Below are 69,899 nucleotides of genomic sequence, written 5' to 3'. Positions count from 1 at the left end.
ATTTGAGCTATAGGGAGAGGCTGAACAGGCTGGGGCTGTTTTCCCTGGAGCGTCGGAAGCTGAGGGGTGACCTTATAGAGGTTTACAAAATTATGAGGGGCATGGATAGGGTAAATAGACAAAGTCTTTTCCCTGGGATCGGGGAGTCCAAAACTAGAGGGCATAGGGTTAGGGTGAGAGGGGAAAGATATAAAAGAGACCTAAGGGGCAACTTTTTCACGCAGAGGGTGGTACGTGTATGGAATGAGCTGCCAGAGGAAGTGGTGGAGGTTGGTACAATTGCAACATTTAAGAGGCATTTGGATGGGTATATGAATCGGAAGGGTTTGGAGGTATATGAGCAGGGTGCTGGCAAGTGGGACTAGATTGGGTTGGGATATCTGATCGGCATGGACAGGTTGGACTGAAGGATCTGTTTCCATGCTGTACGTTTCTATGACTCTATGACTCTATGTACTGGTAAATGTAATTAGATGTACACATGTCTAATAGTTATAATGGGAAACCATTGTTGGGGTAGATATTGAAATGGGTCTGAAAGGGTTAAGATTGAGAAGGGCAACATGGTGGCTCAGTGGATAGCACTGCTGCCTCACAGCAGCAGGGACCTGGGTTCAATTCTACCTTCAGGTGACAGTCTGTGTGGAGTTTGCACATTCTCCCCGTGTCTGTGAGAGTTTCCTCCGGGTGCTCCAGTTTCTTCTCGCAGTCCAAAGATATGCAGATTAGGTGGGTTGGCCATGCTAAATTGCTCATAGTGTGCAGACCAGATAGATTAGCCACGGGTAATGCAAGATTATAGCGGAGGGTCAGTGTGGACTCGATGGGCCGAATAACCTGCTTCCACACCTGTAGGCATTCTACGATTCTATGCTGTAAGCACTAGGATGATGTCATTTCAACTCATGGACAGAACAGCTTCAGGTCGCATCATGTGAGACCTAACATTCCAGGCCTTCTCCTCCTGTAACAATGCCCATCATATAAATATAATCTGCAGCTAGTCACTAAGATGCAATAAATTATTTCTTGTTCAGTACCAGAACCTCTTCCAGATAGACTAGAAAGTGGTTTCCCTGTCACAAAATAAACAAAGCACGTTCTTAGATCCCCACATAGAGGATGGAGGCAGCACATGTACCATCTGGTGAGGTGCAATCTCAGTTTAGTTGCACATACAACACTTCCCCGTCAAGCTGCACCTCCAATGGGGACAGTAATCAGGATATTGCATCAGCATTTGTTATGAAGATAGGTCATTTTTAATATTGTTCTCATACACATTTTGAAGGAATGATGAATTTATTTCAAGTTTTGTGAAAATATCTGGAGTGGTTTTCCAAAAGAGATTCTCGAAAGAAAGTGGACAGTGGGGAAAATCAGAGCACCAGGCTCTGGAGTATTCTACACTTTATCCTTTTGTCTTCAAGAGGATTTGCTAAGTTTTCCAGAAAATCAATCTCTGCAGAGAAAATTTTTTTTGAGTGTGTGTGCCTGGGGTTATTTTAGATGAGCATTGAGATTTCTATATTACTGACTGTATGTTAACTACTTATTGCAATTTAATTGAATAAGGCTTGTTTTGATAATAAACCCATAATTGTGTTTATTAACAAACCAAGTTAATAGCTTTTGTTTAAACCTGACACAGATATGGTATCTAATTGGTCAACTTGGTAACTGGAAAAAGTATTTTTATTTTATGTTGTAAACTGTGGAATAGTGGGAATAGAGTGACATAGTGAAACATGACAATGAATTTCCAAACATTTGTACTTAATGTCATACTAATAAGTGGACAAGATCTAAGGCCATCTCGCTATTCAGGCTACAGCTAAAGTGCTGCTGAGGACTTTAATTTCAAATTAGCTATCAGTGGCCTATGATTCATTTCACAACAATGTTTATAGAATCATCTAACTCTAAAACTTAAGAACAATGTTTCACTCTATATCCAAGTGTAACTTCACTCACTGGTACCGAGAGTTCCCCCACCATTATCTAACATGAGAGTTCACAGCACCAACGATGTATGGAGAGGGATCACATGCCAGCTCAATCTTTTCACACACTTTATAATGCAAAAGCCTTGTTCTATTCACCAATTTACTTTGACACAACTTGAATGTTTTGTCACTCTCCTTTGCCCAATTCTATATAACACCATTCCCAAAGAGTTTATTCAATGAATGGTATGAATTTACCACAATTATTCACTAAGCCCAAAACCGTTCTGAGCTCAGAGATATTCTGATGATGTGACCTATTTTTTATTGCTTGAAACTTACTGCATAGGATGTAACTCGTATTTGTATACTATGATCAAGATACACTACAGAGTTATCAACCATTTCATAATTTGACTGCCTCCACCTAAAATCCATTCTTTCCCAAACATAAGAGGACTTTATTTAACATGTCATCTGCTTTGTAATAAATATCATCCAAGCAACACAGCACTCCCTGAATTCCTTGCAAAATTTAGTTTGTTATGCATTGTAAAATTCTGAGGCTGAAGAAACATCAAATTACAGCCTAACAAACTAAATTAGACTCATGTGGATATTAGTAGTTAAATACAACTTAGAATCATCATCTAAATCCAGTTGCATGTCGGCATTTATCAGATCTAACTTGGAAAGAAATCTGGCTTCGTGACAACATTGTGACAGATCCTCTGCACTTGGTAAGTTGTCAGGTGGATTACATTTTAGGATCTGATTTTCATTTACCTTACAATTCCCAAACAATTGTACACCAACATCTGACTTTGGTATCATCAATATGGGAGTAGCCCAATATTTTTACTTTAGAGATATTATTGTCAGTTTCAAATCTATTCAGCTCTCACTACATTTTCTTTTTTAGAGGACAGGGTCCTGGACAATGCCTGCAATAAACTGGTCTTGTATTCCTCAGATCTCATACATTTGCCTTAAATTCTTGCAATTTTTGAGATTTGTAGCTCAGGTTGAGGTTCAGGTTGTAAATTTGCTCACTGAGCTGGCAGGTTTGTTCTCATATGTTTTATTACCATGCTAGGTAACATCATCAGTGAGCCTCTGGTGAAGCGCTGCTGACCTGTTTTCTATTTGTGTGCCATGGTCTGTTCAGGTGGGTGATGTCATTTTAAGTCCTTTTGCTAAAAGGTTGCTAAATGGGGTCCAAATCGATGTGTTTATCGATGAAGTTCCGGTTTGAATGTCAGATGTATAGGAATTCCCATGCATGTCTCTGTTTAGTCTGTCCTGGGATGGATGTGTTGACCCAGTCATCCAGGTGTCCTTCTTCATCTGTGTGTAACGAATGATGACATTCATTTTGCTAGTTCTTGGTATAGGGTCCTTTAGGTTCATCAGTAAGTGTGTTGGTAGGTTTGTGGGCTACCATGATGCCAAGAGGTCGGAGTAGTCTGGTAGTCATCTCCGAGATGTCTTTGATGTATGGTAGTGTGGCTAGAGTTTCTGGGTGTGTTGTGTCTTCTTGTTTGTGATTGTTGTTCAAGAATCGGTGGACTGTGTTCTTCTTGATGATTTTTTTTCTGTTGCTCATAGTTCCTGGGTGCTGCAGTGTGTTATGGCCCATTTAAATGCTGTCCTGATGCAGCTCTGTGGGTGTTGGGATGATTGCCTTTGTAAGTGAGTATCTGGTCTGTGTGTGTTGCTTTCCTGTAGACACTGGTCTGCACTTCTCCATTAACAGTTCGTCCCACTGTGACATCTAGGAAGGGAAATCTGTGATTGTTCTCTTCCTCATTGGTGAAATTTATGCCAGTAAGGATGTTGTTGATGATATTGTAGGTTTCCTCTAACTTGTTCTGCTTTGTGATTACAAAGGTGTCATCCACGTAGCGGACTCAAAGTTTGGGTTGGATCGTGGGGAGGGCTGTTTGTTTGAGATGGTAGAATTTTCAGAGATGACTACCAGACTACTCCGACCTCTCGGCATCATGGTAGCCCACCAACCTACTAACACACTGAAACAGCTCCTGATGAACCTAAAGGACCCTATACCAACAACCAGCAAAACGAATGTCATTTATAAAATACCCTGCAAGGACTGGAACAAACACTACATCGGACAGACAGTCAGAAAACAAGCCACCAGGATATACAAACACCAACTAGCCACCAAAAGACATGACCACTAGTTTCCTTACACACAGATGAAGAAGGACATCTGGACGACTGGGTAAACACATCCATCCCAGGACAGACTAAACAGAGACATGCATGGGAATTCCTACACGCCTGACATTCAATCCGGAACTCCATCAATAAACACATCAATTTGGACCCCCATTTACCAACCTCTGAGAAAAAGAACCAGAAATGATATCACCCACCATAACAGACCCAGGCACATAAATAGAAAGTGCTTCTTCGGAGGCTTCTTCGGAGGCTCACTGAAGATGTTACCTAGCATGGTGATGAAATGTCTGAAAACAAATCTGCCAGCTCAGTGAGCAAACTTACAACTTGAACACCTGAAGCAGTTTGCTAGTGGGACAGCATAGTGGCTCAGTGGTTAGCACTGCTGTCTCACAGCACCAGGGACCTGGGTTTGATTCCAGCCTCTAGTGAGTGTCTGTGTGGAGTTCACACATTCTGTGTGGGTTTCCTCCCACAATACAAACATGTGCAGATTAGATTGAATTGGCCATGCTAAATTGCCCATAGAATTCAGGGATGTGCTAGTTAGGGGTAAATGTAGAGTAATTGTGTAGGGGAATGGATTTGGTTAGGATACTCTTCAGAGAGTCGATTTTGGGTGAAAGGGCCTGTTCACACAGTGTAGGGATTCTGTGATTCTAGTCTCATGAAGCACTTGAGGTTCAATTGCAATAATGCCTTCCATTGTAAATGCTGGTTCAATGGGAAAAGCATGATCTTCCAAGGGAAAGGTCTCAATTGGCCTCTCATTGACAAGATTAGAGTGGTGCTGGAAAAGCACAGCAGGTCAGGCAGCATGTGAGAAGCAGAAAAATCGACATTTCCGGCAAAAGCCCTTCATCAGGCTTCACATATTAACATCTAGATTGGAAGGAAAAGACCATATGACCATACAAAATGGGAACAGGAGTTCAGCCCCTCAAGCCTGATCCACCATTCAATAGGGTCACGACTGATTCAACATTTCTCATTTCCTGCCTTTCCCACATGACCCTCGATTCCCCGACTAATCAACAATACATCTCTGCCTTGAATATAACAAGGATTCTACTCCCACAGGTCTCTTTGGCAAGGACTCCATTTATGGTGGCTCAGTGGTTAGTACTGCTGCCTCACAGTGCTCGGGACCCGGGTTTGATTCCACCCTCAGACGTCTGTGTGGAGTTTGCACATTCTCCCAGTGTCTGCGTGGCTTTCCTCGAGGTGTTCTGGTTTTCTCCCACAATCCAAAGCTGTGGAGGTTAGGTGAATTGCCATGCTAAATTACCCATAGTGTTCAGGGATGAGTAGGTTGGCTGTATTAGTCAGGGGTAAATATAGGGTAGAGGAATGGGTCTGGGTGGGTTACTCTGTGGAGGGTCAGTGTGGACTTGTTGGGCTAAAAGGCCTGTTCCACAGTGTAGGGATTCTAATTCTTACTCACAACCCTCTGAGATAAGAACTTCCTCTTCAACTCAGTCTTAAATTGGCATCCCTTTATTCTGAGACTATACCTCTGCTCCTAGACTCTCCCATGAGAACCATTGTCTCAGCATTTACCCTGTCAAGCCCCTTAAGAATCCTATAATCTTTAAATGAGATCACCTCTCATTCTTCTAAACTCCACTAAGTACAGTCCCAGCCTGTTCAGCCTTTGCTCATAAATGAATCACTTCACATCAGGGATCATACTGGTGAACCTTCTCTGAAATGCCTCCAATGAGTTGATGTTTTTCCCATAAATGAAGGGACCAATATGGTGGGCAGTACAATGGCTCAGTGATTAGCACTGCTGCCTCACAGCACCAGGGACCTGGGTTCAATTCCCACCTTGGGCGACTGTCTGTGTGGAGTTCCCACATTCTCCCAGTGTCTGCGTGGATTTCCTCTGGGTGTTCTGGTTTCCTCCCACAACCCAAGCTGTGCGGGTCAGGTGAATTGGCCGTGCTTAAATTACCTGTAGCATTAGGTACATTAGTCAGGGGAAAATGTAGGGGAATGTGTCTGGGTGGGTTACTCTCAGAGGGTCGGTGTGGACTTGTTGGGTCGTAGGGCCTGTTTCCATACGTAGGGAATCTAATCTAACCTAATAAGAAATAAATAAGGATACCACAGTATCCATGCTAATATATTCTCTCCAACACCATGGGCTCTTATCTCAGGACTTAACATCTTGTGAATGCCTTCTGGAAGTCCAAATATAAACACATCTACTGGTTCCCCTCTATTTGCTCTGGTTAAGACTTCCTCAAAAAACTAATCATCAGACACAATTGTCCTTTCATGAAAGCATGCTGACTCTGCTTGAATAGATGACGATTTTCCAAATGCTGTAATATTACTTCCTTAATAACAGAAATAATAATAGATGATGCTAGACGAATTGGCCTATAGTTATTCAATTTTGGCCTTCCTTTCTTTTTGAACAGGGGTGTCACATTAGCAGTTTTCCGATTCTCTTGTACTTCACCATTTTCCAAAGACTTCTAGAAAATTACAACCATTGCATCCATGATCTCTGCAACTATCTCTTATGATCCTAGGATGCAAGTCACTGGGGGCCAGTGAACTTATTTGCTTTTAGCCCCATTAGTTCATCTAATACAATTTCTCTCGTAATGGCGATGGTGCTTAATTCTTCCCTTGTATTCTTTAGTATTAATAGGATGTTTGAGGTATCTTTCACCATAAAGACTGATGCAAAACATCTGTTTAACTCCTCTGCCATTTCCTTGTTCCCATAACTGTCTCCCCAGATTCATTTTCTAAGGAGCTGAAGTTCACGCTGACCTCTTTCTTCCTTTTTATATATTTGAAGAATCTCTTATTATCAGTTTTTATATTCCTTGATAAAATGCAGGGGTAAACTACTTTCTCCATTATCTTTTTATTCCTTCTTTCCCAGATTCTGAATTTATCCCAGTCTTCAGGGCTACCACTGGCCTTTACCTCTTTAAATACTTTCTCTTCCAACTGAATATTCTCCTTCATTTCCATGGTTGGTTTAGCCCTGCCTTAGACTCTTCCTTCATCACTGGGATCTATTTTTGCTGATCTTCAAGGATCAGAATGTAAAATATCCTTGGCCACTCCACTCATGGAGGGAAAGACTCTTCTATAAAAGGTGTACTCTCCCCAGGTCAGTCATTCAGCAACACTTTCTGATGCAGTCTTCGAAGATCAGTCCAGCCATGTGATTGTGCAGTTGGTGAGGCAACCGTAGCTTTTCCTCATGGTCATACTCTTATACCTTTGTAGGGTAGAAACAATGCTGCTTGTGCATGTAACTCCAATACAAAACTGACACTGTATCTGTATCCTAGCCGCTCCCAGTGTGAATGGCATGAATGGCAGTGTGAATGGACAGGCTCGCTGGAGCACTCAACTCAGGATTAAAATATAGTTGTCAACAGACATTGATTATACACTGGGGGATTAGCACCTTGGCCAAAAAGTGTTTGTAGAACTGATGCTTGGCAGCACGTCATGTAGATCCAGTGAGTGAGATACTGCTTGGATTCTAACTGCGCTTCCAAACCCCCTTGGGATAGGGTTTAAATTTGGGTTTAGTAACTATGCTTCATCACAACATTCTTCAGAAATTCTTTGAGTTCTAATTTCTTCACTCCATATGAAACAAATGTTGATTTTGCTATCAGAAAAATAAGATTTACTACCAAATGATAAACAAAAGTACAAAACAAAGGTGTACATTACTTAAATACCAAAAATTTTTAAACAGCTGCAAGGGTGAAATGGATGCATTTTGAACAATTGATATGCTTTGCTCAAATGCTACCCTGTCTGAAATTGGCAGTGATTTACAGGGGGATTTGAAAGGGATTAAGCTTAGTCCTGTGAAGGGAAATAAAGATCAGGTCAGGATGGAAGTACTTAACAATTTCAGGCCTTTTGCATCTTGAGCTAAGAGCAGTCAGAGTATCTTAAAATCCTGAACTGAACAATATTAATCCAAAAGCGAATTCAATACTGTTGGGAGAATCAGCACAGGTATGTCAAGAGGGTGCACTGCTCAATTATATTAAGTTTAGTTCCTCGATTCATTCAAAGAGGGGAGGGAAATGTTAGAACTAGCTGCATGATTTTAAGAGTTATAGTAGATGAAGCAATTTCCCAAACAGCCCAATATTCAATGATGTATAATGATAGATCTGAGCCTCGACTCACAATCTCCCATGCTGCCGAGTACCCCACCTCAGCTCTGTTACAGTGGCAAAAGGATCAAATAGAAAACAGCGTATTCCACAAGGAAGAACAAATTGCAAGAGAAACACAATATACTTCATGGCTGTGGAAGGGACCTGGGAGTGAATTGGTTGTCACAGTCGGAACATTGACTGCTTGGGAGAGCCTTCATTGTTAAGGTCGATGCATGAAAGATATTCCTGAAGATGTCAGTTAGTCTGGCAAGTGCTGTGTGGAAGGGGTTGCCTTTGGAGTGGTTGTCAACATCTGCCTATTGTGAGAATGCTTAGAGGCTGCAGAGTGGGTTGACAAGAAGCATCCATCACTTCATAGAAGGACACAAGAGATTAACATCTATGCTAGGAAAGACAGTCTTCACTTCCAAACATTTAGCTTGCAATTTCTCTGTGTTCAATTGCTCACCCAGCAACAGTTCATCATCAAAACTGTTGCTTTGACTCTTAATAAAGCTCACTAGATTGGTGGGTGAAAGTAAGGGTGGGTGATTCAGAGTGGACAGGTTTATGTTAGGAGAAGCAACATAAATATAAAGCATTGTACATTTTGGCAAACTAATAAGCACATTCCTAGATACTGAGGGCAGGGAGCTTCTCTCTAAGGGTACCAACAGGAAGTGCTGGCACTTACCTTTGCTGACCTTTCCAGCTCATCAAATTTCTGCCATAATTGTAAGGACTACAAGAGGTGCCACAATTTGCAACTGTCCCTTCCTTCCACACTACTTAGGTTCCTGTTCTGGCAGGGTCAGTCAGCAGAGCCCTCACATTGTATTCTTGAGGCACTTTTTCTTGTTCCATTCTCAGGTGAAATCTCTTCTGATTCCATGGCAATGTCATCATGCTGCAGCCCTTTAAATAGGGCTTTTATTCCAGAAATTCTTCCATCCCTTCCCCACCCTGGCAACTTCTGGGCCTCTTTGGGCATAGTTGCTGATGGCTGTCTCCTCTCTGTTCTGCCCATCAACGCTAGATTTCAACTCATCAAAATCCCCATTATGGAAACCTAGTCACCTAACCACCACTAGAACGTCACTGGTACTAGAGAGGTCCAAACATTTCAGAGCCTTTCACTTTAAGCTTTTCACTGGCATAAATTTCATCCTGATTTCAACCCATTCAAAACCCATCTACTTGTATTAAATTTAAAAATTGGGCCCTTTAAAGTTAGAGATTATCTTCAGTTGTTACAGTCAACTATGTGCAGGACCTCAGAAGGATGACAATAAAGGTTCCTTAAGATCTAATTCCTCCATTTAAACGCACTGCATTAAAACAAAAGCATTGGTAATTTTCAAAGATCTTCCTTGTCACAGACAGCCCAGGCAGCTTTCATCACGGTCACCTTTCAGAAGGCATCGGTTTGTAATGGACTAAAAAAAAGGGTAATTTCACCTGGTTTTGCCTTCCTCTGACTACTTTTAAAACTGGCTGTACAGTTTTCTGTGTGCAACGTGACTGATGAAACGATGATTCATTTCATTGTGATGTGAACAATGTATGGTTAATGTAAACAGTGACATAACTTGCTTGGTAAAATGCAAATACTTTAATTGTTTTGATGGTTTTGCAAATGGAAATGACTGGAGTTGCAAAATGAAGGAAAGGAATTTGTACTGACGATCACTTCATTTGTTGCTGCTTGATAAGTTATTTTTTCCCCCTCACCTAATATTCTCCTCAGACTAAAGGATGGTTCCCCAGGCCCTGGGAATTCCTGGTACCTTGTTTGGTTGACTATTTTTCATGTATGAATCTGGCAGAGAGCAACAGGCTTTTCTAATTTTAATGTCAACATATTTGAACGAAAAAATATCGGGGGGTGGGGTGGTATCCTCCTTAGATGTATGTAGTCACTTTACACATTAAAAGCGTACGGTGATATGTCTTTGATTTTAGTCAATTTAAATATTGATCAAATTAAAACTTTCAGAACCATTACTAGTGCAGGTTATCTTACTCCTTCTTTTCCTCTTTCCATTTTTATTGATCAAACAGCTCTAGGCTGAGAATTCTGCACTGCCTTTCTTTGACAGACAGATGACATTGGAACAATGTCTTTCCCAAAGTAAATCCCATTACTTAAACATGTTCAGAAGAAAATGAGAGCAACAAAGGGATGGAAGGTTTGTCATCACCAACAGGGGCAGACAATGGTCACCTGCAACCAGCTTCCACCCGCACTAACAATCAAAATTCCATCCAATTATCAATGACTGCCTAATACAAGTAGGCGGATAATCAAACAGAGCTGTTTGTACTATTACAATGTCACTGCAGCAACTACTAAATAATTGCCCTCTTCTCCTTTCAAACTCACTACCATCCTGCCCTACAAAGTAAGTTCTTTGATGTGACAAGGAAAACTTCTGTTAGCACTACATTCTGCCTCTTCTGTCCTTCGGTAAAAACAATGACTGCAGATGCTGGAAACCAGATTCTGGATTAGTGGTGCTGGAAGAGCACAGCAGTTCAGGCAGCATCCAAGGAGCTTTGAAATCGACGTTTCAGGCAAAAGCATTCCTGATGAAAGGCTTTTGCCCGAAACGTCGATTTCAAAGCTCCTTGGATGCTGCCTGAACTGCTGTGCTCTTCCAGCACCACTAATCCAGGACCTCTTCTGTTCTTCACCAACCATCAGTTAGGAAATTGCAGTGTGATGCCACTCCATCGCTTGGCTATGCATTGCTCTCTGCCTCCACCATTTATTGCATCTGCTAGGCATTTTTATTAATCCAGAATTGAAAAAGCTGACATTTCTCAACAGCCTTTGTCCTGCTGTTTGCCACACTTTACTGTTTACTGTTACTTTCCTTGAGCTCCCTAATCAAGTGTGAAATGTTTGAGGACCGTCTATGTAAGAAGATTATAAACAAGGTTTAATCTCGATCACACTGAAAGGAATGTTGCCCAGCCCTAACAATTAACCTCAATTATGGTAAATTGTAAACTGAAGAAAAACAGGTCCCAATGTCTCATCATTTCAATACAGAAAACATTCCCATGTTATACCAATTTGTATGGATCAACTGAATGAGGAAGCAAGACATAGTGCAGATGCTGAAAAGAGTAATTTACACCACATACAACTATGATGACAGTTTGAAATACTTCTCTCAAGTGAAGTCTTGGAAAAGAGACAATCTTGTAATGAACATCATGATTTAAGAACATCTCTCCCCTTGAAGTTTAAGCAATTCCTTTGCTGAACCGAGGTCAACAAAATATTAAGATTCTCGGCAGCTAATACAGCAACTGATTAATGGCCTGCAACTGGTTGAATTTCCTTTCATGACAAATATCTTACTTCACATCTGATAATAACTGGAAGCTATACATTCCATTAGTTTGAAATAAAGTTCCATAGTCAGGTGGACTGTCCATCATCTGTCATTTCAGTTTCACTAATGTATTTGAAGTCTGTATTGGAAACTAGATTTCCACCTTTTATAAAAGAAATTCAGGCAAAATATGCAAATATCACAGGATGGAAATTCCCTATCAATGCCACTCTTTCATGGTTACTAAACTAATTATGATTTCCCACAATCTTAACTACGCTTTGTTAGCTTGTGCACCAGCTCCTGTTAACAGCATCACTTACTCTTGCATCTCCTCTTCCGTCTCTAAAGCTTCATCCCTCCCATTGTCTAGGCTCTGTTGACAGGTCCCAATAATCTCTATTCAGTGATCTTACAGAAAACAGCATGTATCCAGACCAATTCCAGACCTGCATTAATGCAACAAGCTCCACTGTACCATATAATAGACCAGGAAGGGAATATGGCAAAAGCAGAATGTTTTTAATCTGCCCTGCTCCACAGATGTGTCTATATTTAATAAGGTCAGATTTTCATCCATTCATAATGATTAGGTAGAAGATCGAGATCAAGATTCTCATTTCGGCAATACTTGATGGACAGACTGTCCTTATCCCTATGACACCCCAAAACATGTCAGAGCGAATGGATTACTTTTGAACCCTATTGCAAAGTAGGAAACTTGGAGTATAGTACACACCCACAAGTAAAAGGGAGACAAGTGGCCAGAAAATTACATTTTGATTGGCATTGATTGAAAGAGGATATTAGCTGAAACAGCAGCTTTTCTAAACATGTTGCAGTGGATCATCTAGACCCAAGCATGAGAGCAGAAGGCTCTTTGTTTACCTTCTCACCTAAAACAACCTGTTGTGGAGTCCACCAGAGGAAATAATTTGTAAGCACTTGCAATCGTCTTCATACACGACTACTACTAAAGTTAAATGATCCATTTCAGTTTCCTTGGGAGGACCTCAAAATGACAGATGTCAATCTTTGGCCAATTCTAAATCACACCACATGGTACCAAGAAATGGTTGAAGGCACTGGATACTGAAAAAAAAAACCATTGCCATCATGGCAGTGAAGATGTGTGCTTCAATATTGGCTACACTCCTAGCCAAGCTACAACACTACAGTACAGCTACAACACTACATCCACTCCCTCCCCTTCGTGGACCTCTCCATCTCCATTAATGACGACCGACTTGATACTTACATTTTTTACAAACCTACCGACTCCCACAGCTACCTGGATTATACCTCTTCTCACCCTACCACCTGCAAAAATGCCATCCTGTATTCCCAATTCTTCTGCCTTCGCCGTATCTTCTCCTAGGAGGGCCAGTTCCACCACAGACACAGCAAATGGCCTCCTTCTTTAGAGACCGCAATTTCCTTTCCCACGTGGTTAAAGATGCCCTCCAACGCCTCTCATCCACATCCCACCCCTCCGCCCTCAAACCCTACCCCTCCATGACAAGGACAGAACCCCCCTAGTGCTAACCTTCCACCCTACCAACCTTCGCATAAACCACATCGTCCGATGACATTTCTGCCACCTCCAAATGGACCCCACCACCAGGGATATATTTCCCTCCCCACCCCTTTCCGCAAAGACCGTTCCCTCCGTGACTACCTGGTCAGGTCCACGCCCCCCAACAATGCACCCTCCCATCCTGGCACCCTTCCCTGCCACTGCAGGAATTGCAAAACCTGCGCCCACACCTCCTCCCTCACCTCCATCCAAGGTCCCAAAGGAGCCTTCCACATCCATCAAAGTTTCACCTGCACATCCACCAATATCATTTATTGTATCCGTTGCTCCCGATGCAGTCTCCTCTACATTGGGAAGACTGGATGCCTCCTAGCAGAGCCCTGTAGGGAACATCTCTGGGACACCCACACCAATCAACCACACAGCCCTGTGGCACAACATCTCAACTCCCCCTCTGCCAAGGACATGCAGGTCCTGGGCCTCCTCCACCACCACTCCCTCACCACCCAACGCCTGGAGGAAGAACACCTCATCTTCCACCTCGGAACACTTCAACCCCAGGGCATCAATGTGGATTTCACCAGTTTCCTCATTTCCCTTTCCCCCACATCACCCCAGCTCCAGCCTTCCAGCTCAGCACTGCCCTCATGATCAGTCCTACCTGCCTATCTTCCTTTCCACCTATCCACTCCCCCTATCACCTCCATCCCCACCATCATTCACCTATTGTACTCTATGCTACTTTCTCCCCAACACCACCCATTTATCTCTTCACTCTGCAGGCACCCTGCCTCTATTCTTGATGAAGGGCTTTTGCCAGAAACGTTGATTCTCCTGCTCCTCGGATGCTGCCTGCCCTGCTGTGCTTTTCCAGCACCACTCTAATCTAGACCCTGATTTCCAACAGCTGCAGTCATTGTTTTTACCTATTTAGAAAACTGCCCAAGCACGTCCTATGTACAAAACTCAGGTCAAATCCAAACTGGCCAATTACCATTCCATACTTCTTACTCTTGATCATTTGCTTCAAAGTGTGGTGGAGGCAGGTTTAACCGAGGCATTCAGGAGACATAAGATAATTATTTGAATAGAAATAGTGTGCAAGGACATGGGGGGAAAAGAACAGACAATGGCACTAAGTCATGTTGCTTATTTGTAGTTGCTGCACAGACAATGTGATGAATTTCCACATTCTACACTGTAATACATTTGTAATTATCAGAGTGATAGCCTGCAGTAGTACCAAACAGCACTTGCTCTGCAATAATCTGCTCAGTGACCCTCAATTTGTGTTTTGCCAGGGCCAACTCCTGACCTCATTACAGCCTTGGATCAACACTGGTCAAAAGAACTGAACTTCAGTGGTAAGGCGAGAGTGACAGCACTTGATGTCAAGGTAACATTTGACCAAGTATGGCATCAAAGGTGCCCTAGCAAAACTGAAGCCACTGGGAATCAAGGGGAATTTCTCCATCGGTTTGAGCACAGAAGAAGGTAGCTATGGTTGTTGAAGGTCAATCATCTCACCCTCAGGCTCTCTCTGTCGGGGTTCTTCAGGGAAATGCCTTGGCCAACTATCTCCAGCTGTATCATTATTGACCTTTCTTCATCACAAGAAGTGGAATATTTGCTGATGATTGCACAATGTTCAGCACCAATCATGACTCCTCAGATACTGAAGCACTCCATGTCTATGTGCCACAAGACCCGGGCAACATTAATGTTTGTGTTAGTGGCAAATAGCAACTAACATTCACACCACACAAGTACCAGATAATGATTACCTCCAATCAGAGAATCTAACTATCTTGACATTCAGTGGCATTACCATCCTAATCCCTAACTGTCAATATGCTGGGGGTAACCATTGCCCAGAAACAGAACTGGATCAGCCATATAAATACTATGGCTACAAGAATCTGACAGAGGCTGGGAATTCTGTGGTAAGTAACTTATCTACAGTCTCGCCCCTACCTGTCCACCATCTGCAAGGCTCAAGTCAGCAGTGAAATGGAACACTCTACATTTGCCTGGGATGAGTGCAGCTCCAACAATACTCAAGAAGTTTGATACTGTCCAAGACAAAGCTACAAGTTTCATTTACATCAAATGTAGCATCTTAAATAATCACTGCCTCAACATACCATCAACACACAGTGGACACCATCTGAAGGATGTATTGCAGCAAGTGACCCAGGCTCCTTTGGTAGCACTTTCCAAACCTACAACCTCTCCAACCCAGGAAGATGAGAGGAACAGGCACATGGGAACATCACTGCCTGTAAATCCCCCTCTAAGCCCTTCTCCATTAGGACTTGGAATTATACTGCATCTACATACACTATTTCTTCATTGTGACTTGATTGAAATCCTAGCAGCACTATGGGTATACCTCTACCAGATGGACTTTAGCAGTTCAACACAGGGCTCACTGCCATCTTCTCAGAGCAATTAGGGAGGAGCAATAAATACTGACCTAACCAGCAATGGCCACTTCCTATGAATTCATAGATAAAAACAAGACAGTGCACACATGTGGACAAACACCAATACACTTGTTTCTGAAAGTGCTATATGTCGTATAATACAAATAGATATTTGGCAATACCACATCCCTTTTAAATTATAAACTTTGTTGTCACCAGTGGAGACGTGGGTCAAGTGATCAGTAAGCCTTGGCGAACTGCATTATAATATGTGGCAGTTTTATGGAATACAATGTTTTCCATGCTTATCAATCTGTACATCTATCTGTCAATCATATCTATTGACCAAACAGTCAATGTATTTAAAAGTAGATTATTTGTATGTTAAACCATTTGCTTCTTTTATGAACAGCCATACCTGTGTGCAATAAACATGGAATACACTAGTTTAAATTCCTGACATTACCAATTAGCTAGCATTATAATCAAATCTACATTGCCTTTCTCAGCAGTGTACTTGATCTTTTTGATGTGTTGTTCTTTGCTTTTAACCAAATAGTTGTCTTTCTCCCTTAATGTTGTTCTGGGTGAAACACTCCATTGCCATTGTCAGTAAGAATGCATTTCCAGTGCTACTTCACAAAAGACCTCAAGCAAAACATGTGTCCCAAGGGATTTTCAACAGCCATTCGTAGAATTAACAAATTTTCTATTCAAAAGGAAAATGAAAAAAAACTGATTTAGAAATCACAAAAACAGTGACATCTTGCAACAAATGAACCTGCCACATTTCTGTGCCACTTGCACCAATTACAGGCCTGGAAAAGAACAGCAATGCTACATGCAACTAAACTGAGTTTACCAAAACATATTGTGAGAACCGTACCCTAATGTATTGTCCAGAAACAGAACTACAATTACATGTACCTGTATACCTATAGAATAGCAACAATATGTGGTGGCAATCCTTTGATATCCATGCTCAGTGCAAATACTAATGTATTACTTGGCTATCATGTATTACATAATCTATTACACACTTACCAAAGAGGAAACAACACATTGTCTCGATGTCCAGGCCAGCACTCATTCTGCAACCAACATCATCAAAATCAAATTTTTGTCTCTCACATTAATGAGATCTTGTTTTATGCTAAGTGGTCACCACATCTACTGACCAAACAGTCAGTGTTTTTAAAAGTAGTTTATTTGTATGTAAAACCATTTCTTTATTTTATGAACAGCCATACCTGTGTGCAATAAACATGGAATACACCAGTTCAAATTCTTAACATTACCAATTAGCTAGCATTATAATCAAATCTACATTGCCTTTCTCAGCAGTGTACTCTCAACAACTCCATGTTCTCAGTTAGAAATGAAACTGAAGACATACTGTGTTTAATTTTAATAAAATATGAAGATAAAGTTTAATAATTTTATTCTTCTAATGGAACTACAAAAGTTCATACATCATGCTTGCACAACATACATGATTAAACAGATATGCATTTATAGGAATAAGGTCAAGCACCCAACCTAACTGTCAGAACTGAAATGTCATAACTGGTGTCAGTCTGTTGCAATGTGGTGTTTGTGATGTCTCACAGTTCACTTAGTAATTCTCTGTTGCTTTGACAACATGTTATGGCAATATATACTTTTACATGCATTTTACAATAAATAGCAATGGTGATGCTGCAAACTGTTTTGCTGTCGGATAGCTGACCAGGAATTTCTCTCCCTTAGACTTCCTGTGATTAGTATGCAATGGAAGGATTTTGCAGATTCTCAACCTGTTGGATATGTATGAATGCACCTCCTTAAGCCATCAAGTCCTAGTGTGAAACTTGAACTTGGAGCTTCGAGCCCAGAAGCAGAACACTACCTTCTACATCACAAGATCACCTCTTAGGATGTGCACATTATCATAGTTAATGGATATGTTTGTGTGCATCTGGCTGAATCATGATCGTTATGTAATAAAACTAATATAACAGCAAAGTACAATAATCTCTGAGCTGTAAGGCAGCTCTGTCTAGTAAGAATATTTGGAATAAAAATCTGTTTTAAATACATTATACTAAAGAGCTAATAATGTACTGCAAACATTATAACAGGTGAGCATGGTGACATATTATGATGGCTAGCCAAGGACACAATCATACTTATAAAGTGATAGTTCTATTTAAAAAATGCTTTGTGTATTCCAATGTGTTGCATCTTGTATGATAGAAACTGTAATAAAATTGGAAAAGTGTTAAATTGGTCTGCTCTTTATTATTTATAAAAACAGTTGCAATGTATACAATTATATGGTTAATCTGAAAAATATACTGTACTTTGCATGCATATTTCATGTAGGATTAAGCTTGGGAAAGTTGGGCTTCAAGTAGATCAAGAATTATTCACGCTTTTTCTTAAAAAAACAGTTAAAATACAAATGTAAAAGATTTTCACTCCTCTACTTGGTAAAGTGAATAATTTACGATTCAAAGAATGATGGAATAATACATTCTGGACAATATTAATTTTTATTGTCAACTTCACACGCAAAATGAATACAATTCATTGTAATAAAACTGAAAAACAGATTGCAACATTAAAATAAGGTTTATCTCATCACTCATTGGATACTATCAAGTATTGTTAAAGACCCTTGCTGCATTGATAGGATTTAGGAGTAAATCTCTCCACTGTCCTTGAAACATCCCACTGAACATCTCTTCAGTTGGAAAAGTCTGTAAGGCACAAGTAGGAAGAACACAACAAAATTCAAAAACATATGCAGGGAATTGAATCCTAAAATTTGGGGAAAAAAAATCTGCTGTTACCTTTAGGAAAGATGAGGGGAGCCTGAATATTGTAGTCCATATAAACAGTGACACAACCAACTTGTATTCAAAACGGAGTGAGCAAGCAAACTCATCGATTCTTCCTGCTCCCACTCTCTACTGAAAGACACTTTGTAAGAAGCATTCATATTCTGTACCTATATGTATAGTAGCCAGCATGTTGTCAGTATATTGTGATTTGAGTTAATATAGCAAGTAGTTGGTGACTGGGTTTAATTGATTCAATTAATTGATGCTAAGGCTGAGCAAGGAGATTCGATTCAAGTCCCACCTACTCCGAGGTGTGTAATAATATCTCTGAACAGGTTGAATAGAAAATATTAGAAATTGATATTAAGGTGAAAACAGGTAGGACTGATGTATGGAAGATGCTGTAGAGCTAAACAATTAACAAACTATCCAAAAACAAAGGTGACTTGGGCTTTTTTTTCCACTGACTGGCTTGGATCCCACTGGGACTGGCAGCAGAGGATGGCTAAAACAGATTGGAAATCAAGAATTCTTCACAGACAATGTGTTGTAAATTGAGTTACTTTGAGAAGAATAGCTGAGATCAAGTGCAAAATGTAATATGATTTCCCACCATTGTACTGTGAAGCTGAACTGCATAATCAATGGAAAAGTGAGGTAGAGATGTAAACACTGATTAAGTCTTTGCCAAAGAAGAAACAAGCAAAATATGGCCTTGACACTGCCACTTCCTACCAGATGCTGGAGCCTATATAAAAGAGTTTGGACTCCAAGTTAGAAAAACAAGTTTTGAATAAGTATCTCATTTTAATATTTTGACACTTTGAAATTTGCTACCTGAAGATTCAATGATCAACAAATAGATATCATAATTAAGTCTTAATTAGGCATTGTCCAAAGGGTGAAAAGATATCTCTCTCCATTGGAGAGAGACAATGGGTTATCTAAAGTTTGGTTGGCCCCACTCTGCAGGTACAAGGTAAGACAAGCAGGCAAACCTCTAGGAAGTACTATAGTTATTACAGGATTCAAGTAGCACCATTGGTATCATTCTGCCTCATACTCTAGCCAACCAACTCCCACACAGACACTGGTGGGCAAGTTAGAAAAATCCATAAAATGTCACTTTTTGTAGAAAACCACTTAGAAGTTAGAAAGTTATTAGAATAGCTGTGACTTTGCAGTGTTGTGTTAACAGGCCAGGAATGGGAAAAAAAGGATTTTTTTTCAGAAATCAAGGAAAATAAATGATTTTAATTCCTCAGGAGATAATCACATTCATATTTAGGTCAGCAACCCTGGGTAGTTTTCTTTAACATGTTAAAGATGTTCTAAATGCTCATTGGACAACATCAACTACACTTCATTTATTGCCTTTATTGCTCTATTGTAACTTACCAGAGAGAGGAAAGAAGTCTGCATTTTGTGTGACACGAGAACAATTGATTTTGTCCATCCTAAATAACACTAACATCAAACCAGGGCCTGCCTCTGACAGGACGGAATTAAATCGATAGTAAAATATAACCAACAAACCAACAAGGACCGGAAATAAATTTACTTCACCGGCGGCAACTTTTTGGAAGGTTTTTTTTACTGAAAAGTCATTCGACATTGAGACTCTCACTTTCGGCTAGAGGATTTAGTCTCTGTGATTAATTTTCAATGAAGTATGCACACTAGGTGGAATAATAAATACATTGACAGTCTAATACACAAGTTATAGATTCCCTTCCCCCCGCTTTATAATTCCAGTAATACGGGGTTAATCAGAAAACCAAGTGCTTGTTCTGTTGCTATTCTGCATTCTGGTGAGATGACATAATTAATTGAAAGATTTACCCAGAAACGCAGGACAACCATTGCATTATCACATCAATTACTCTTTAAATGAAGCTTCCCCATTGTGCTGGTCACTGTAACTCTTGTCCCACACACCGTCTAGTTAACGTGAATTTGAAATGGTTTCAAACAGAAACCGTTTCACCGCTTGTTTTACTAAAGAACTGTCAAGTCTAGACTGGTTAATCATTATTTGCACCAATCACCTTTTATCTCAAAAGAATGAATTAGGAATCCTTAGCAAACACAAGTTCCGTTCTTACCAGGAGTTAGAAATTGTAAAATGTCAATAAACCAATGTAATGGATATTTCAAGCCTAGTTTACTGATGGTTCATACTATAAGGTTCACACATTGAGCTCTGTTACAACAGCTACTGTACACAGACTTGCTCTGAAGGCGTGGCGCCGTTTCTATGGGAAATCCCATGGTGACCTGGGCGGTTGCAATCAAATTCTTTAAAACAAACAAACCTGCCGAGTGCTTGAGAGCTGCTAATTTAAGTGTTCGCAGGTGCACCTCTCTAACATGATAGTTGCTGGTGCAGTCTTGCTTCTGCTAGTTTCTAACGAGCCTCGAAGTGGGTTTCTACTGGAGGCTGGACTCCTGCCCTTCCATCCGTGTTTACAGTAGCAAGTCCGTTGTGTGTTTGTCTGCGGGGAATGGCAAATGGACCTGGTTATTGTTTAACAGACAGAGCCAGGCAGAGGCCGGAGCACGTGGTCAGCGCACACTATGCGGAAGTGAATCCTTCTCACGGATTTCACTCCAAAAGAATACTAGCCTCCTGCAGTCAATGGAAACTGTTAGATTGAGCACAACACTGACCAAACTTCTTGCTGTAATTCCAATTCAACCTCAAAACCATAAAGTACGAAACGCCCATATACATTTATTGTAACGAAAACGTAAGAAAAAAATTTCAATGAACCAAGCGTCATGGTTGGAGAAAGTATCAGATATTTTATTTCGAGAAACATGTAATGTTGGACGTAATAGGTTAGTTCGAGGCTAAGGTAATTAGGCGTGAGTGCATATCTAGAATTTTGAAGATACAATATTACAAACTACTTTTTAAAATTTCGATAACATCTCCAAGAGACAGCTCTATAATATTTATTATTAAATGTTGTTAACCAAAGCTAATTCTGCAAAGCTACTGACTTGCAGCTGTTATTGTGACAAACGCATATTTATAACCAATCGCTCATTCTTTTTCGTTAGAGATTGTTCAGTTTTATCCCTGGATTCACTATCAAGAAGGAGTAAGCTTACAAAGAATCCGCCTTCGGGAAAAAAGATGCAAGTCTGACTTAAAGATGTGACATTGTTTCACAGGTCCTGTAGTGTGGCTGGAGTGATCACGTTGGAAGTGTAACGGGTCTTATCACGGGACCGCCAAAGCTTTCCATCAAAAGAAAACGCTTCCTCTGAATTCAGGGAGTTAAGGCCCAATTTCATTTTCAACACCAGCAAACTCACAATATCCACCAAATGGAGGACACCCGAACTAATGGAAATGTAGGGAATTTCTTCTAACGCCCGAAACTAGGCCAATAAAAAAAAAGCGTGTTTGTATAATATTGTGCTGATAGTTAAACAGGCGAATGACCGGAATGCTGCTTTCCCATTGGTGAATAAAGTAAGTACTTCCTTTTGCACAGGAGTTTGTACTAACCAGGCGTGTGGGTCAATGTATTACTTTTGAGTCCAGTTTCAGTGCATCTCCTAATGAAGGTGAAAACATTAAAGAGAACTCCAGGAACATATCCCGTCCTTTCAATAACTCCTCAAAATCGTGACCCGAGGAGGCAACTTCGCATGTTGTGGGGAACTTGGAATCTGTTAGTTTAATGTTTGATTCGAAGGTGAACGTTTTGGACACTGGAGAGTCCGTTCCCATAAACCCACAACCCTGAGTCAGTGCCAACACCCGGCCACTGGTTTAAACACCAGCTTAGGATGTTAGTGCTTTCTAGCATTTGAAATAAACGTAGGAACTCAACCATTAACCTTTTAAAGTTTGTTGACTAGAGATTCTAAAATATGAAACACTATAAAAAGCAAAAACACAAGAGACAACTATCTCTTAGATACTTTGAGCAACGGGGGGGGGGTCTAGTGAGTATGTTAAGATTTTAAATATCAAAAATGGCCTGCTCTCCGAGGCACACCCTACCTATGAGACAGTTCCAGTGATTAAGGTGATGTGTTTAACTATCTCTTGATTGCACAGCCAGTGAAAGGTGAAGTGCCGGATTGGGCTGTTCCATTACATGCAATGCCACGTTCCTGTTTTTTTTTTGTTTCCAACAAGCCAATGGAATCTCCCTGGCGATTGCTGCTTTGCTTGTCACATGGTCTGATCTGTAGGCAGGTAAATGAGGACAGAAAGCAGCCATCGCTTTTCCCCATGTCAGAGTGAAAGAGACCAGCTTTGTCAGTTTCGCCTCGTGAATGAGCAAGTCCACCAACACGTTAGGACCAGGTAGACTTCGAAGAGACACTTTGGCTCTTTGAGAGAGAGGGAAAAGAGACTTTCTTATCTTCCCTTCCCTTTTTGTAAAAAAAAATCTTTCTTTAAGACCGGTAGAGGTGATCACTGGAAAGGTGAACACTTTTTTTCTCCTTGTGTTTTAAGCTTTGCTTGTTGTAGCTCTCCGTCATGACGGCTTCGCACGATTCTCTGGTGGTTTTGTCTGGGGCAACAGCTGGTGCAAATGGGGCTAAACTTGGTTCGGATGAAAGGGAACTAGTTCTCTTGGTGTGGCAAGTTGTGGATCTACACAACAAGAAGGTATGCAATCGACCTGTTTTTCCAAACCCCCCTCCCTCCCCTTCTCTCTCCCTCTCTCTCTCTCTGTGTCTTCTGCCTTTTTCGATTCGTACACAGACCTGTCCGCACATTAACTCTGCTACTTGAAGTGTTGATTGTGAACGGCTCGTTTCACGGACATTTGCTGCCCCTGTCTCTCTCTCTCTCCCTTCTTCCCCCCCCCCCCCCCCCCCCAAACAGGTGGGAGAAGTCCACAAAGTGCTGGTGAAAGCCGACAGCCTAGAGTTGAGCGAGCAATGTAAAGGGGAGATTGGCGTTAGTGTGGAGGAAATAAACTAAGTTTTCAAACTTAGTTTACTACGCGACCACCTCGCAGAATGGGGATTTGGGAGAGCAAGCACACAGTGTGAGGTCTTTAAGAGTATCCCCACCTTCCTCCCTTCCTATACACTTAAGGGGGAAGGGGACGCATAAATGGGAGATCACCGTCGGAAACACAGTTACTCAAATCCAGGAAGCGGTGCTGCTCCCTAGCAGCCACTCACCTGAATCCTACAGGAGCCAGGTCTCCTTTGCAGTCGAGCCTTCTTGCAGAAATACAGCGTCTTAGAATCCAGCTAAAGTTCAGCGGATTGAAAATGTGGACTTAATATATTTGTGACGTTTAGCTTGTGGGGAAGCGTTCATGTTTTGTATCAGCTTTGATTTCAAGGCCCTGAACAATTTGGATCAAACTTGAGACCTCTCTTTGTGAACATGTTCCAACTCCGTGCCAGGCCCAGAATTTAAGTTGTAAATATTATCTAATCCAACTGACCAGAGATGCTATGACACCACTCCAGAGCAGGCCTCATGCTTCAGACGCAGGGGCACTACCACTGCACCACAAGAGCCCCAATAAGAGAATACTGCCTAGCCCAATGCTAAACTGTATTCACCTGTGCCTGATCTGACCTGAAACAGCTGGATGGGAAATAAGGATTTTTTTTTTTAAATAAGCACTTTTACACTTTGTAAGACAGGAGGCAGAGGTTAAGTTGTTCCCATCTTTGACAGTTTGTTTAGCAAAATTTTAATTAATTTTTGGAAACTTATTCTTTGCTTTTAAATTTAAGAAAACTTGGATCTGGGTTTGGATGTGGGCAGTGAGACTACCTCAAAGTTAATTTCTAAATGTAATCAATCTAACACAGTAAAGTCATTCTTCTGTGCTGGTGAGGCATCAGTCAAGGTTTTCTTGTAAAGTTGAGTTATAAAGGAATGGACTGTAAATAGCCCATAACCTTTTGAACGCTCAAGAACTCTTTCTTCCCCAGCCCCAACCAAGTTTCTGATTTAAAATCGATATGTTTAATTGGTTCAATGAATACAGTCTGTTCTGTAACATGAGTAGCAGGATTTGGTCTTTATTATCATATGTACAGATAGCACATTCTGTGGATATCAGCATGTTCATTTAGTGGTCATGAATTTTGCTACTTCCAGTAAATAGATCTGTTGTCAATCCCTCTTCATTTAATTACTACTAGTTTTATCCTCTTCGCCCCTCCCAACCTCCTCCATCGCCACCACATAAAAAGAGTGCTACCTTTATTGTAATGCAACAAACAAACTAGTATTTAACAGAATGGAAGTGATGGGTTCAAGTTTATCAAATGAGTCAAAATGTAATTTCGTGTTTTTGAGTAGTGCTGTCATGTTGTCGTTTTTGGTTTGCCAATATATTTTAAGTTGCAGATTAGGAAAGTCTGCTCCTTTGGTCGCGTCACTGTCTAGGAGCCCTCGACTGAATGTCCAAAAGAAAGTATTAATTAGTCAAAGAAAAACTGATATAGCCTTAATGTCTACTAAAGCAACCAGGCACATTGACAACTCTTGCAGTCTGGAGGGTTTAGTTCCAGAAAGAGATCTCTTCCCTTCCACAACCTCTAGGATCCATATGCAGAAGTCCAGTAAGCTATCAAGGAATGGACAAGAGGTTTTAGAAATGGTTTCAAATTTAGGTCCATTTTTATTAATCCAAGCTGGTCTTCAATTTAAAGACTGTCAAAACTCATTTTTGAAATGTGGCTAAATGGAGATGTGGGTGAAGGATTGTTCAACCACCTCATTTGCCTGTTGGAGATGCCCATCAGGTATGGCAGCAGTTGTAATGAAATAAATAGTTTTGATGTTCTGAGTTGAGATCTGTTGTGACAGTCTTGTACCCCAACAGTGAGCTTAGTTTTTATTCTCTTATATTTGATAAATTAGTGAAATTATCTCCTTGTCCATAGTCATTTCTTACATTTTTTTTAATGAAAGAAATAAGGGAAAATTGAAGCATTTTGACCATGCTATTTCAGTTTCCCTGTGATTCTAGCTAATTCCTTTTAAACTAGAGTTGGAGTCTTTTCTCTGTTCCCCTCTTCACCACCATGGTTCTGGTGAGATCAATAAGAGATTGATGTTTAGCTCTTTCTGTACAAGATTGACCAAGTGAACTTAAAATCATATTTTATTAAGTTCTAGTTTTCAGCCTCCAACTGAAAATAGATAAGGTCTTGCTTTATTCATAAACCAAAAAAAAATTGCATTTATATCGCACTCTTTGACTTTGGGCGATCCCAAGGTCATAATGCTGTACAGTCAATAAAGAACTTTTGCAGCATAGTCACTTGTAAAGTTAGGGAATAGAAATCAATTTGCACATAGCAAACTCTGGCAAACAGGATTGCCATCATAACTGGTCAATCTACTTCAGTGATGTGGAGTGAGTGATAAACAGTAGCCACGACACTTTGGAGTAACTCCTCTGCTCTTTTAATGCTACATGATCTTTTACAACTGACCTGGAAAGCAGAGTGTTGGTTTAATATCTCATCCAAAGGATTGGCAACTCTGACTGCAGCACGTTCAGTTCTGCAATGGAGTTTTGCCCTAGATCTTTATGTTCAAATCTGGACTAAGTCTTGAACCCACAATCTCCTGATTTGGAGGCTAATTCTATCAGCTGGGCTTATAAATAACACTTGAGGTAGACCGAAGGTTACTGTTGCTAGAGGTATATATTGAAGTGGATAATTTATGGAGAATGAGTTTTGGCCAGGTGGTTTGTTGAGACACAGTAAAGTACAAGTGCATTTGAATTTTAAATTATGCTGTAAGTATTTTCAATTAATAATGCTGTTTTCTGACATTCTGCTTGTTTGTAATGAGGTTTTTTTTATTCATACAGAAGTGTTTTGAACTAGGAGTAATTTGAGCATTGGGGATGTTGGATTGTAATGTGAATTGTTGATGGAAGATTAGTTGTCTTTAAGTGGTCAAACGTGTTAGTCTGCCTTGTGGTCCAAGCAATAACAAAGTTGCCAAACTAGTATTTCCACTTCTAAAACTTTGTATTTCCTTTTAACCCTTTCCCACCCAGATTGCCTGTACAAAGCTCCCATTCCAAACTTAAAAAGCTAGGAGCTGTAGACTTGGTTGAAAACAAATTGTTTCATTTCCTCTTTTTTTTTGTGAAAATAAATGAGTTTCATTGTTTTGTAAAGAATTTGATTTGGTGAAGTCAGAGTGACATTTAGGGTGTTGTGTTCCTGATGCAGGTGACTGTCATTCTGACTCTGCTGTCAGTGCAAACCACTTGATGTTTGCAGACTTGGTGGAGCCACTCATAATTGTTAGGGGAGAGCACTTCAGGTTCAGTGCTTTTGTGGTCAGAAATGATGATATGTTATTGCAAATGTTAGAGCAAATTCAAAATTGATAACTTGATAAATCTTGTGGGGCACATTTTAAAGGAATTGTATCCTTTAATGATGATAATCTCAAGTCTTGAAATCAAAGAACAGCAGTCTTGTGTACACTACTGTGTAAAGCTGAGTGAGGAGGTGTAAAGCTGACTGAGAAATCAATGATTTTGACAATTTGACATTCTGTCATTACTTGCCAACACCCCAGCCACAGACACTGGACCTGCCAAATAAGCAAACTTTGGGAGTGGTGAGAGTTTAAATACTTGGTGCTTGCACATATCTTTGCATACAAAACCCTTGTTCTGTATTACTACTTGGATGCCCTTTGTGTAATATTTTTTACATGTTTGATTTACCAATTTAAGAAATGTAATGTTCATTATGCAGTGGTCGTTCATGTATGGCTATCAAAGGTATGTAAGCTTTGTGTCTAATTTTAAATTGGAACATGCCTACAGGTATGGGAGTTGTCTCTTGATCATCCTTTCCACCCATTGCAAACTGAACGATCCAATTCTAACTCCCAGAACTCTGCCTGATCCTAATTTGTGACAAATTCTTCATCTCTTTGCTGACCTTCAGTTTCTAGCTTCAGCTTCAGTCCTGATGAAGGGTCCCAAACAGAAACATTGCCTTTCCTGCTTCTCCGATGCTGCCTGACCTCCTGTGCCTTTCTAGTTCCACATTTTATCGACTGACTTTCAGCGTCTGCAGTCCTTACTATCTCCGAGTTTTAAAATCCTACTTTTATCAAATTCCTCAAAGGCCTTGCTGCTGTTTACCTCTAACCATACCTCTGCTTCTCAGCTCCATGACTCCTGTGCTACTAATTCTGAAACCCAGTGTTAGTTACTCCACGAACAGTCATGTCTGTGTCCCAAACTCTGGTGTTCCCAGCTTGTCTTTATTGCCGGTCTGTGTGTACCTGTAAAAGGCAAAATGCTCCAAATAATGGAAATCTGAAACCTACAGAATGCTGGAGAAACTCAGCAGGTCTGGCAGCATTTATGAAGAGAGAAACACAGTTAATATTTCAAGTCTGGAACGATTCTTCAAGTCATGTTGGCCTCGATACATGAACTCTTTCTCTCTCCACAGACACTACCAGACCCGCTGAGTTTTATCGCCTTTGAAAACTTTTTCTCGCTGATTGTGTTTTAGATAACTTGTCCTGATATCTCCGTAGGGGGCGTCACTTTAAAATTTTTATCACTTTTTGTGACGGTGATCATGTGACTCTTGTTTTGACATGATCCTGTGGCACCTTTTGTCCCATATTTCTGGGACAGTCTGTGTGAGTCTCCATTGTGGGTCGGCTAGTGGACTGATGAGTTGGATTAAGAGCACTGCAGTGTCTCAGATTTAAAGTGCTAAATTGAATTTAGCTACAAGTGATGCCTCTCAGCTACTTAAAACTTTGTTTCACTTTATTTTAAAATTGAATTTCTGTGTATATTCTCGATGTCTCTCAACTGTCTACAGTCTGAACAAACTCTTTGTAAGTGCCTTCGAAATTCTCCAGTTGAACATTTGAGACCTGGGAAGCAATAATCATTTATGAATGTTTGCCAATGCAACTATTTATGGTTTAAATGTTGTCAGGCTATCAGGACTCCTCCCACATTCTCTACAAAGGTGTGAACAAATAATTGCAAATGCATGGAATAAACATATGAATCACTTCTTTCTTTTTCAGTTCAGCCAGGTTTTGTCCAGTGAATTGAAAGCACTTGGGAGGAGTTCTTATTGTCTTTGTACTGATGGCCAATTACTCATTCGCCAGGTTCTACACCCAGAAGCATCCAAAAAGGTAAAGAAATTTGACAGCTGTAACATTGCAAATGTTTTATTGGTCAAACTATTCAACCTTTAGGCAATAAATTGGTGTGAACATAATCTCTACTGAACCAAACATGAAATTTTCAGTTTGGATCTATCTTAAATTGCACTCATCCAGAAACTGAAGTAATGAACTTAGCTTGAAATAAAATATAGGTCATTCTGTTATAATGCATGTTCGTTACTGCGAGTTTGCTGTAACGCAAATGGTGAATTGGGAACGCTGTTTCTAAAGCACAAACTTTTAAAACGTGTTGGCTGTAACGCGATTATGTCGCCACTATTTTGAGCAGTTTCTAAAGTGTGATTTTTCTATAACGTGGCGTCGGACAAGAACGTAACCATCGCGTTATTGAAGAACTACCTGTACTCAATACTGTGGCTGCGCTGCGTCTTGGGTCAGCCGCATTAGGTGGCTTGGGCCAACGTGGTTTGGGTGGATTGAGGGTCACTTGAAGTTTGAGTAGACTGAAGCGTGAGTGGTGAGACTGGCCAATCCTGTGCACTTAGCCAAATTGTCTAGATAAGTTAATTTTAATAAAGCAAAAAGAGAAAATAAGCACTTGGCATAATCTTTGAACAATTGCAGTTTTTGGCTGGGTTTGAGTGTGCTGGTAGTTATTGAACCCACAGATCCAGCTTCCTTTCCTTGAATTGTCTAATATCATAATTATTTCTAATCTGCCATGACATCCTGGTTTACAAGATGCCTTAAATACTAATGAGAGAGCATCTCACATAGAAGCCAATTGGCTTGCTGCTCCAGGAATTGGATTTGATAGGCTGAGTTTTGATTAGTCACAGCATTGGATTGTGGCTGCCTCATGTTAAAACTAAGTATGTCTAACCAGTGCATTCTAAAAGAACAGCATAATATTATGGAGAAGATGGGACGTTCTGATTGCAGTTCTATTGGTACCATTTCAGATAATGATACCATCAGTCTCTCGTACAGCAACACATGGGCAGTATTCTGATTTTGGTCTATAAGTGACAAGTGGCATTTATGCAGCTTTAGTGTCAGACAATGGACATCTTCAAAACGAGAATCTAACCATCTCTTCATAACATTCAATTGCAATTGCTGAATCTCTGACTGTAATGTCTGGGAGTAACCATTCCAACCACTGGCTTGGAATTCTGAGGCAGGTAATTCTCCCCTTTTGACACTCAGATCTTCCACCGTTGTGATGGAATTATGCTGCAATTACCTGAATGAGTACAGCTCCAACAAAGCGAAAATACCATCTAGGACACAGCAGCCTGCTTGATTGACACCCCATTCACCACTTTAAACATTCACTCCTTTTGCCATTTGTGCATGGTGGACTTTGACAAGTTATTGCAGTACTACCATTCTACCGATCTTAACAAACATGTGATATTCAGCACCTAGAACAACAATAGATAAATCACCTGCAAGTTCTCCTCCTCCAGTTTAGTAGATCATGATTCTGTTTTTGTTGCCTGGTCAAAAACCTGTTTCTCCCTAACAGCACAGTTGGCTTTACTATACAAGGGCAGCAGCAGTAGTCTCATTCTCGAGGGCATTGTGTACACCAAATCCTTTCTTGTTGAGAAAGGCTGGTGTTGGGGTTGCCTTGACGTAATTGCCATTGTCAATCTCTGCCTATCTGTCTCCTGGCCTGAGGTTATTCAGGTAGCTACGATCGATTGTTATTGGATCCTGTTGCATCTTCATGCCAACCCTGGCCCTACAATCAGCACCCTCTTCCTATCCTGCATAAATCGGTGTTCCCTTTCAGAGTTTGGTTTCTTTTGACTTTTTGCCTCTTTTTTTTTAAAAGCAATGTTTTGCACTCATTGCGTTTTAATTATAATTCTAAATATGCAACTGGACTACTCCTCCGTTCTGGGAACCACACTTTAGGAAGAATTTTGGAATAGTTAGGGAAGAGGTTTACTAAAAAAAAGTACCAGGAATGATGCTTCAGTTATGGCATGAAATTGAGGGGATTGGGTCTGTTCTCCTTGGAACTGAGAAGCTTGAGCAGAAATTTGATAATGGTGTTCAATGAGTGGAAACTATTGTCATGACAGAAAGACTAGTAATGGATTTTGGATGCAGCGCAAAAGTGCGATTGCCAATGTGATTTTTAAGATAAGGGTAATCTCAAATGCTTTGATTAAAATGGTTGTGGAAGCAGATTTGGTGACTTTCAAAAGGGACTTGGATAAATATTTGAATGGAAAGCAATATTTGTAGGACGATGGGAAAAGAATGGGGTCTTGCGACAAATGTAATGGTCTACTAAGAGGACGTGTGTCAAAGAGGGTGGTGCTGGAAAAGCACAGCAGATCAGTCAGCATCCGAGGAGCAGGAAAGTCGACAGTTCAGACATTAGCTCTTCAGGAATGCTGGGGGGGACCCAAGGCAGCTGAGAGATAATGGGGAAATGGGTGGGGCTGGGGGAAGGTAGCTGGGAAGGCAATAGGTAGATGCAGGTGAGGTAATGGTGATAGGTCAGAGAGGAAGGTGGAGCAGATAGGTGGGAATGAAGACGGACAGTTCAAGAAGGTGGTGCCGAGTTGGAGTATTGGAGGGGGGGAGTTAGAGTTTGGCCCCAGGGCGATGGGGTTGTTGGGTGTGTGTGTACAGGAGATGTTCTCTGAAATGTTCCACAAGTTGGTGTCCTGTCTCCCCAATGTAGAGGAGACCACATTGAGAGCAATGGTCGCAGTTGATGAGGTGTTTGGATGTGCAAGAAAATCTGGCAGATGTGGAAGGGTCCTTTGGGGCCTTGGATGGAGGTGGGGGCACAGTTTTACACCTCTTGTCGTGGCAAGGGAAGGTGCCGGGAGTGGAGGGTGTTTTGGTGGGGTGCATGAACCTAACGAGGGAGTCACTGAGGGAAGTGGTCCCTGCAGAATGCTGAAAGGCATGGGGAGGGAAATATGCCTCTGGTGGTGGGGTCTGACTGTAGGTGACGGAAATGGCATCGTATCCAGAAGTTGGTGGGGTGGAAGGTGAGGACTGAGGGTTCTGTCCTCGTTGCAGTTGGAAGAGTGGGGTTCAAGGGCGGTGGTGCAGGAAGTGGAGGAGATGCAGTGGGGGGGAAATTGTGGTCCTTGAAATAGGCCATCTGGGATGTTCTGGAGTGGAATTGCTTCTCTTGGGAGCAGATGCAGCAGAGATGGGGGAATTGGGAGTAAGGGATAGAATTTTTTACAAGAGGGTAGGGGTGGGAGGGGGTTCAGTCCAGGGAGCTGCAGGAATCTTTGGGTTTGAAGTAGATGTTTGTGTTAAGTCGGTCGCTGGAAATAGATGTGGAGAGGCCCAGGAAGGGGAGAGAAGTGTCTGAGATGGTCCAAGCGAACTTGAGGTCAGGATGAAGGTGTTCATGAACTGTTCAATCTCCTTGTGGGAACACGAGGTGGCATTAATACAGTCATCAATGTAGTGGAGGGAAAGGTGGGGAATGGTGCTGATGTAACTACGGAAGAGGGTCTGTTCCATGTACCTGATGAAGAGGCAGGCATAGCTGGGGCCCATGTAGGTGCCCCTGGCTACCTCTTTTGGTCTGAACTAAGAGGATGGTCTATGAATGGTATACTAAAGATCTCCTTTATCATTCCATGGTTTTTTTGACTAGACTTGTTATCTCACTGAAGGCTTTTCTGGATGGCCAAACAGTAATTCCATTATATCCATGATTGTTCTTTATAGCAGTGTGGGACGTTTCACGCATGGGATCTCTACTTTCTAACTCTATTCCTTCAGCTCTGCCTTGGATAATACCCTAATCCCTATATTTTTAGTACAATTTTGATACAGGTGACACCTGCAATTACCTGGGTTATCTTTATCTCACACTAAAGATTTTTAATGTGACCTGGTCAATTCGAAGCCTGCAGCAGCTGTCTGCTGCCAATAGATAAAATAATTCAAATACATCCAGAAAGAGAGAAACAACATATTATTATAAGTGCCTTCCAGGATCTTCAAGCATGCCGAATCACTGGATTATTAACCCAGAAACTCCGAATATTTTCTGGGGGTATGCTGAAAATCTGGGAGGAAGAAAAACAGGAAACGCTGGAGAAACTCCGGTCTGGCAACATATGTTGAGAGAAATGGTTAACATTTTGAGTCCAGGCTGATTCTTTGGAGTGCCTGGATCAGATTATTGATTAAATGAATAAGTACTTATCGCTTCAGCAGTCCTCAAAGAATTTATAATTCTTTGTCCTCATTTCATAAATGTCTATTAAAAATTGCTTAAAGAAGGACAAAAATGGTCTTCATCAACTACAACTTGAAGTTAATGACTTCGATAATCCATTCGTTCTTTTTTTAAGCAATCATTTGGTTTTTTTTGGTTTTTATTGGAAGTATGTTGGAATTTTGCCTATACTTGTTACTTGCTGAATTATTGAGTCAACTGTGGTAGTTGAATATTTCTGGTACTTAATTGTAACATCTAGAATTGCTTCCCTATGCTTTCATTTGTGATTTGCTGCAGTCTTACTACGCTCAAGCTGAGTTAGTAATTGAGGTTACTTTAGTGCTGATGTTGCAACGATATCTGTGGATCTGGTTTCAACCTTTATCTTTTATGTTACGAGAAGATTACTTTGAAATATAAACGGCATTATTTTTGAAAACTTTAGTCGTGAATATTTGTGAACTTTAACCTTAATCCATTTTCCTTATCTTTTGTAGAATTTGGTGCTTCCTGACTGTTTCTACTCGTTTTATGACCTGCAGAAGGAATTTCACAAATGTTGTCCAAATGCAGCCTCCATAAACTCCAACAGTTCAATGGCAGAATGTATCCTTCCTTCCTGCTAACCATCTGTCAAGTGCCTGGACTTTATTTGCCTCTGTTTGCAGTTCTGATTAGAGATCACTGATCTAAAGATGGATGCACGTTTACTGGGCTCCATAATAACAATCACTTCAATATAAGGATACGCTGAAGGCCTAGTAGTATTATCACTGGACTGTTGATCCAGAAACGAGAGTGTGGTGCAGTCATCACTTTCTCCTTATTAATCCAGAGGTCCAAGTCAAGTTCCGAAATCTCTGGGTTCGAATACTACCACAGCAGTTGGTGGAATTTTGAATTCAGTAAGGAAAAATCTGGAATTGAGTCTAGTACTGACCATGAATTCATTGATCAATTGTCAGAAAAGCTCACCTGGTTCACTAATGTCACGAAGAAAAGGAAACTACCATCCTTACCTGGTCTGGCCTACATATGACCCAGACCAATAGTGAAATGGTTGATGCTGGGCAGTTAGGGATGGGCAATAAATGCTGGCCTAGCTAGGGATACCCTCACCCTGTGAATACACAAGATAAAAGCACTTTTATTGTAGTAATCTATTGCAAGACACTTGTCAGCAGCGTTCTCGAATAAGGTTTGACACCGAGGCATATGTAAAGTTGGGGGAAGATGATAAAAGCATAATCAGAAGTGTCCTTTACAGAGTTTTAAAGGAGGAGAGGTAAGCAGAGGTTTATCGATCCAGATCCTGGGCTTTGGCAACTGAAGCCACAATTAACCTAATTTTTGTTTTGGTTGGTTTTGCATATATGATACAGCTAAACCATACGGGTGTAATTGAAAAAGCTAAATCGGCATCCACAACGTGTGTGCATAAGGATATTGGAAGCTTTAGTGCAGCAGTTCAGGAATCTTTCTTGATCAATTTTTTTTAGTCAACATTTCTCATTTTCCTCTGTAGCCTCTGCCTAAAAAGGGACATTTGATTAATGTCTTACGGGAGCATGTATGCCCTGATGCAGCCCCTTCATCCTCTTCTGCACTTAAAGTAATGCATGGGTTTTTTTTCCACTTTAAAAAAAATCAAACAAGATTCAAGGTTATGGGAAGTTGGGAGGATTCTGACAGTGAAATTTCCTTAATGTTGTGTACAGACTTGGAATTAAGCACAGATAATACAGCCAATGAATATGGTGTGTTTGAAGTTATTACCATGGGTGCAGTTATTTTAAGCTTAATAAGCGAACCTTACAGTAAGAGCTTTTTAAATTCAGTATTCAAAGTCTTTCAACAGTAATCAGTTGGCATATAGTTAACTTCGTTTTCTCTTTTAGATTATGTGTTCAAAAACTTTGAAACTGTCAAGTACAAGTTTGAAACGGGTCCGTGGTAAGTAGTGCTTTGGTATTTAGAAGGCATTGTATTGTAGTTCGAGAATGATAAGTGGAAAAACAATACCTATATATTGAGTAATAAAGTTACTTAATTTACTTTTAGTAGTACTATCTGCAAAGTGGGTAAAAAGGAAGAAACTACATTCTGCAAAGTACTTAAACTTTTTGAACTGTTACATAAAGTCACTTTTCACAAATAATAGTAATGGATAAAATCTTGTTAAATGTTCTTTTACAGTAGCAAAGCTGAAGGAGTGAATGGTGAAACTGTCATTAGGGCCAGAGGTCTACCATGGCAATCATCTGACCAAGATATTGCAAGATTTTTTAAAGGACTAAACATAGCCAAGTAAGTGTACTTTTGAACAAGAGCCTAGTCTGTGAATGCTTTGTAGATTTAAGTTAAAATGAGTGCATGGCTCAATTTGTTAAATGTAATTGTCATCAAATACTTTAATGGGTTTCCTACCAATTATACATGTTCCTTTAGAACTTTATTTTTTGTTCAAAACTGTTTACCTCCTTGAATAGAAGTAGAACTGTTAAATGGGTCATAATATGATGATCTTATGGCCCCAGCTGTTATGGGGAAATATCCAGTTGATGTTCGTGCTGGACAAGTTGAATTCTTGACCAGAGCCTGGCCAGATAGATCACTTATTTTAGCAAAGTAATCCTCGCTTCGAACAAAAGTGGGCATCTATGCAATCTTTGTTTAATGATAAAACAAAGCAAAAGTTTATTCATGACAGAAATTAAAAGTAAACAAGGAGGAAAATTCCACTGTATTCTCTGACAACACAGATTCAAACAATTCTGGTGAGCGTCTTCAGGGGCAGCAGTTGTAGGTTGCGATGCCTGTCATTTATTCCTGGCAATGGATGGATTGAATCTGCCATTTTCTCAGTTTTTATATATTCCTTTTTATTTACAGAAGAAAGGGTTGCTGTCAGATATCCCAAGACTTCAAGATTTTTCAGGATAGGAGAGGACAAATTTGAAAGCAAAGCCCCTGGGTTTAAATAGACCAAGTCATGTGCATTAAAAAAATTGCCTGAGTGCGCAGATCTTATGTGGTTTGAAGAGTGGGTTCAAGATAAACTGGTCAAGGAAAATGTGAGATCAAGAATGGTCTTTGGTATTGGCTTTGATAGACTGCTATATTGTATCTTTAAAAAAACCTTCCTTCCTGGGATATGGACTTGGCTGGCTGGACCAGCACTTATTGCCTGTCCCTGAGAAGCTAGTGATGAGCTGCTGCCATGAACAGCAGGATTGATATGATAGCGATTCCAGAAATGGCTGTGTGGGGCTGAGAAACAGACATTGCTCGAGGTGCAGAGGCTATTGTCAGTTATTGCTTCTGAGATTTGGTCAAGAGAAAGCAATCCTTCAGGTGGAGATGATAAAAACAATACTGTCAGACCAGATATATAAGATAGATAGATATGTGTTCTTGGCTAGGAAATGGTTGTGTTTGGTTGAAATCAGAACATAGACCTAAAAGCTAGAAACATATATGTCCTACTCTAATTCTTTTTTGGAGAAAAAGTGGTGTGAGTCATCTCCCTGGGACTCTACTGCCAGTCTATACAAGTGGTGAATCAAAAGTATTTTTATCACCAGGTCTCTTAGCCTGGCATCTTGTTTATGTAATGATTCTCTCCTCTCAACAACCATTACTCTCTCATATTCTGTCAAAAACTGTTCACGTGCCAATTTTAACGCTCTCAACAAACCTTTAACTGTAAGGGGAAGCAGTAGAGCTGATGTTACCTTCACCAGTTTGCACAAATATGTCTCTGATCATCAAGAGGTGTCCTGCAAGAATTGCATATTGTAAAGGTGAATCAAGAGTAAAGCACTGAATTTTGTTTTTATATTGATTTTTGAAGAGGCAAAATGTTAAGTATTGCGTGGATTGAAAGCTCAGCTTTGTGGTTGCCACTAATGGATGCATAATAGAAGTTTCCTTGTTTTATTGTAGAGGTGGAGTGGCACTGTGCCTCAATTCCCAAGGAAGAAGAAATGGTGAAGCACTTGTCAGGTTCATCAATCCTGAACATCGGGACCTTGCGCTTGAGAGGCACAAACACCACATGGGGAGTAGATACATTGAGGTGGGTACAAATGAGAAGCAACGTTTCAAAATTTCACTTAAAATGGCAAACCTTCAAAAAAAAATTAATGATATGGAAATTAATTTCCATTCAGGTGTACAAGGCTACTGGAGAAGAATTCTTAAAAATTGCCGGAGGTAAGTTTTTAAAAAATAGAAAAATCTCCAATGGGCAATTTTTACAATGTGTTGTTAAACAGAATCAAGCTGAGGGGACCAGTGGTGTTTAATCACATTGCCCATTTCTCCCATCCTTGAATCTGTTTTGAAGATTGTACAGGCTGGTGCATGCTGTTAATGATTAAGAGCCTGTTACAACTCTGCTTCATGAATTCCATGACCCTAGAAATCTGTAGGTGTGCCACATCACTCTAACTGTGGCTGAATGAGGCGTCCTCTCTAATTTAAGATCAAAGGTCCTTGGATCGGGAACATCTCCATTGAATGGGAATCTGTCCCTGCCAACAGTGGTGATAACACTTACCTGTTTTGTGAGGGTGGGAAAAGGCGAAGAGCTAATGTAAGCAGCAAACTAGGGAAGCTGCTCTGGATAAAAATGAGGTATTTAGAACTCCATTGTAGGCACTTGCCTTTAGTGGAACCTGAACATAGAGACTGGTTCTGTTAATGCGAACATCATTCAACATCTGTGCACCTCACTTCTGCAGTTTTGGTAACTGGAAATGTAGAGGTCACTTGCAGAGAGAACTGGATGGAATTCTGCCAACCTATTAGTCCTGCCTCCTGAAGATGCTGCCAGTTTGGGTAAGCATCCGAAACATTGACCCTGTCTTCCTGAGGAAACCCTGTGACACACTGCATTTTTGCACTGTTTGGGTAACCGAGTCTTAAAACGTGCTTGCCAGCTCAGAATTGAACTCTAAGGGCTTTTTCACGGTGAATCCCTCTCTCCATTCCAGTATAATCATGGGGTGTGTATTGCTACCGTAATGATATTCAGTACCTTCTGTCCTAAAATGCTTAAATCTGTGCATGTTGACTTAGTTCCAGATCATCCGTAATATTACAAAAATTATCCTCTACTTTGGGTGAGGGTTCTCGAATTGGAAATCAAGATGGCAGCCACCTGTTTGGTTTTAATGCTCCTTTTCCAGCTGAAGTAGGTGACTGCCAATTAATGTGCTGCTCAACCTCATTTGTAAAATGAAGGGGACATGGGTGGGAAGAGAGAAGAAATGATTAATTTAATCCCTAATGTAGCAAAATGGGCAAATAAAATCAACTCTTAATATTGTAAGAGCACCCAAACTGTACATTTCTGTAAGTTCGGCGGTAGATATCTCTGGCTAAGAAGTTTTTTTTGATCTTTCTGATCTTTTGCCATGATAGACGGCTCCCGAGAGACCAATTTTATGAAGCAACAGTCCAGTCAATACCATTCTAAAAGTAGCTACTTTCTCTGTCTCTCCTCATTCATTATGGTTAAACCTGATCTCATTGGACAGCTGGTTTCAATAAATCTCTATTAGTAAACTTATTTTGAGATGAAGGAATTTTAAAAAAAAAAAAATATTTTGAGATTGAAATGACCATTGTAATCTACTCCAAGGTTTGTTAAACCTGATCTCATTGGGCAGCTGGTTTCAATAAATCTCTATTAGTAAACTTATTTTGAGATGAAGGAATTTTATTTTGAGATTGAAATGACCATTGTAATCTACTCCAAGGTTTGTTCTTTTGGATTTGTTATTCATTATTGAACTAAATAATTCATGTGTATTTAACTGATCTCTGGTCCTTGCTGTATTCATAGATATTTTCTATTTTTTGAGAATGGGAGGGTGGTAGTCTAGTCAGTGTACCATTTTGAAAGGTTACTTTTAAATGCAGGTACTTCGAATGAAGTCGCCCAATTCTTGTCAAAGGAGAACCAAGTTATAATACGAATGCGTGGACTACCTTTCACAGCCACGGTCGATGATGTCCTGGGCTTCTTTGGAAATGAGTGTCCTGTTACAGGTGGCAAGGAAGGACTCCTCTTTGTTAAATACCCCGATGGAAGACCGACTGGGGATGCGTTTGTGTTGTTTGCCTGTGAAGAATTTGCACAAAATGCACTTAAAAAACATAAGGAGATATTGGGGAAGCGTTACATTGAACTATTCAGGAGTACTGCAGCAGAAGTACAGCAGGTTGGTATTATCACCATTGTGTAGTCCATTTCACTGAACATTATTTGGCTTTTTGTGTGGGATTGTGATGTTGGAATGAATGAATAATTGTCATTTTATGGTCTCGTTTCCAATTCATTCTGCTTTTCTTGCTCCAAATTGTTCAGTTCTGGTACTGACTAACCTTGGTTTGAAACCTGAGAATCTTAGGCCCGTTATAGGCTACTTAATCAATCATGCTTATGCCGGTCTTTTCAAAGAGTGACCTAGTTAGTCCCACAGTTTGAACTTTTTTGAAGTTGATCTGTTGTAGAATATTACTTGAAGGCTTAGTATTTAAACCATGCAAATTAGGGTCAACACTTCCAGGGAAAAAAAAATATAAAGTTCACCTTTGGTGTAGAGTGTTGAGACTTTTAAATTAGAAGTGCCAACAAGCCATTTTTAAATAGAAAGTAAAATTAAGTCTTGATACTGTAAAGACAGCCTTTCCTGTAATTATGGCTGCTGTCAGTGGATGTGCAGTGTCACTTCTGGCTTTGTCATGTCCCGAGGTGGAATTTGACCTTCTGGCCCAGAGATTTGGATGGACACACAATTAGGAATGGTTTGGCAGGAGCAGGCATGTGAGACTAGTTTAATACAAAGACAATGCCTCCTTGAACTAAGGGATATGAATGGTTTGAGAAAGAAATGTGATGCCTGGTATTATTGTAACATAGACTTCTTATAGCATTTACACTGTACTGTACTAATCTCTCCAATATCATAAGAGCTAAGTATTTCCTTGTACTCATTTAACCAGCCCTCTGGAGCTGCATTTACAATGCAGTTGTAACATTAGGATGAGGTACTTGGAGGTTGATGCTTAGTTTAGAATGAGGGTTCAGTAGTCCCCAGCGAAGTGGGATGTTACAGTCTAAAGGAGGCTCTTTCTGTGATTCTAAGTTGTCTGTTATTCCTTGCACTTCAATCTTTTACCTTGTTTCATAGCAGAAGTCTAAATGTGGCTTTAATGTCCCTGTAAGTGACTGTGTGTTGGAGCAGATTACAACGATACTATGATTGTGAAATTTGCTTCCATTAATACTTCTCCAACTGCTTTTTTTTTCTTATGCTTTAGGTATTAAATAGGTATATGTCGACACCACTAATTTCGACACTCCCAGCTCCTATCATCCCAGTGATACCTCAGCCATTCATTGCCACTGGACATACGAGAGATTGTGTTCGTCTACGGGGCCTTCCCTATACAGCAACCATTGAAGATATTCTGGACTTCATGGGAGAATTTACAATTGATATAAAACCTCATGGAGTTCACATGGTACTAAATCAACAGGTAACTTGCAGTCTGCTGCTTCTAATGCAAGCTCTTTGTCCTTTTTGGGAATGAAAATCTCTGGTTAGAATTGGATAAAATAACGTTTGTTAAGCTACCCATTTGATTTAGATACCATTAAGTTCTCAGGGATTCTAACCTGATTAGAATGCATATCAGTGCAAAACTGTAAACCCGGCAGCCTCTTATTTCAGGTGTGCAAACTGTTATGATAAGTTTGAATCTATTTTAGTTTGCTTCGTTAACAAGCTGACCTCCATATAATGTAGATTGCTAGCATTTGTTTGGTTTGTGGACAGCACCTGTTGCTTGGGCAGGAGGTTGAGAGGGAGCAAGTTGGGGCAGTGATATTAAAGTCTTCAACACATATCCCTGTTGTGATTCCTAGTCTGCTAAGCTTTGGTGATTTGCAAGTTGGGAGTGTTTGAACTTTGCATGTGAGGTGTGTGTGCATGTAGGATATTTTAAAGCCTCTCTAGTGCTGAGTCTCCTTTTTAAAGCTCTACGGTTTTCTATAATTTGGACCAGAATTACCCTCGTGTAGTCTCTGCTCACATATGAGAGATTTTTTTGAAAGAAGTTGGATTTCAAACCTCTCTATTTCTAGTGGCTTCAAATTAATTTTTATGCATTTATGTGCACTTGGGGATTGCTGTTCGTAACTATTGCAGAAGTGAGTCAATCATGATGTAGAGTAAGAATGCATTTGAAAGGAATTGCTGGCTGTTTTCTATCTTGTCTCTCCCCATGCCTGAGCTCCATTGATGTTCACTGTTCTGTGTTGAAAAACATGTTGTGTCAAAACCCAGTCAGGCCACCTCCTTAAAACCAAGCATGGCGATATAAATATATAATTCCGTAACGTGGAGCTCGTAACTGTGACTTGTCGTTTTAAGTCCACTATTCTAGTTTCGGAACAAACATCTTCTTGCATAAAATTACTTTTTTTTTTCAATCTGCTCTTATTTATTAATGAAAACCTTAAGTCCATGGATTAATGAATTAGGCACTGAGCAAACAAATGTTGCGAAGACTAACCTGAGCCCAGACTTGTTTAGGCAGGGGAGTAATTGAGGCAGATCTTTTTTTTTCTCTCTTCCTATTTTAGCTGTAGGCACCATGCTGTTGGCAAGAAGCATTGAGGATTTGAGATACAGCCTGTTACTCACTTCCTGCTTTGTCTAGGGCCGTTCAATCTCAGATGTTCACATAATTCTGTTATAACGTTTGTAAGTAATTGTGTAGCGTGAGCTGAGATTCCAAAAATTGTCCTCCAGAAAGTGTTGAGGTACATAGTTCCGATTTTAGTAAAACAGGTGATACTAGCTGCTGCTTAGGCTTTCAAAATAATTGTTAAAATTGCAATTTTAGAAGCAATTGGAACAAACCTGGAGTACTTCATAGAAAACAAAAGCTTGTACATAAGGATTTTGTTTGGTCAAATTGAGAGAATTAATATTGGTTAATACTCAAGATTTTTAAGTGTCATTTTTTTTAAAATTAATTTTGTGTCTCTAGTATAACAAGTTTCGATTTATTAGTTTAGCTATGAATTGGTTTAACTGGTGTTTGATAAATCTGACTATGCCTGAAGCTCTTTGCAGTCAGTAAGTGGGGATAAGAAAACACCATGAACACTTGAACAAATGCCACTGTCTTGTGACTTTCATTTTCTTGTTCCTTGAAATGCAGCTCCTGAGTAAAAGGAGATGAAAGTCTTCAAATATAAATTCCCAGTGAAATTGGAATAAGTTTAGTTTTAGTTGTTACCTGTGACTTGTAGATGTGCACCCTGTTCTTTGCACCATCTTCAAGTTGGTCAGCATCATACATGTGATTTCAAGCTAAGCCACTTGATTTATTGTCATGTGTACCTAAGTACAGTGCAAAACTTTGAGCAGTGTAGGCAGATCATAGTAAGCAAGGACATACAAATCATAGGGTTTTTTAAAAAAAAGTTTGGACAGTGTGATGTATACAGGTTACACCACGCAGGATATGCATGAGGCAAGAACAACATTAACAAGATCATTATTTGAAGTTGGGGAGTGTATCCATCAGTCTAATAACGGTAGCTGTTCTTGGATCTGCTAGTGTCTCTGTGTGTGTCTGTATCTTCAGCCTGACAGAAGAGGTTGTCGGAGAGCATTGCCATGGTGGGGGGATTCTTTGATGCAACCTTGCCACAGCAGCAAGGAGTATAACTGGAGTCCATGGATGGGAGGCTGACTTCTGCAATGGTCTGGTTCGTGCACACAACCTTATGTAGTTTCCAATCAATTTGGGGTTGGCAGTGCTGTTTGAAAAGGTTCTAAATGTAAGAGTTTGTCCTTAATATGTGCATTTGCTTTGTTTAAAATGTTTTGAACTTCCAATAACAACTACTTTTTTCTTTTTTTCCCCATGCTGTCTTCCTTTTCTCCGTGAATCTCTCCCCAACCCCCCCCCACCCACCTCCATCAGGGCCGGCCCTCGGGTGATGCCTTTATTCAGATGAAGTCTGCAGACCGTGCTTTCTTGGTTGCGCAGAAATGTCACAAAAAGACTATGAAGGACAGATATGTGGAAGTGTTTCAGTGTTCTGGAGATGAAATGAGCTATGTTTTAATGGGTGGCACTTTAAATCGTAGTGGCTTGTCTCCGCCACCATGTAAGTTACCATGTAAGTTTTGACTTCTGATGCTCTCTTGCTGCTAAAGGCTGAAATGATGGTAGGTGGAAGCTGGGGCTTTGATATCTCTTCATCCTTACCTGGTTTGCTGTGATCAGTAATTCATTAATCAAGGCTTGAGATTGAATGAGGGTTTTGATTTTTTTTTGTTGTTGTTTTTCTTCCACTGCCCATTCTTCCCCTTCACCAAATGGCAAAATTGGACAGTTGCACTGGGCATTTTGTTTTTGCTTTTTGGCATACTTTCTGGAGCTCTGCAGTAGGTCTGCCTGGTAATAGGATTTTCCAACTTTGGAAATGGAGTTGCCAGTGTGTTGGAGATTACATTGGGGTGTCTCTGCTTAACATCCAAGGTGTCATACATGTTCAGTTTGCATTTGACTTATAAACCTGTACAGTTTTCAAAACCCAGGGATAAGCAATGTGCCAAATCAACTTGAAGGAAATGCATGAAGGCAGAACTGGAGTGAAGGTAGTCAGTCATTGGCAACAGTGCAATGGCTGCCTGTAGTGTTCAGGCACCTTGAACACTTCGAATGCTAATTATGCACTCGGTGTTTGGGATGCTTGCACATCAGGTGATTGAACACATTGCTTATACTTAGTTGTTCCTTTCTCTGCCATCTTGTAGGCCTCTCTCCGCCCACGTACCCAACATTCTCACCTGGTACTGCTGTAATACCGGCTGAAGCAGCGCTTTATCAACCCCAAGCCCTTCTGGCTCCAACACGGACAGCACCACCGCCACCTGCAGTCGCCTATTATCCTGCTCAGGCAACCGCCACTCAGCTTTACATGAACTACACAACCTACTATCCAAGGTAAATGTTTCAGTGCCATTTCGTAGTGCTTGTTTGTTGCTCAAAAATGTTTGATGTCTCTGTTATTGTTTAGTGTGCAAATATGCTTGACAATAAAGCTAAGGCCATGGAGCTGTTCTGTCATGATTTATGTTTGAGAGTGTTTGGACTGATTTGTCACCTTCCTTCCAGCCCTCCCGTGTCTCCAACTACAGTAGGATACTTTGCAGCTCCCCAGGCAGCCATGGCTGCTGCTGCTGCAGCCACATCTGCAACGCATGCTGTGATACCACAACCTGGAGCACTTGTTCGCATGCAGGGTCTGCCTTACAACATTGCAACAAAAGACATCCTTAGCTTCTTCCAGGGATATCAGGTAAAGCTCAGCACTTTATATTGCTTGGTGATCTTTTCCTATCCAGCGCAAGAAAATTTGATATGAGGATATTCAGCATATCTGCCTTCTTTTATCAGGATTGCAGTAAAACTCTCTGTTGTGTCTGTGTGTATATTGTGGTTTGCTGAGGCCCAAGGATTTCTAACTGAGCAATTTTTTTCCTCATGCGTTCCATTTCTCTTGCTCTCCTGGATATGTTGAATGACGTGCTGATCTTAACGTGAATACATTTTGGACCATCTCTAGCTTGGTATGGCCGTGTGACAATGGGAGTACTGTTTACATTGCACTCTCTGTGGGGATTGACTTTGACAGGTGTCGATGGTGATGTAATTTAGTGGGAGTTTGGTCTCTGCCATCTCCTGGGAGAAATGAGATGGTGGTGGTCCTTGGGTTCTTTTGTCCACCCCAACCCCCTTCCTCCTCTTCCCTGCTCCCCATTTTAGAGTCCTGTTTGGTTTCATGGGGCTTTTGTACTGCATGTGTGAGCACTTTACTGAGCAGTCGCAGTAATACCAGACCTGCAATAGTATAAATATCATTGTAATATGGCAGTGAAATGTACTGTCCCAATAGTAAATATACAAGTGTTCTCCCTTTCAAAGAAAACCAAATTGAAAGTGAATTTGTCTTTTTAAATATGCTGGAATCCATTCTGCTCCTTTCTTGACTGTTTGTAATTTATTATACTTTACTGCTTTTGCTACCTTTTTTCTTTATCTTTCTGACCACTTTAATTATGAAGATCTGCTCATTTCTGCTTGTCTTATTACTTGAGGCATATATATTTTGGTAAAACTCACCAAGCAGAGTTAAAGCTAATCTTGGACAGTCCACATATTGTATACTTTCTTCAAATCTAAATGTTTACTAAGGAGAGCAAGGACAATGTGGAAGCCATTTTGTTAGTGGATTTGATCAATTAGTCCCAAGTAAGGATTTTAGTAACCATGGTTTGGCTTGACCCAGTTTTTGCTTATTGTATGCCCAGGTGGGTTTTCTTTTCAAAATGCACCATTTTCAGGACGAGCTGTAGGATTTTCCTATGAGTATGCAAGGGAATTTTAATTTAAAAACAATGTTCCATCTTCCTCTTGGGAGTGTGTGGTATTTTCTTAGTTCCTGCTCCCCAGTCTCTGATGTCTGAAACAGAATGCAAACATCTTGTTTTTCCTTTTTGCTGAGTTCAATCTCCTCTCCTGAAAAGTGCAACATGTACCTCTCCATACTAGAGGGTTCTTGATTATAAAACCAGTCAATCTATATGCCTTGGATTCTTTTGAACTTGAGTTGTGTCGGTCTGTATGCCTTTTCTGGATTTGGTTGAACAGAGCTGTTTTTATTATTTAACGTTGCGAAATATTTTCCATTTTATATATTAAAGTCCCTAGTTCAGACGGTTGGTAGAACTCAATGGTTTGGATTAGATCCTTACAGATCTGCAATAGACCAGCCAGGCTGTTTGTAGGAAAGGCAAACTAACTAATCTAGTCAATCTACATTTGCAATTCAGATTAAAATCCTGAAATGGTGCAGAAGTTTTTTTTCTGTATGTCTCTGGACTGTGCACAAAATGAGATTGCAGTGCAATAAACATGCAGGAGCAATGAGTCATTAAGGCAGTCAAGTATTTGAATTCCCTTACGCATTTTTAACTAAAAAATTCTTTGGTTGCCTTTATCTGGGTGGTTTCTAGCTAACATTTTTATACTCCTGCCTATCCTTTTCTGCCTTGCTTTTCTTCCTTCTCTCTCCGTCCTCTCCCACAAAAAAAACACTTCTTTTTACAATTGCATTCTATGCAAGCAGGTCTGGTAATATGCAAATATTTGCACAGCCTAGCCAATCTAATCTAGAGTATTTTGCTGGGCAGGATTAGTCACCAGATAATGGTTTATTATAAAATGGTGGATGGGTCTAAGTCAAAATTAATGATTCAACAACAGGTTGTGACTGCATTGAGTTTGTGAAGGTACACATCTGCTTTTATTGTAATTTTGTCTTTTTGCTTCAGATGCCTGAAGCAATTTTCTCCCAAAATATGAATCTTTGGAAACTGGCAGGAGAGTTTTTACTTTTACATCTCTGAAAGTAGATTGTATAATCTAGGAAACCAGAAAAGGCTAACTGCTTTCTAATCCCATCTGTTTCTAGCCCCACACAATTGTTTTTTCCTCTTGAGATGAAGAGCATAAATTTTTTTTTCTCTCTCTCTAGTTCACTATCTACATTTTACTGTTCAAAGTCCTTGCATCTTATCAATTAAGATTTTTAAATATATTAGGAAGTGATGCAGGATCTCTGATCAAGTACCCATGTTTGAACATTCATGGATAATGGAATTTTCTGTACAGTGCCATTTTTTAATGAGTAAGTTAAAGAATGTTTTATTCATTGTCTTTGTTTATATTCCTTGATCTCACTTATAATCAAATTATCCAGCTTCATCAATACTTAATATTGATAGGTTTACATAATTATACAGGGCAACACCGTACATGTACTGCATCTGTGACCTTTTTTAATATGGCTGGTGTACTAGGTAAAGATCAGCTTTATTGTAACCTGTTTTTCCATGATGTCATTGGCCATGGGTTTGTAATACACAAGGTGCATGAGGATATGCATAAATGGAGTGTCGGATGTGATTGTGTTTTTGTCTTTATAGTTTTTATTTTTAAATTCTTGATACCTTTAGTCTTGCAGTCAAAGGGCTGTTAATTGATTTCATGGTTTGTAAAAGTTAAAGTTCTCTCTTGCCAAGTTACCAATGCCCAGGTTAAGAATTTGTGGTGAAGCATAAACTCACCTAGCAATGTTCCTTTTGACTGATGTATGTATTCAAACTTGTACTGTAGTATACACCTGATGACTACAGCGGCCTTATTCAGATGAACGAACAAGCAAGGAGTATGTTTCAGGCACCCAAAGAGTGGGTCTGTTTGTAGATGACCGTCTTTACAAATTTCAACAAGGTAAGAGAGAAACCTCCCAGCTGGCTTTATGGCCAGGCCTCACTCTCGAGTGACCTCAAGTGGTGTTTCAGAACTGGGATTTTTACTTCTCTCTCTACACCTCCTCTTTGGGACTACTATCATCTCTCTTGACCCCCTTCCAATGATGAACTACAAATGCATGGGTGAGGCGGTTGCACCCATCATTTTTTTGAGCAGTGGCGGTTGCAGTGCCTTTCACAAGGGGTAAAAAGGTTTAAACTTTTCTTTGCATGGCTACAGTAATGCTGGTTCTTCACTCACTGCAGTAATGCAATCACTTCATAACATATTTAATGTTCTTTCCACACAAGTTTAATCTTTCTTCCAGAAATTTCTTTCCTTCAAGCAGCTAGATAATTGTCATGACTGGATTGCAAGTATCCAGAATATGTATAAAATGATCCAATCCTCTGATCACGATGGTTCCTTTTGGAGCTTTTGAAGTCCAAGCACACGAAGCTGTGAAGGGCAGCCAGACCAGGTTGAATGAAGGAAGATGTAATTTATAATGAAGGGGAAAAAAAATGCTATTTTGCTGAACTTAAGAAATGTAACTATGTGGAATCAATAAAAGATTATTTGTCAGCAGGAAGGAGTAACATTCTCGATCCATCTTTTACAGAGAAGTCGCTCTGTAATTTTAGCTCTACAGAGTAATGTAGAACAAATCATGCCCTTAGTTTTCACCAGTTTCAGCCCTCCCATTGCTCCCAATTGCTAAAGATCTGGGGATTTTGACCTTTTTATGATTTTTAACAGCTCAAATTCAATGTCCTGCATTAATCTTGATTTTTCTTAAAGATGCTTGAAAACCCATCAAGAGATGCCTTATGTTTAAGAACACTGAATTTTGTCTTTGGTTCACAGCCATGCTGTGACAGTACAATTTACATTTAGTGAAATATTTTGCAGTTTCCTGGCTGAATGGAACAAATCAATATGCTGACTTGGAGGTCATTGACTAAAATATGTTACTCCATCAAAATACAGAAGGTACTCAAAAGACATTAACTTTACATCAAACTATTTCTAACCATTGTGTTTTCATTCGTCCTCAGCTTCCTGCAGACGCAATCTTAGTTCTGTATAACTTTGCTGGCCAGCCCAGTGGAGAAGCTTTGGTGACTTTCCCAACCATTGAGATGGCTACACGAGCAGTGTCAGAAAAGAATGGGCAACTTATTGGTCATGAGTGTGTAAACCTCCAATTGGTGTAAGACTTGCACAATGACTCACCAGCCTTCATACCCACGGGAAAGAGATGATCATTCCTTTATATATATTTAAAAAAAGGAGTGTGGCCTTGTACAGAGCGTGACAAAAGAGGAAACTGCATGTGTCGGACACCCCCTTGCTGCCAAAGGGTTGTGCACTAACTCAAAAGCCATAATAGACTGCAATATTCTGCATCAACCTCTTTTTTTTGTTTTAAACTGCCAACTAGCATTTCTGATTTTGACTTTATACTGATGTGGAAATGACTTACAAAACTTGACGATGCTAACTGTGTAGTTAAGTTATATATTTTATTTAAACCTAGTAGCTTCAGAGCCACATGTAGACTCGCCATTCCTAACATGCATGCAGTGTTTATGTTAAACTATTTGTATGATACAAGAATGCTGCTTATAGGTAATGCCTTTAATGCATGCAATAGAAGTTTTTTGTATATGCCTATAAGCTATAAGGATATTTTTTTTACTCTTAAGATGGCTAAGTGATGAACTATCTGCTGTTGGAGCACTAAAACTTGTTATCCATGATTATTTTCCCTGTGCCTTAATGCAAAGTGCAATATCAGCAGAAAAAAAGTTTTGAAAAGGCCTCCTGTGAGGCTAAAAGAGTTGTATGTACTTAGTTAATAGAGCAAGTTTGAAACTTGCAACAGTATAAAATTGTATGCTTTGTATAGCCAAACAATAAAAGTTTAAAGATGCATTAATGAGTTTTTATAGTTTTTTTTTCTGGGGTAGTGGGGGAAAGTGCCACAGGGTTGGCAAGAAGTCATTGAAGCCAAAGTCCGCTTTTCATTATGATTTAAGTACAATGTAGATTTCGTACTTTCACAATTAAAATGATCTTTGTGTTCTCCACTTGCAAAACAAAAGCTATTAAGGCAAATTGTATATTAATAGTGATTAAGCTATTAAGGCATAGGATTAACACGTGCCTTTTCTGCTCTGTCACTTGATAGCATTTTTAGAGAAATTTTCTGATTCAGTATGTGGATGTACCTACTAGAGAAGGTGCAAAACTTGACCTACTCTTGGGAAATAAGGCAGGGCAAGTGACTGAGGTATCAGTAGGGGAGCATTTTAGGGCCAGCGACCATAATTCTATTCGTTTTAAAATAGTGATGGAAAAAGATAGACCAGATCTAAATTTTGATGGTATTAGGCAAGAACTTTGAAAAGTTGATTTGGAGGCAGAAGTTCGCAGGTAAAGGGACAGCTGGAAAATGGGAAGCCTTCAGAAATGAGATAATGAGTGCAGAGAAAGTATATTCCAGTTACGGTGAAAGGAAAGGCTGGTAGGTATAGGGAATGCTGGATGACGAAAGAAATTTAAGGTTTTGTTAAGAAAAAGAAGGAAGCATATGTCAGGTATCGACAGGATAGATCGAGTCAATCCTTTCGAGTCTAAAGACAGTAGAAGTATACTTGAGAGAAATCAGGAGGGCAAAAGGGGACATGGGATAGCTTTGGCAAATAGTTAAGGAGAATCCAAAGGGCTTTTACAAATACATTAAGGACAAAAGGGTAACTAGGGAGAGAATAGGGCCCCTCAAAGATCAGCAAGGCAAACTTTGTGTGGAGCCGCGGGTGATGGGGGAGATACTAAACGAGTATTTTACATTAGTATTTACTGAGGAAAAGAATATGGAAGATATAGACTGTAGGGAAATAGATGATGACATCTTGAAAAATGTCCATATTACAGAGGAGGAACTGCTGGATGCCTTGAAACTCATTAAAGGTGTATAAATCCCCAGGACCTGATCAGTTGTACCCTAGAACTCTGTGGGAAGCTAGGGAAGTGATTGCTGAGCCCCTTGTTGAGATATTTGTATCATTGATAGTCATAGGTGAGGTGCCGGAAGACTGGAGGTTGGCTAACATGGTGCCACCGTTTAAGAAGGGTGGTAAGGGCAAGCCAGGGAACTATAGACCAGTGAGCCTGACATCGGTGGTGGGCAAAGTGTTGGAGAGAATCCTGAGGGACCAGTGGTACGTGCTTTTGGAAAGGCAAGGACTGATTAGGGATAGTCAGCATAGCTTTGTGTGTGGGAAATCATGTCTCACCAACTTGATTGAGTTTTTCAAGAAGTAACAAAGAGGATTGGAGGGCAGAGCAGTGGACATGAGCTATGTGGACTTCAGTAAGGCATTCGACAAAGTTCCCCATGGGAGACTACCTAACAAGGTTAGATCTCACGGAATATAGAAGAACTAGCCCTTTGGATACAGAACTGGCTCAAAGTTAGAAGACCGGGTGGTGGTGGAGGGTTGTTTTCAGATTGAAGGCCTGTGACCAGTGGAGTGCCACAAGGATCGCTGCTGTGTCTACTACTTTTTGTCAGTTATATAAATGATTTGGATGTGAGCTTAAGAGGTATAGTTAGTAAGTTTGCAAATGACACCAGATTTGGAGGTGTAGTGGGCAGCAAAGAAGGTTACTTCTGTTTACAACGGGATCTTGATTAGATGAGCCAATGGGCTGTGAAGTGGCAGATGGAGTTTAATTTAGATAAATGTGAGGTGCTGCATTTTTGGGAAAGGAAATCTTAGCAGCTCTTATACACTTAATAGTAAGGTCCTAGGGAATGTTGCTGAACAAAGAGACCTTGGAGTGCAGCTTCATAGCTCCTTGAAAGTAGATTCGCAGGTAGATAGTATAGGGAAGAAGGTATTTGGTATGCTTTCCTTTATTGGTCATAGTATTGAGTACAGGTGTTGGGAGGTCATTTGGCTGTACAGGACATTGGTTAGACCACTTTTAGAATATTGCATGCAATTCTGGTCCCTTTCCTTCCTATCAGAAAGATGTTGTGAAACTTGAAAGGTTTCAGAAAAGATTTACAAGCATGTTGCCAGGGTTGGAGGGGTTGAGCTATAGGGAGAGGTTGAATAGCTAGCACTGTTTTCCCTGGAATGTCAGAGGCTGAGGGGTGACCTTCCAGAGCCTTATAAAATCATGAGGGGCATGGATAGGGTAAATAGACAAGTTATTTTCCCTGTGGCGGGGGGGTCCAGAGCTAGATGGCATAGATTTAAGGTGAGAGGGAAAAGATATAAAAGAGACCTAAGGGGCAACATTTTCACGCAGATGGTGGTGCATGTGTGGAATGAGCTGCCAGAGGAAGTGGTGGAGGCTAGTACAATTGCAACATTTTAAAAGGCATTTGGATGGGTATATGAATAGGAAGGGTTTGGAGGGATATGGGCTGAGTGCTGGCAGGTGGGACTAGACTGGGTTGGGTTATCTGGTCGGCCTGGACAAGATGGATTGATAAGTCTGTTTCTGTGCTGTCCATCTCTGTTTCTAAGTGGAAGACTGGTAGACTATCCGAAGTTAGGGGTACCCATCTAACTCGGGTGACAGAGTAAGGAGGTATTTATAACCATTAGAGCTGAAAGGCCTAGGTTAGTAGAATGTTCCTGATGCTTATGCAACATTAATCTTATTGAATTATTTCCTTCAGAAGTAGGACTACACATGAAAAGGAAAATGTCATCCTTTCTTCTAGATGCCTCCATTCCCTCCCCCCCCCACCCTGTAAGGACCACTAGTGCAAGATCTGTTTACCTCAAGAAGAATTTGTAGCCAATTCATTTAAAAACAACTCTCTTCCTTGTAACTCCGTAAATAATTGTCAGGAGCAAGGACTCACTGAAGCTAATAACACAGAGTGAAATATTTGTTGCTCTTGAACTTGATATTCCTTGTTTAAATGACACTATTTACTTTTGTGAGCCTTTGGAATTTTGCTTGAGGGCAGTGGCTGTGTGAATAAATGTTTACTGGAGTGTAATGTCACATTGCTTGTTGCTTTTAGGTCTGACTTCTTGCCAAACCTCTTTATTTTCTTCAACTTTATTTACATTCAGATGAACCCTCTGCTTTCCTTAAAAAAAATCTTAGAGGCTGCTGAATCTCTGAAACGTAGCAGCTTGGTTGTCCCAGTGTCTCAATGAATATAGGAAATTAAATAACAGTTTGGTGTTTGTTAACCTGAAAATCATGACGTTATGCACATGGTCACATTTAAATTCTGGCATAATGCTACCAATTACAAGCTTCATCTATATCTGTTGGTAACCCATTGAATCTAAGCTTCTAATGTGAAAATGTGTAATGTTATAGCAATTACTTTAACGGCTGAAGGTAATTAAAATGGGGATAGAGAAAGCAGGTAGTTTCTATTCACTGAAAATGAAAATATTTGCTTTTCATCTTTCTGAATGTTCACTAATTCAGGAAAATTGAAAGATTATATGAACTGTTCAATGGTACAACAAGGGAGTGACTGTTCCTGATGCCTCTGTCATAAGGATGTCAGAAGTTTAGGACAAATTGGTCGATATCTGTGATCCTTGTTATGCAAAATAAATTGAATAATAGGTCTTGATGCGGACTTTGTAAATGTTGCAGAGAAAATTATTCATAGTGCAACAATAACATTGCTTTCTCTCAACAGATGCTGCCAGACCTGCTGAGTTTCTCCAGCAGAGTTAATGTTTTGGGTCCAGTGACCATTCGTAAGAACTCCCAGGACTAGTGTTAACTACATTCTCTCTCCACAGATACTGCCAGATTGGCTCAGTTCTTCACCAGTTTTTGTACCAGATCTTTGGCATCCACAGTCCTTTGTTTTATAATATTATTAGTGTGGTCTGGTTAACAGCTGGACTTGAGTCGATGACAGATCTGCCATACGAAAGCTTTAAATGTAAATGACAAATTGAGGATGTTAATTCACCTAAAAAAAACCCAACAATTGATTAATAATTGCAGAATTAAGTTGAGCCAAATGTCCCAATCAAAGCTTATGGTTTTTTTTAATCTGAATGCATGCAGCATTTGTAACAAGGTAAGTGATTTTACAGTGCAAATAGAAATGAATGAATATTAGTTGGTAGCAGTTTCAGAGATTGGGTAGCATGGTGATCCAGACTGCAAACTCTGTTTAAGGGGGGGTTCAATGTTCCAGAAGGGTAAGCAAAGAGGAAATGAAGGTGGGATCGCTTTATTAATAAAGGAAGGTGTCAGTGCATTGGTGAGAAATGATATAGATGCAATACAGTAGGGTGGTATCAATTTGGGAAAGATGTTTCAGGAGACGTCTGTAGGCCCCTGAGAGTTGCCTCACTAGGACAAAGCATAAATCTGGAAATGATGGAGGCATGTAAGAAGGACATTACAGTGATAGAATATTGGGAATCCCCGAGGATCAGAGGGACAATAGTGTGTGCGCACGCACTGGCCCCTTAGGTTACCAGCACACTTGGATGAAGTAGTTAAAAAGGGATATGGGATTCTTGCCTAGGCATAGAGTTTAAGAGCAAGGTGATTATACTAGAACCGTATAAAACCACAGTTACAATATTGTGTGTTGTTCTGGAATCCACATCATGGGAAGGAAGTAATTGCACTGGAGAGAATACAGAGAAGGTTTAGCAGGATGTTCCTGCGGTAGACAGTTTTAGTTAGAAGTTGGACAGGTTGGGGTTGTTTTCCTTCAAGCGGATGGGATTGAGAGAGATCATAGAATCACTACAGAGTGGAAGCAGACCATCCAGCCCGTTGAGTCCACACTGACCGTCCAAAGACCAACCCTACCAGATCCATGCCCTTACTATCTCCCTGTAACTCTGCATTTCCCATGCCTAATCCCCTTATCTGCACATCCATGGACTGTGGGAGGAAACCAAAACATTCAGAGGAAACCCACGCAGGCACGGGGAGAATGTGCAATACTCCACACAGTCAGTCACCTGAGGCTGGAATCAAACCTGGATCCTTGGTGCTGAGGCAGCGGTGCTGAGGCAGCACTGCTAAGGACTGAACCATCATTCTGCCCTGATTGAGATGTGTAAAATTGAGGAGCATGCTGCAGGCATAGATTTAAGTTAAGGGGTAAAAAGATGATTTGAGGAGAAGCTCTTAAATATAGAGGGTGGTGGGAATCTAGAATTCACTGTAAGGGTTGTACAGAGAGAAACATTTAAGAACTATTTAGATATGCATTTGTGATACCAAGTTATACAAGACTATGACCAAGTGCTGGAAAATTGGATGAGAATAAATGGTTATTTTTGACTGTTGCAGAGCCGATGGATTGGAGGGCTTTTTCCCGTGCTGTTGACCTCTATACAATTCTCTTGGGTGATTTTAATCTACATATTGATTGTCCAGTCAGAGAGGTAAGGTTAACCATTGAAAGAATAGTTTGTATTAAGGCTCTTAAGATAGTTGCATTGCTGTCATGGGACGTGGGCATCGCTGGCTGGACAGCATTTATTGTCTGTCTCTAATTGCCTTTGAGAAGGTGATGGTGAGTTGTCTTCTGACCATGTGCTGCAGATAGACCCACAATGACATTAGGGAGGGAATTTCAGGATTTTGATCCAGCAACAGTGAAGGAACGGCAATATATTTCCAAGTCAGGATGGTGAGTAGCTTGGTGGGGAACTTGAAGGTGGTGGTGTTCCCTTGTCTTCCAGTGTTCATGGGTTTGGAAGGTCTGTCGCAGGATCTATGGTGAATTACTGCAGTGCATCTTGTAGATATACACTGCTGCTATTGAGGGTCAGTGCTGGAGGGAGTACATGCAGTGTCAATTGAGGAGGCTGCTTTGTCCTGGATGGGGTCAAACATCTTGAGAGTTATGCACTGATCCAGGAAAGTGGAGATTATTCCGTCATACTCCTGATTTGTGCCTTGTAGATGGGAGACAGACTTTAGGGAAGGAAGTGATTTAATTTCCACAGTATTCCTAGCCTCTGTCCTACTCTTGTGTTTATTTGGCGAGTCCAGTTGGGTTTCTGGTCAATGATAATCCCCAGGACATTGGGAAATTCAGTATAGTAACACTGCTAAATGTTAAGGGGCAGTGGTTGGATTGTCTCCTATTGTTGTTTGTCAAAGCCTGGCATTTGTGTGGTGTAAATGTTACTTGCCATTTGTCAGCCCAAACCTGGATATTATCCAGATCTCGTCAGATTTAACGATGGACTGCTTCAGTACCTGAGGAGTCATGACCTGAATACTAAAGTCATCAGTGACCATCCCTAGCTCTGGCCTTATTATGGAGGGCATGTTATTGATGAAGCAGCTGGAGATATTTGGGACTAGAGCACTACCTAGTGAGGAACTCCTGAGATGTCCTGGAGCTGAGATGATTGTCCAACCACCACAACCATCTTTCTATGTGCTAGGTATGACTCCAAACAACAGAGTTTATTTTTGGATGTAGGTTTGCTCGCTAAGCTGGAAGGTTCATTTTCAGATGTTTCATCACCTTTCTAGGTAACATCTTCAGTGAGCCCCTGGATGATGTTACTGAAGATGTTACCTAGTATGGTGACGAAACATCTGAAAATGAACCTTCCAGCTCAGTGAGCAAACATACATCCAAAACCTCAACCTGAGAGATCTGGCTATCCTCATGCTTGAATCGCAGAACATTAATATACAGGTACAGCAATTATTTAAGAAAACAAATACAGGTAGTCCTCGAATAACACACATTCCGGCAGTGTGATCTGCTTATAATGTCACTGAGGAATTAAGGAACAGTAATTTTGAAAATGATTACCTCTGTTTGCAATAGCACATTCTACCTGTGATCATTTTGTATATCCTGAGCATGTACCAATGTCAGCTGCCAACAGAGCAGCTTTCTGTGAGACCTACATCGAGTAGCTTCCTGTGAAAGGTACATTGTTCCTAGCTTATCCCTTTTTTTGAAAAAGTGGACAGGCATGGTGTTATGGACCAGGCCAGAACCCCTCAACATATTTTAAGAAGGTAGCCTATTTGAAAGGCAGATGTGATGTGGTTATTTCAGGTTTTATGTAGCTGGTCAAATCACTCTGCTTTAAGCAAAACAATTTATTTATACACTAAAGGTTGTGGGGAGTGTTGCTGAATAAAGAGACTTTGGAGTTCAGGTTCATAGCTCCTTGAAAGTGGAGTTGCAGGTAGATAGGATAGTGAAGAAGGCGTTTGGTATGCTTTCCTCTATTGGTCAGAGCATTGAGTACAGGAGTTGGGAAGTCATGTTGTGGATGTACAGGACATTGGTTAGGCCACTGTTGGAATATTGCATGGAATTCTGTTTTCCTTCCTATTGGAAGGATGTTGTGAAACATGAAAGGGTTCAGAAAAGATTTATAAGGATGTTGCCAGGGTTGGAGGATTTGAGCTAGAGGCAGAGGCTGAATAGGCTGGGGCTGTTTTCCCTGAAGTGATGGAGGCTGAGGGGTGACTTTATAGAGGTTTATAAAATGATGAGGGGCATGGATAGGATAAATAGATAACCTCTTTTCCCTGGAGTGGGAGAGTCCAGAACGAGAGAGCGTAGGTTCAGTGTGAGAGAGGAAAGATTTAAAAGGGACCTAAGGGGCAACTTTTTCACACAGAAGGTGGTGCATGTATGGAACGAGCTGCCAGAGGAAGTGGTGGTGGCTGGTACAGTTACAACATTTAAAAGGTATCTCGATGGGTATATGAGTAGGAAGGGTTTGGAGGGATATGGGCCAAGTACTGGCAAATGGGACTAGATTAGGTTAGGCTATCTGGTCGGCATAAATCAAAGGGTCTGTTTCTGTGCTATATGTCTCTATGACTACAGTTGAATTACGAACAAAAGAAAACTCAATTTAGAAGAACGTAACTATTGCGCCCAATACAGCAACTTAACTAAGGAACTGTTCCAATCCAGTCATACCCCATAAACACACCCCTTGGCAAAAAGGGAAATTGAAACAGATTCTTACAGGCAGGAGGGAACAATATCCAAAGAGATTTTCGATAGAAAGTCAGTCAAGAATCATTCGCTCAATCTTACAACCTTTCTTGGATTCCAGCATCTTGTGACTGCCACAGCTAAACCAAACTAGAAAAGCCTGAAATAGGAAAACTGGCCACTCCCCTGCCATTGTTACACTAGGCTTTTTCTGGGCACTTCAGCACCTCTGCCTTTACCAACTCTGTTTTCTAAAGAAAAAAACCAAGGACAAAATAACCTTGATAAAGTGTCAGCATCATCATAACAGTGACAAGAATGTTAGCAAGAAGCGTCCTGGTGATAAAATTGTGGACAGTGAAGGCAAAAGAGTGGCTATAACTCTGGAAGAGAAGCTAGATATTATAATTGTTTTGAGTGTATGGAGAGAATGTGTGATATAGCTCGCTTAACAGGAATGAGGGAGTCTACCTTACACACCGTGATGACCCTCTGTCCCTGCATTAACAATATGATTTTAAGTGTACCGTGTTAATTTTTTTCATTAAGAAATATGATCTATACCTTCATTCTGGCTGTGCTATACTTTGCATTAGACTTTTGGGTGAGTGTTGAGCAATCGTGAGTGATATTTTTTGCTGGTCTCCCCCTAAACCCACATTTCCCATAGGCCCCATTATTTCTAATCGATTTTCTATTAAGCGAAGTTTCACTGGAACACAACTATAGCATTATAGGAGAACTATCTGTAGAATGTTGTTATTGAAGTAGAAATTAAATACAAAAATAGCAAGATAATGCTGTGGTTAGACAGGGAGTTGGTGAGGGCCCATCTGGAGTGCTGTACATAGGACTGATCACTTGATTTAAATAATGATGTAAATGAATTGGAAGTGGTTCCAAGATGGTTTACTAGATTAGTACCTGCAATAGCAGGTTGTTCTATGAGGAAATATTGGACTCGCCAGTCTGGTTTGACTGGATTTTAGAAGATTGTCAGAGTAGATATAGAGAGGATATTTCCATTATTGGAGAATCATGGTCTAGGGGTGACTATTTGTTTGAAAATCTGTGATTACCCTTTTAAAATTGAGTAATCTTCCTGAAAAGATTGTGGAAGCAGAGACCATAAATATCTTTAAGGTAGAGGTAGATTATTGTTGAGTAGGGAGGGTGAAATGTTACGAGGCAGTCAGGAATGAGGTTATGAGTCAGATTTGCCATGTTTTCATCAAATGGCAGAGCAGGTGCACACGGGGCTGAATGGCCTCAAGTTGCTCTTTGTTTGTATGTTGGTATATTTGTCCTTAAGGTGGTGGTAAGCTGCCACTTTGAACTGTTGCAGTCCATGTAGATATACCCATAGTGCCATGATGAAGCAATTGGATTTTAATCCATTGACAGTGAAAGAACAATGGTAGAATTCTAAGTCAGGATAATGTGTGGTTTGGAGGGGCTCTTGTATGTGATGTTATTTCCATGTGTCCTTCTAGGTAGTAAATATAGGACATTTGGAAGCTGCTGTCAGTTGAGGATTGGCACATTGCTGTAGTCCATCTTGTAGATGGCCAATGTTGACAGCATGAGTCAATGGAAAAGTGTGGTGCTGGAAAATATCAGCAGGTCAGGCATTGGGGGTGGGAGGAGTCTTTGAGATTGAGAATCAAGATTGGTAATCAAGCAGACAGCTTTTGACTTGAATGGTGTCATTTTGCTGGAGTAATTTTGGAAAAACAGCTAAGTGGAGAATATTCCATCACACTCCTGACTTGTGCTTTGTAGGTGATGGACAGACAGTGGGGAATTGAGAGGGAAGTTTCTGGGCAAAGAAATCCCAGCCTTTGACCTGCTTCTGTAGCCACAAAATCGATTTGGCTGGTCAAGTTCAGTTTTGCATCAATGTAAGATGTTGAGTCAAGAAGTTATAATATAGGGGCTAACAAATTTTCATTCCATTGATTGATTTAATACTGGGACTTCCATTTGAAAGAAAACAACTTTAAATAAGCCAGACACTGTCTTAAAATAGTAAGCTTTGAGAAGATTTAAAGCTCAGGTTGAGGTTCTGGATGTAAGTTTGCTCACTAAGCTGGAAGATTCGTTTTCAGAGGTTTCATCACCATACTAGGTAATATCATCAGTGAGTCTCTGGTGAAATGCTGGTGTTATGTCCCACTTTCTATTTGTCTTTAGGTTTCCTTGGGTTGGTGTTGTCATTTCCGGTTCTTTTTGTCGGAGGTGGTAGATGGGATCTAAATCGATGTGTTTGTTGATAGAGTTCCAGTTGAAGTGCTATGCTCTTAGGAATTCTCGTGCGTGTCTCTGTTTGGCTTGGCCTAGGATGGAGGCATTGTACCAGTCAAAGTGGTGTCCTTCCTCATCTGTATGTAAGGACACTAGTGAGAGTGGGTCATGTCTTTTTGTGATCATGTATCCTGGTGGCTTGCTTTCTTGTCCAATGTAGTGTTTGTTACAGTCCTTGCATAGTATTTTGTAAATGACATTAGTTTTGCTTGTTGTCTGTATAGGGTCTTTCAAGTTCATTAGCTGCTGTTTTAGTGTGTTGGTGGGTTTGTGGGCTACCATGATGCCAAGGGGTCTGAGGAGTCTGGCAATAATTTCTGAGATGTCTTTGATGTAGGGGAGTGTGGTTAGGGTTTCTGGACATGTTTTGTCTGCTTGTTTGGGTTTGTTGCTGAGAAATTAGCGGACTGTGTTCATTGGGTACCCATTCTTTTTGAATACACAGTATAGGTGATTTTACCTCTGCTCTGCGTAGTTCCTCTGTGCTGCAGTGTGTGTTGGCTCACTGAAATAATGTTCTGTTGCAGCTTTGTTTGTGGATGTTGGGATGATTGCTTCTGTAGTTCAGTATTTGGTCCGTATGTGCTGTTTTCCTGTAGACGTTGGTTTGAAGTTCTCCATTGATTGTTCGTTTTGCTGTGACATCTAGGAATGGGAGTTTGTTGTCATTTTCCTCCTCTTTAGTGAATCTTATGCCAGTAGGGTATTGTTGATGGTCTTGAAGGTTTCTTCTAGTTTGTTTCATTTAGTGATGACTAAGGTGTCATCCACGTAGTGGGCTCAAAGTTTGGGTTGGATGGTTGGCAGAGCTGTTTGTTCGAGTCTCTGCATTACTGCCTCTGCTAAGAACCCTGATATCAGAGATCCCATGGGTTTTCCGCTGGTTTGTCTGTAGGTTTTGTTGTTGAAGGTGAAGTGGGTGGTCGTTGGTTTGAAGTTCTCCATTGATTGTTCGTTTTGCTGTGACATCTAGGAATGGGAGTTTGTTGTCGTTTTCCTCCTCTTTAGTGAATCTTATGCCAGTAGGGTATTGTTGATGGTCTTGAAGGTTTCTTCTAGTTTGTTTCATTTAGTGATGACTAAGGTGTCATCCACGTATTGGGCTCAAAGTTTGGGTTGGATGGTTGGCAGAGCTGTTTGTTCGAGTCTCTGCATTACTGCCTCTGCTAAGAACCCTGATATTAGAGATCCCATGGGTTTTCCGCTGGTTTGTCTGTAGGTTTTGTTGTTGAAGGTGAAGTGGGTGGTAAGGCATAGATCCACTAACTTGATGGTGTTGTCTTTGCTGATGAAGTTGGTGGTGTCTGGTGTATTTTATCCTACCTGCAAACAAAGGATGCTTGACAGTCATTTTAAATCAATCAGACTACTGTACATTGAGAAAGTGAATCCACTGCTTGCAGATACCAACAAGTGGTGATAGATCTGACCCCCATAGCTAGAGAGTTGAATTACAGCCTTACTCAAGAAAATTCACATATCTGGAGAATTAAACAAGACAGACTTCCAAAAAATGAAACCAGACGGATCCAACACACGCTTCTACGGTTTACCCAAAATTCACAAACCAGGAGCTCCCCTCAGACCCATAGTCTCATTACTGGGAGCACCAATGTACAGATTAGCCAAGGAGCAACACCAAAGACTAAAACACTTAGTAAAAGACTCACGCCACTCCATCCACTCCACCCAAGGATTCCTGAAGACCATCAAAGACACCAAGATAGAAGAGGATGAAATAATGGTCTCCTTTGATGTAACAGCTCTGTTCACATCCATTAACATCAACCTGGCCAACGAAACATTGACTACATTATTAAAAGACCCAAAGACACACACACCAAACACCACCAACTTCATCAGCAAGGACAGTATCGTCAAGCGAGTGGACGTATGCCTCACCACTAGAAGAAACCTTCAAACCAGCAAAAATACCATCACTGGCACTATTCCAGGTACAATTAGTTATGATATAACACGATAGTTCCATTCTTGTGTGATCTTACATTCTAAGAAAATCACACAACAGCTGTGTCATTTAAACCAATGAGGCCAGAGTCGTATTCTAGCCAATACAGGTACGGAGAGTTCGCATTCTACAAATAATGGTCCAAATTCTTGAATTGCATTAAAGGCAATTCACATTGAAAAAACATGTGCTATAGCAGAACCATCTGTATTTGTTTGGTAAATCTTCTCTGAATTGTTTCTAATATACTTACATCCTTCCTTAAATAGGATCCTGAACTGTGTACAGTACTCTAGATGTAGCCTCACTAATGGCTTGTATACCTGAAACAAAACCTCTTGTTTGTTCATATCCCCTTGTGATAATGATAATATTCTTTGGTGTATCAAAATACTAACTTTCTGTGATTCATGCATGAGGACATCCAAAAAGCACTGAGTCTCAGCTCAGCAATCTCTCACCATTTAGATAATGTTTATTTTTAATTCCTCCTGTCAAAATGACCAGTTAGTCAATTTGCCACATCTTTGTCCACGCACCTAACCTGTTAATATCATTTGCTGTCTCATATCCTCTTTGGAACTTCTTTTCTTACCCTATCTTTATAGATGCCATGGAGTGATGTGCTGATCGATGTGTACGCAGCACAGGAGTATGGGTCAGTACTGAGATTGCCTCTTGTACTCGCCAACTGTACCTCCATCCTTTCACCAAAGTCTTTGGATATAATGTAAGTAGGTGAGTTCCTAACACAATGCCAGTGGTGCATCGCTCATTACAACTTGCCAGTTTGAAAAAGGCCCTGTTGTGCCTACTCTTTGCTTTCTGTTAGCCACCTGATCTTCTGTCCATGCAGAAATGGCAAACCTGATGCAATGAGTTTCTGTTTTGACAAAAACCTCTGTGGAACTTAATCAAATACTTTCTGGAAATGTAAGTATAGTATTTTAGATATGGTCTCACCAGTGACTTGTATACCTGAAGGATAGGTACATGGCATTCCCTTTATTCACACCATGGGTTACTTTCTCAAAGAACTCCAATAGTTTGGTCAACATTATTTACCTTTCACCAAAATCACTTTAACCACCTACTATAACGTCTTCACAGCTTCTCACGTTTTCCCTCTGACAGATGCTAAGCTAAAGGCCTATAGATTCCTGCTTTCTATCTTCCTCCTTTGTCGAATTAAGGAGGTACCTTTGAATCGTGAACATTTTGGAAAAACTAAAAGTGATATGTCAAATATCTCAGCAGGTATTTGTTTAACACCCTTAAACGAAATACATCAGGAACCTATCCACTCCCAATAAGCATTTTTCAGCCTTTAGGTCCAGAATTTACACAGAACCACTTCTCTGGTGATCACTGTTTTGCTGAGTTCCCGGTTTCCAATTGCTTCAGCTGCTTATCTAATAGGTCCATGTGGGATGAAGGAAAATTGAGGGGAATGCCCCACATCCAATATTCAAGCAACGTCGGCTGACCAGGCCCCATGGAACATATAGTGACCGAGGAAGTGACCTCATGTACCTCCATGTTTGAAAGGAGCCAGCAACATTCTGGATGTTCCAGAGGGCTGGATCCTGCAGCAGAGGCCTAGCTGCAGTGTGAGCAGCTGCAGAGTCACTGCATGAAGTGCAAGGTCAAAAAATGAGGGATGAACCTAGGTCACCTTGAAAAAAAGCTAAACATTTCCAAATTCCTAACAGAATGGGAAAATTCTGTTTACAACTATTAAAGAAAGGTGTTTCCCTTGTTTTGGAACATAGGATTGGGCCATTCAGCTCGTCCAGCGTGTTCCATCATTCAATGAGATCATGGTTCGTATGTGGCATAAATCCAAATGCAGTCACTTCACCTGACGGAGGAGCCGTGCTCCGAAAGCTTGTGATTTCAAATAAACTTGTTGAATTGTAGTTTGGTGTTGTGTGACTTCTAATGTAATTAATAATAGTATTAGCGCAATAGAAAGGAATGTGTTTAGGCAACCAGCAAGCGAAAATAGTTTGGGTAGAGATGGAAATTAAGCAAGAACTCATTTGTGGGGATGGTGTACGGGCCTTATAACAGTAAACATACAGTAGGGTGGAGCATGAAAGAAGAAATAAAGAGACCATATCAGAAAGGCATGGCAATGATTATGGCAGATTTTCCTTTGGACGTCCTTATATGTGGATAAGAGTGGTGCATGATCTATGGTACATACTGTAATGAAGTGATTATCACCTGGTTTCTGTGTTTTGCATTCAGTTTCCAACTCCATGATATGTCCCATCTCAGGCCTTACTTCACCCCTGTGTCACTGCTCACATTTCTCAACCTCTGATCAAGTATCTCATTGCCTGTCCTTTAACTCTTTTATCAGTTTTTTTTCTCTATATCTCTCTAGGGAAGTGCCTTGGCATGATTTATTATGTTAAGGGTGCTATTAAAATGCAAGTTGTCAACATGAACAAACCTCACCCACTGTTGCATGTATTATGTCCTTTAACCCAATGTAGCTATATATATGGTAGTTCTACTCAAGTAAATATTTGGATACCAGCAAATTCTGACACTGATACTTCTCAAAGTGGCCACTATATTCCCCCAACTATGCTGCATCTCCTTTCTAGATTCGATGATCTGAAATTTAAAATGATCTGGTCCTGTCACTGTGACTGTACCATTTCAATTTAGGAGTTAAAAAAGGGGAGTAACAGATCATTAAATTCCTGCACCTGCCAAAGACTCTAATTTGTCCAGTCTAATTTGAAAATGTACAATCATTAGGATCATCACCCCAATACCCCCTCACCCAATCTCTCCATCACCCCCATCACCCCCAACACCTCCAACACTCCATCATCCCAACACCTCAACACCCCCTCACCCCATCACTCCATCGCCCTAAAACCCCATCAGCCCATCACTCCATTGCCCCAACACCCCAACACTCATCACCCCAACATCCCATCAGCCCATCACCTCGTCACCTCAACAAGTCTCCAGCAACCACCTCCATACTCTCCTCTTACCAATCCCACCCAATCTAACTATTGTGGGGCATTCAATCATTGGATTTTGCAATTGACCTGTTGCACCATAAGTAACTAAAATGTGTGTGTTAATGTGAATGGTGAAGCAAAACTATATCTACATTTGTTAATGTAAAGCAAAGATGCTGGAAATCTGAAACAAAAACAAATTGCTGGAGAAGCTCAGCAGGTCTGGCAGCATCTGTGGAGAGAAAGCAGAGTTAATGTTTTGGGTCCAGTGACCCTTCCTCAGAACAGCCTTTGGACTCAATGTTGATTCTGCTTTCTCTCCCCAGATGCTGCCTGACTTTACAGAGTTTCACCAGCAATTTCTGTTTTTGTTCTGCATTTGTTATTGTGATTGGTCCCATAGGGGAAAGATGCAAAAAGATACAGAGGATGGTATAAATGTATGGTGATATCAAAGGGTCATTTTGTATGTGAGTGCATTTATATTGCTTAATATAACATTCCATAAATATCCTAAAATGCTCAAATTTTAGAATAATTTGAATATTTGTAAAATGTAAATTCAATTCAGTGGCCACGATTTTCATTTTGAAACCTTTCTCTCAAACAATAAATAATTGAACGAAATCCATCTTCAACAGGTAAGGAAGACTGGAGAACTCTTGCTTACAGATGCTGTTATCTGTTAAATTGTCAGTAAATTATATGTGCATCTTTCTCCACCATGTGGACAAAAGCTGAATAACATTTTAACCTTCTCATTTTGCTTTAATTTTGTCATAGAGTCAGGTGTAGGACAGAATCATCTGAGCGATTTGGACTACAGAGAGATTTGTGGGAGATTTGGATGAGAATTCTGGCACGGCCTATCCTGACTTTTGAAGCATCTCGCTCCATTTTAAAGCAAAGACAAAGAACAATACTGCACAGGAACAGGCCCTTCGGCCCTCCAAGCCTATGCTGCCACATTCTGCCCTTCCATACTAAAACTGTCATCACTTACAGGATCTGTATCCCTCTATTCCCTTCCTATTCATGTATTCGTCCAGGTGCTTCTTGAATGCTGCTGTTGGCTTCCATCATCACCTCGGGCACTCTCACCACCCTTTGTGTGAAAAAGTGCCTTGCACATCTCTTTTAAACTTGCCCCCTCATATCTTGAATCTGTGTCCTCTAGTAATTGGCCTCTCTACCCTGGGAAAAAGCCTCATATGTTCCACTCTATCCATGCCATTCACAATCTTAAAAACACCTATCAGATCACCCCTCAACCCCCTGCATTCCAGTGAAATAAACCCAATCTATCCAACCTTGCTTCATAGCTAAAATCCCCCATACCAGGCAATATCCTGGGGAGCAAATGCGAGGTCTTGCACTTTGGAAAAAAGAATACAAGCATGGACTACTTTCTAAACGGTGAGAAAATTCGTAAAGCCAAAGTACAGAGGGATCTGGGAGTGCTAGTTGAGGATTCTCCAAAGGTAAACATGCAGGTTGAGTCCGTGATTAAGAAAGCGAATGCAATGTTGTCAATTATCTCAAAAGGATTGGAATATAAAAGCACCGTTGTGCTACTGAGACTTTATAAAGCTCTGGTTAGGCCCCATTTGGAGTACTGTGTCCAGTTTTGGTCCCCACACCTCAGGAAGGACATACTGGCACTGGAGCGTGTCCTGCGGAGATTCACACGGATGATCCTTGGAATGGTAGATCTAACATATGAGGAACGGCTGAGGATCCTGGGATTCATTGCAGTTTAGAAGATTATGGGGAGATCTATTAGAAACTTACAAGATAATACATGGCTTGGAGAGGGTGGACGCTAAGAAATTGTTTCCGTTAGGCGAGGAGACTAGGACCCGTGGACACAGCCTTAGAATTAGAGGGGGTAAATTCAGAACAGAAATGCGGAGACATTTCTTCAGCCAGAGAGTGGTGGGCCTGTGGAATTCATTGCCGCAGAGTGCAGTGGAGGCCGGGAAGCTAAATGTCTTCAAGGCAGAAATTGATAAATTCTTGATGTCACAAGAAATTCAGGGGAGAATGCGGGTAAGTGGAGTTGAAATGCCCATCAGCCATGATTGAATGGCGGAGTGGACTCGATGGGCCGAATGGCCTTACTTCCACTCCTATGTCTTATGATCTTATGGTCTTAACCTTTTCTGTATCCCCATCCTTCTGGTAGTGTGGTGACCAGAACTGCATGCAATATTCCAAGTGTGACCTAACTAACGTTCTATAAAGCTGCAGCATAACTTATCTATCCCTACAGTCAATTCCCCTTCCAATGAAAGAAAGTCTTTTTTACTGCCTTACCTACTTGTGCTGCCACCTTCAGTGATTTGTGGATCTGCACACCCAGATGCCTCTACATATCAATATTCCCAAGGGTTCTGCCATTCACTGTATAATTTCCACCTGTACTTGACCTTCCAAAATGCATCACCTCACATTTGTTCAGATTAAACTCCATGTGCTATTTTTCTACCCATGTCTCCAACTGATCTATATCCAGCTATATCCTCTGATAATTCTCTTCACTATCTGTAACTCCAGCAATCTTTGTATGGTCCATAAATGTACTAATTAGACCAGCTACGCTTTCCTCTGAATCATTTATGTAGACCATGAACAGCAGAGGTCCCAGGACTGATCCCTGTGGAACACTACTAGTCACAGCCCTCCATTCCAATAAGCATTCTTCTACCACTACCCTCTGTCTCCTATGACTATGTTAGTTCTGTATCCATCTTGCCAGCTCACCCCTGATACCACGTCAGTTCACCTTTTGTACCAGTCTGCCATGAGGGACCTTGTCAAAGGCTTTACAGAATTCCATGTAGACAACATCAACTGCTTTTCCTTCAGCAATCATCTTCATCACCTCTTCAAAATCCTCAAACAAGTTAGTGAGGCATGACCCCCCCCCCCGCACAAAACCATGCTGTCTCTCGCTAATAAGGCCATTTGCTTATTTTCCAATAATTTCCCTACTACTGACATGAGATCCACAGGTCTGTGATTTCCAGAATTATCCCTGTTACCTTTCTTAAACAATGGGACAACACTGGCTATTCTCCAGACCTCTGGGACCTCACCTGTGACCAAAGAGGATACAAAGATGTCTGTCAGTGCTCCAGCAATTTGTTCTCTTGCCTCCTTCAATACTCTGGGAGAGATCCCATTAGGAGCCAGGGACTTATCAATCTTAATACTTTTTAAGATGCACAACACCTCATCCTTTTTCACAGCAACATGGCTTAGAAACTTGATACTCCCTCCCCTGAGATCATTCTCCACCAATTCCTTCTCTTTGTTGAATACCAACATAGAGTCTTTGTTCTAGACCTTACCTCCCTCTTCCCCCTCCACCCGCAGATTCCCTCCTTTGTCATTGAGTGGGTCAGCCATTTCCCTGGTTACTCTCTTGCTTTTTATATACAAATAAAAAGCTGTGGGATTCTCCTTAATCCTATTTGTTAATGACTTTTCATAACCCCTTTTAACCCTTCAAATTCCTTGTTTAAGTTCTTTCCTACTTTCCTTGTATACTTTTGACCAGGGGCATGGCAAATTGCTCATGAGGCAATGCAAGTTACCAATTGAGGTAGATTCTTGTTCGTTGACAGCTCCACTCATCTCACCAACATTTTACTTTCTATCTTACCAAATTTGTCAAACATCTCAGGACATACACTCCATGGGCACCAGCCACACGCAGTCCACATCGATGGACATTGGCATCTGATATTTCCTTGAATCCTCATGGTACAACTTCAGTCTATTACAGGAGACTTTGGAGGGGAATTCAATATTGCCCTTTGGTCTGTTCCAGCAACCCTTACTGTGGTGCAGCAGCAAGGACACTGTGCGCTCAGGGATACACCCCAGCTCATGGACTGGACTAGGCTGTATCTCGCGAATCTTCACTCACTGTTGTGACGATAATGTGGCTTTAAGAGGGGATTTTGCCCTATTTTTAGAGATGTTTTAAGACAGAGGTGCTGAGCTATCTACTTGGAAAGCCAGTAACATAAACAGCTTGTGAGGCCTTCAGGTGTTTCTTTTTAAAGTTGGAATAATAGATGCAGACCTGGTCACCCACAGACCAGGATTTCTAGTTTTTTTTTAGTTTTGAGGTTTAACTTGAAGCAGTTGCTGTTGGAGTCTCAACAGGGCAGAAACTCCTGGAGTTTTGAAGAAGTAGGGGCTATCTTTTCCTTCTCTCACTTACTGCTAGGAGTTGGGTTTCTCTCTGCTGCTGCTGGGTTACCTGTGAGACAAATCTATTTTTCTGAATTTACCTCTTTGCCAAGGGGTTTCCGTTTAATTAGTGATGGTCACTGGACCTATTATTCTGTTAAGTTTTCCAATAGAGTTGTTATTCTAAGTTGCCCTTTCTCTTGCTTGCATTTTAATGATAGTGTTTGAATAAACTGTGTTTTATTTAATGTCGAGTAGTCTGACCAATTGATTTGCATCTGGAACACAGCACTTTACATGTGTATTTAAAATAAGAAGAAGGTACAGTCTAGGCTACCTTCTTGAAATCTTCTGAGGGGGTCTGGTCTGGTCCATAACACTGTCATAACGCTCTCTCACTCTGTTGAATGTGGATGCTCACAGTACCCCTGGCTTGCCTTGATATGCCTTGCCTTTTTGCACATCTCCCCCTCAGTGAAAGATAGCAGGCTCATGTTAATTCAGTCTTGCCGGGACGTTCAGTGTAGACACAAAATAAGGAAGTTTGTCATGGTTGTCAATGGGCCTCAGTCAAGTCAACATAGTTAGCCTTTGACCTGGGGGTCCCAGCAGAGTAAGTTAAGAGCAAGGTCCCAGGGGGCTTGGTCACAGTAAGCCAGCCACTCAGGTGATCCCAGTCAGGATGCTGTCCATATCAGGGGTGAGGAGCTGAATGTTAAGTATCTTACTGTTCCCTATCCTGACTCTTTCTGTCCCTATAAAGGACTGTTTTCCTCCTGGAATGAAAATGATGGTGGTATTATAGGAGATGTTGGTAATGATAGTGGGCAGTTGTTGAGTGACTGAGTGGGCAGCACACAGGGTATACAGGGTTAGTGGTATTCGGGATTAGGGTTGGTGAGCATGAGTAGGGAAGATTTTCCAGACAATTAAGCAGTGGAGAACCAGTCACCCTGGAGATGGGTGCCATATCAGAGATCGAGTGAGTGCGAGGTATTGGGGAGACGATGGTGGCACTGAAACTGGCAAAGCGAGAAGTGAATGGGGATGGAGCACCTCTGGTGCTGGCCACTCCTCCAGGCAGCTGAGATTATTTGAGCTCAACTGGGAACCTCATACCAGGCTGGCATGGTCCACTGCTGGAACTGGGTGGAGGTGGAAACCCGACCTCCGCATCTCCACCTGCAGCAGGATCTCTACCACATTGTCCCCATACTGGGAAGT

The 69,899-nt window shown here is 40.7% G+C and overlaps 1 protein-coding gene and 1 long non-coding RNA gene across 3 annotated transcripts; one reads left to right on the top strand and one right to left on the bottom strand.

Moving 5' to 3' along the window:
• Positions 1-18,133: 18,133 nt before the first annotated feature.
• On the bottom strand, positions 18,134-21,638 carry LOC122558448. 2 transcript variants are annotated; one of them, XR_006314150.1, is made up of 3 exons: positions 21,561-21,638; positions 20,759-20,938; positions 18,134-18,359 (listed from the first exon to the last, which is right to left on the bottom strand). It is a non-coding gene; the product is annotated as an uncharacterized LOC122558448 (long non-coding RNA). The 2 variants fall into 2 exon arrangements; XR_006314149.1 differs by lacking the exon at positions 21,561-21,638 and having other exon boundaries at positions 20,759-21,454.
• A 760-nt stretch (positions 21,639-22,398) lies between these two features.
• Positions 22,399-49,177, top strand: esrp2 (epithelial splicing regulatory protein 2). The gene is made up of 16 exons (XM_043707529.1): positions 22,399-23,082; positions 23,302-23,386; positions 26,951-27,045; positions 28,495-28,608; positions 33,322-33,430; positions 34,543-34,641; positions 34,723-34,777; positions 35,021-35,131; positions 36,770-36,902; positions 36,997-37,039; positions 38,753-39,054; positions 40,157-40,375; positions 42,839-43,037; positions 43,678-43,867; positions 44,039-44,222; positions 48,298-49,177. The coding sequence occupies exons 1-16, from the start codon at positions 22,951-22,953 to the stop codon at positions 48,454-48,456; spliced, it is 2,229 nt and encodes a 742-aa protein (XP_043563464.1). The 5' UTR covers positions 22,399-22,950; the 3' UTR covers positions 48,457-49,177.
• Positions 49,178-69,899: the final 20,722 nt, after the last annotated feature.

This window comes from Chiloscyllium plagiosum, chromosome 17, assembly GCF_004010195.1.
Source record: "Chiloscyllium plagiosum isolate BGI_BamShark_2017 chromosome 17, ASM401019v2, whole genome shotgun sequence".
Classification (NCBI taxonomy): domain Eukaryota; kingdom Metazoa; phylum Chordata; class Chondrichthyes; order Orectolobiformes; family Hemiscylliidae; genus Chiloscyllium; species Chiloscyllium plagiosum.
This window is presented reverse-complemented; position numbering and strand designations above follow the sequence as displayed.

Coding starts and splice junctions, on each gene's coding strand:
- esrp2 (XM_043707529.1), top strand. CDS start 22,951: ATGACGGCTTCGCACGATTCTCTGGTGGTTTTGTCTGGGGCAACAGCT. Junction 28,609..33,321: donor ACCCAGAAGCATCCAAAAAG/GTAAAGAAATTT, acceptor TATCTTTTGTAG/AATTTGGTGCTTCCTGACTG. Junction 34,778..35,020: donor AAGTTTGAAACGGGTCCGTG/GTAAGTAGTGCT, acceptor GTTCTTTTACAG/TAGCAAAGCTGAAGGAGTGA.